The 72089-nt window shown below is 44.4% G+C and overlaps 1 protein-coding gene, 3 long non-coding RNA genes and 1 other non-coding gene across 23 annotated transcripts in view; 2 read left to right on the forward strand and 3 right to left on the reverse strand.

Annotated features, from left to right (window-relative positions):
• LOC124665232 overlaps positions 1-15500 on the reverse strand; it is a 75972-nt gene extending 60472 nt beyond the window's left edge. For 2 of the 3 annotated variants that reach the window (XR_006990512.1, XR_006990511.1), the window contains exons 1-6: positions 15433-15500; positions 15004-15077; positions 14867-14922; positions 13542-13618; positions 13346-13463; positions 12801-13010 (exon numbers count right to left, since the gene is read on the reverse strand). This is a non-coding gene — a long non-coding RNA (uncharacterized LOC124665232). The remainder of the gene's footprint in view (positions 1-12800; positions 13011-13345; positions 13464-13541; positions 13619-14866; positions 14923-15003; positions 15078-15432) is intronic. The other variant, XR_006990513.1, reaches the window with a different exon arrangement.
• Positions 15501-20003: 4503 nt separating this feature from the next.
• Positions 20004-20814, reverse strand: LOC124660434. Its single transcript, XR_006989890.1, has 3 exons — positions 20517-20814; positions 20258-20309; positions 20004-20151 (listed from the first exon to the last, which is right to left on the reverse strand). It is a non-coding gene; the product is annotated as an uncharacterized LOC124660434 (long non-coding RNA).
• Positions 20815-31855: 11041 nt separating this feature from the next.
• On the reverse strand, positions 31856-37012 carry LOC124668583. 7 transcript variants are annotated; one of them, XR_006991754.1, is made up of 8 exons: positions 36084-36748; positions 34989-35145; positions 34445-34558; positions 33996-34054; positions 33557-33656; positions 33251-33394; positions 32682-32748; positions 31858-32253 (listed from the first exon to the last, which is right to left on the reverse strand). XR_006991754.1 is itself a non-coding variant. In XM_047205692.1 (4 exons), exons 1-4 carry the CDS (start codon positions 37006-37008, stop codon positions 32119-32121), a joined length of 606 nt encoding a protein of 201 aa, XP_047061648.1. In that variant the 5' UTR covers positions 37009-37012; the 3' UTR covers positions 31856-32118. The 7 variants fall into 7 exon arrangements, 1 of the variants encoding a protein (XP_047061648.1); XR_006991752.1 differs by having other exon boundaries at positions 33251-33322; positions 33557-33650; positions 34445-34613; XR_006991753.1 differs by having other exon boundaries at positions 31859-32253; positions 33557-33650.
• An 8380-nt stretch (positions 37013-45392) lies between these two features.
• LOC124668025 lies at positions 45393-53199 on the forward strand. Of its 11 annotated transcripts, XR_006991532.1 has the most exons (8): positions 46123-46889; positions 47690-48266; positions 48618-48684; positions 49448-49556; positions 49674-49811; positions 51327-51470; positions 51843-51955; positions 52199-53199. It is a non-coding gene; the product is annotated as an uncharacterized LOC124668025 (long non-coding RNA). The 11 variants fall into 11 exon arrangements; XR_006991530.1 differs by adding an exon at positions 45393-45491 and having other exon boundaries at positions 46816-46889; positions 47690-49556; XR_006991533.1 differs by having other exon boundaries at positions 46088-46193; positions 46816-46889; positions 47690-49556.
• LOC124668830 lies at positions 50159-50253 on the forward strand. The gene has a single exon (XR_006991908.1). It is a non-coding gene; the product is annotated as a small nucleolar RNA snoR31/Z110/Z27 (small nucleolar RNA).
• Positions 53200-72089: the final 18890 nt, after the last annotated feature.

Below are 72089 nucleotides of genomic sequence, written 5' to 3' on the forward strand. Positions count from 1 at the left end.
TCGATCGCGTTGAAGGAGGTGTCGTCGGTGATCAACGGTTCGCCTTCTCCTTCCGTGGGTCTGTCCTGCTCTTCCTCGCGGTCTTGGTGGTGCAGCTGCTCAACCTCTCATGGCTGGAGTCACCGGGAACGGGAATGGCGTCCGGCGGCGTTCTTGCGAGTTTGCCTTGTTGTGTGAGGATCTAGAGCTGCAGTGTTGGTGTGGGATGAAAGAGAAGAGTGTGGGCGTCCATCAGGGCTGTATGAAGGAGAAAACTGCGCTCTGATTGAATGGGTTTAAAGGGCATATTAAAACAAGTAACGGCGGCAATTTTTAGTGCGAGCGTTTCAGTTTCTGTGCTCGTGCCGTTGTGCGTGCGGGAGATGAAGCAGCACGATGACTCTTCAGCATGCTGGGTGCTGGTTGATTCGCTCGCCTGGGCTCTCCTGTTGGAATTCTATCTCGTGCGTGCGTGCGTGTGAATCGATCGATTCGGGCAGCGCTGCTTTTTGTGCTGTCGCCGGACTGATGGTCTGCGTCTCGTGGGAGATTGAAGTACGAACGTGTTGCTGTCGAGCTCATGGGATGCTCGGACGAGCATTGCTGTCCAGTTGGGCTGGCTCTACATGCTTGGTTGGACCTAGTTAGGCTTTTGTACAGCCCTACTGCTAGGCAACAAAAGAAAACATAGTGGCTGCTAGCTTCGGCAAAGAAAGAGTCGAGAGAAGAGGGAAAATATGTGATGGACATGATTGGGTGCATCTAGTGTAGGTGAAGAAGGGGATGAAACGAAGGGAACAAGAAAACCAGCTAGCTAGCTAGCTACGATTTTGGTACACCACATTGGATGTGTATCATACATGACCAAGTTTGAAGTGGATTTTTAGAGAAAAGCAAATGAGAAGGAATTTGGCAAATCCAAATGAGACCAAATAAAAGCACAAGAAGCACTTTGATAAATTAATCTCCTACTTTGATATGTTAAATTAATTCCAAAACTTTTGGGATTAATTTTAACAACTCTAAATAAAATATTTATTTTATTTGACCGTGTTGCAACATCCTTTGTTTTAGAAAAAAAAATTCCAGTCCGAAAAAATTCAGGATGTTACAATTCTACCCTCCTTAAAAGAAATCTCGACCCCGAGATTTGACCTAAGAGAAAAGATTTGGCAACTCCTAATAGAAAGCATCTTTGTGTTTCCATGGTGATTCCTCCTTGGTGTGGTCGCTCCAGTGGACTTTGCAGAACTGCTCATATTTCTTCTCATTGTCCTTAACTTCTCAGCAAGAATTTTAAACGTCATACTCTTTGCATTTGGGGCGGTGCATGGAACTAACTCCATAGTAGACTATCTCACGGTCTGGTGGAGGACGTGGCAACTCCTCCAGTAAAACATCCAGGTACTCCCTAAGAAATCTAATATATAACAAAACCATCTCCTTCAAGTTATTCAATAGGTTATCTACTATGTTATGGGGTGCTAATTCAGCTTGTAGTACATAATGTTGCCTCCATCTTAAGTGTTAGCATCGGTACCATGGACTTCACCCTCAACAAAGTTATCTTCAAAAGTTGGCCCACATCCATGTTCACGTTTGTGCCCTCCTCCTTTGTGACGACAACCTCGGTTGGCATTCATCATGTTGTCACTTTGGGTTAGGATAAACGAGAGAGAAATAAACTAACCCATAACCCAACATATCAGAAACTAAGCATGAAAAATTCAAATAAAACTCCAAGCAAATTATTTTGCAAAACAAGGTTTTAGTATGACTACAGAAAAGAACAAACAAATGTAGTCATAATCATCAAAAAAAATGCTCTAACAGACGTAGTACCTATCTAAAGGGTTCTATAAAACTCATCCTATATGGATATCTTCTCTTGGCATCTTCAGCTTTGAAGAATGAAGTGATTCATAAATGACTCTTGAATCCATGTGTTCTTGAGATGACTTCTCCTAGATAGGATATGGTATACTAGAGAATTGGTTAGAAAATCAAAACACAACTGTGAACAAAGTGAGATAAGGAATAGCAATAGTCAAGAATTAGACTACGAGGATTTTCATAAATAGTTTTTATTTTCAAATTGCACTAAAGTTTTTTCCATTCTAACTAAGGCCACGCGACTAGGTCAACATCGGCTCTGATACCACTTCTGTGAGAACCGGAACTTAACTTTCCGACCCTCCTGTGTTACTCGTCAATCCCAAGATCAATGTTGACGACACAGCGGAATGTATATCATTACAGACGTACAAAAGATTAAATACAAAGTTTGAATAGCCACATAGTGTGACATTCATTACAATCAGAAAGCACAGCGGATAAATAAAACGCGAAGTGACTCCATCTCAGCCACAGGCAGTTGATGTAGTCCACGAGGTCTCACTCTTCAATGTCGTCGTAGTTGTCGTAGTCTTCCTTGTCTTGGTAGTACTCTGAATATCAACAAAAGTATTGCCATGAGTACATAGAGTACTCAACACACCCTCTCGATGCAAGACCTAATATATCTACATGAGGCTTCAAAGGAAGGCTGTAGGTTCTTTTGCATAAAAGCCAATTTTATTTGCAATACATTTGATAAAAGCAGTTTTAGACGAAAACATCTTTTATAATGAGTGTAATATTTCTCATCAATGTGGTTGTCCTTGACAACTCACGTATCTCATAGGATTCGGATTCCAGGGGAAAGATGACAGGGGGGAGAGAGAGAGGCAAAGAGGGAAATAGCAAAACAGGTTCCTGTATGTCAAGAAGGATTCATGTGTCGTCCATGACCGTGGACACGGCTATTCGAATAGTTTTAACTCTGCAGAGGTTGTACACTTTGCCCACACGACACAACCCCGTCTTGTTGCCCACCAGCCGTCGCTGATTTATTACACACCAATTGGTGTACCGGCAGAGGGATCGTGACAAGGTCTTTTAGCTAGATCCCCCAAAGATGTGACATGCCCACCGGGTCTGGCGCACGGTACTGGGAGTACGTCCCCAAACCGGTCCCCCCATCTGTGCCGAAGGTTCTCCCGTAGGCAGCCACCTCATCTGCGGTACGGCGACATCAACACCTAAGGCTCACTAACTTACTTAACCAGGCCAGTGCCCATATAGCATGTGGTTGTACGGTTGTCACAATCTTCAAATCCAAGACTTATTAGGACCCTTAAGCGGCACGAACGACGGATTGCTCCCTCCAACTTGTGAAGGGCAGCCAATCGCTCCTTCAACATTTGATTCAGCTGTCGCTCGCGCCATGTTTAGATGGTAAATTTCACCCAGAGTAGAAGAGAGAGAGTAGATGAAGCACAACGGCTAACCAGCCTAGCTCAACGAGCTCAACAACTTTCAAAAGGGTATGTTTGGCCCGAAGGTCGATCAATTCCTCCAAAGAGGCAATAGGAAGTATCCTAATGATTATTTAGCGTGCTAAGCATCTCTACTTTATCAGGATTATTATATAATCTCTACTCAGGGTATCAAGAAAAAGGCGACAAGCGAATCAAGGTTGGTGTGTCAATCGACACGCTAGCTACTGGAATAAAATAACATATATATTTGTAAAACATAAAATAGCATGCAATTTGTAAAACTGGGATAAATATGATGAGAGGGCATGCCTTCGTTGATGAATCCTTCATCTTTCTCAATAACCTGATTATGTCCACGTCCAACCTCGCCACTCCCTACTCGTCGTAACGGTAGCAAATAGCAACCAAATAAATACCAAAACAATAATCACCAAAAGCAAATGAAATACAAATAAGAATGAATGGGTGGATAAGTGTCGAATAGGATGGGACAACTTGGATGGAATTGAGAAAGTGAGTTGTGTAACTCGAATAAGAATCAAATAGCATGGGTGTGATGCTAGGATAGATTATCGGGATAGAGATCTACGATAAGATGTAAACGGATGCTTGTTATAACTAGGTAACTACATATCGATGATCTAAGGGTTATTGTATAGTTGGTAACCGCCATGTTACATAGTGAACCCACACTACACAATATTGCATAACTAGACAACTAGCAAACTTGTAAGTAAGACATACAAATAAATCATACCATACTAGTATGCTATAATCAACCAATACCTATCATACATACTAGTGATATAAACAATAGCGAAGATTCTCTAACATGCTATCACAAACATATAAGCAAGACAAAGGCTCGGATAAAACGTACATCATAAAACAACATGTGAAAGCTAATGCTAATACCATGAATTGCACCACCTTAGTGAACCATATATGTACACCGCAATACAAAGGGGCAATACAAATAATAAAATACTACTACCACACACGGACTAGCCAGAGCATTATATGGTCTACCATGCAATGTAACAAACATCTCATAACTTAATATGGATATATGAGACGACAAATAAATCTATATATAGTTAAACAAGAGCAAGACATGTTATTATTTATTCGACAAGTACATGAAGATACTTCAATATATAGTATGCAATACTATCACAAAAATAAGTTATCATCTAGGTATGTAACACACATGATCGATCAATGGAGTATCACATGAACAACTTATATAACTATAATATAGACCAAGCATGATCATGCACACTACTATAATAATAAGCTAGTAAAATAAATAGAATCAAGCATCTCATATGACACACGATACACAAGATACCATGGTAGCTAAGCATGAATGATAAACTAGTTAAACAACGCATATATAATGACACGATAAGCTAACTACCTATAGTAATATTACACCAAACAAGTGTATGGATGAGCTACTATTTAAACAAGAAAATCAAGCAATGGCATCATCTTATATGCAAATCTAGGCTACTAAACAAGTAATTAAATATTATATGCTCACATAATATAAAAAACTAACAAGAACAATTCATGTCACGGATATAATAGTACCTAATTCTATAAAATATTAAGCATAGATCAAAATATAGAAACACTAGAGAGGTTAATCATGCATAACTAACAACAAGTAACCAGACATATACCTCAAAGTACCTAGCATAGTGAGCAATCATTTTGCAAATATGAACAGAGATATATAGCCAAAGAAACTAACATGCTACTGGATCCAAGCAAACATAACGAAATAACCTCCTAGACTGAACCAAAATCTAGTATTAATAAAAATACTACTTTAACAACAACAGCAACGAAATTTCTATTTACACAAAACAAATCTGAAAACAATTATAGAGAATATTAAACATCACTAAGATCAAATAAAAAATTACTGAATTTATGTGACAAGTTCTGTAGTCATGCAAATAATTTCAAAACATCTAAACGCAATGTAAAATGTATCCAGTACACATGCTGTGGAAAGTCTACCAAACTATAGAGATGAGCTAACTCCTATATACACACGGTACAACCAATGTTCAGCAAAAATATGCATGCATATATATTGAGCAGATTTGAACATAAAACGAATGTGGCCATACCTAAATATATACTTAATTTTCTACCCACCAACTATGAAATCTGACCGCACTGCTAGGTTTCTTTTAGACTGAAGGCTCGAGCAGAGCCCGGCTTTAAATTAATAAAGCAACACCATACAACCGAAGGTTCCAGATACAACTCACACCGATAACACGAAGGTAACAGCTCACAAGCTAACACATCCAAATGCCCCAACATTTGGAGAACACAAACACACAGGCACAGCATAGTCCAGATACATAGAAGATAAGATAGCGACAGCGAAGAATGCTATGTCTGCATCCTGGAGGAAGTGTGGAGCGTGCGCAGTCTGTCAATGGTCAGCTCCACAGCCTCACGGTCCTGTCTCCTAGCCACTTGCTTCCACACCTGTAGATAGAGAGACATTTTGTATATGCAATCAGCAGGTTGACTAGGGAAGCGCCCCTCAATGGTAAATTTGTTTCTAATGTTCCACAGGGTCCAGCACAGCGCCGCACAGCTAATCCAGTAGACCCGTTTAGTTTGGCCTCTATACGGCTGCAGCAGCCTATAGACGTCCGCCAAGCACGTGGGGTTCCAAGAACAATGCAGCAATTCTCTAACCGCACTCCACATGAATCTGGCTAAGACGCAGGTGAAGAAGATGTGGTTTGTATCCTCCATTTCTCCACACAGGGCACATCTCCCCGAAGATGGCCCCCTCCTCCTACGAATATTGTCATTAGAGGGAAGGCGTTTGCGCACTAGCTGCCAGAGGAAGATCCTGATCTTGAGCGGAACAGCGATCCTCCACAGCACCCCATAGTGCTTCCGTGGCGTGCCCTGGCAAAGCCTAAGGTATAGGGATCGAACAGAGAACTCTCCAGAGGGTTCGAGAGACCATCGCATCACATCCCGTCCGGCCCTCAGATCCACAGACTGGAGTTCCCTCCGGATGTCAGAGAGCTCCACATGCTCAAGCCTGCCAAGCTCCCTGCGCAAGGGGATGTCCCAAAGCCCGCCGGCTGCGGCTTGCGCCACCGAGGCCTCCGGGTCTGCCGTGATGGCAAAAAGGCCTGGGAATCTCTCCCGAAAGGGTCTCGGTCCTAACCACCAATCGTGCCAGAACCGGGTCGATGTCCCGCTCACCACATGATGCTTTGCCCCCAAACAAAGCACTCGCTTGATCTTCTGACTCGTGTTCCAGAATTGTGATCCCCTTGGGTGCGAGTGTACCCAGATATCTCTACCGTTCAGGTATTTGCCGCGGACGATGTCCGCCCACAAACCCTGGGCGCCAGACAAGAGTTTCCAAACCCATTTTGCCATGAGACAAACGTTCATGAGTTTGGTGTCCATGATGCCAAGTCCCCCCATGGACTTGGGCATACAAACCGCGTCCCACCTGACCCAATGGTATTTTTTCTTTGGGCCGTTAGCCTCCCAAAAGAATCTCGCGCGGTGTTTGCGAAGGACGTCGTGTATGCCGTCCCCCAGCATGCACACCCCCATGGCGTGCAGGGGCAGGCTCGACAGGCAAGCGTTCACCAGGATGAGGCGTGCCGCCGAGGACATGAATTTACCCATCCACGGGTCTGCCCGTTTAGCCACCTTTGCTGTTAGCGGACCCCAATCCGCGGCCGTAATGGCATGGTCGGAGATAGGAAGGCCAAGATATGTGAAGGGGAAGGACCCTTGCTTGCAGTTAAGCATGTTGGCAATCCTCTGTTTCTCCCGGTCCGAGGTCCCCATGACCATGACCTCACTCTTATGGAAGTTAATGCGGAGCCCCGACATGTTCTCAAAACAGAGAAGGAGGAATTTCAAGTTGGTGATAGCCAGGTCGTCCGGCTGGATCATGATGATCGTGTCATCCGCATACTGGAGATGTGAAACCCCTCCTGGTATGATGTGCGGGATAACACCCTCAATGTGTCCCGCCTCCAGGGCTTTGTCCAAAATCGCGGCCAACGCCTCGGCCACGAAGTCGAAGAGGAGGGGAGAGAGCGGGTCCCCCTGACGCACGCCTCGCCCATTCCTAAAGTAGTTGCCTACCTCACCGTTGATGCTGATCGCAGTTTGGCCCCCCGAGACCAAACTGAGCACCCGGTGGACCCACCCTGGGTTAAACCCCTTCCGGAGGAGCACCTCCCGGAGAAAAGACCAATTGACTCGGTCGTAGGCTTTCTCAAAGTCAAGTTTCAAGAAGACTCCCCTAAGTCTCTTGGAATTCGTCTCATGAATGATCTCCTGAAGGGAAATAATCCCTTCATGAATAAGTCTACCCTTAATGAAGGCCGTCTGGGTTCTACCAATGTAACTGTTAGCTATGGGGGAGAGCCTGATCGCAAACGCTTTAGCAACAAATTTAAAGATAACATTGATCAGAGCAATCGGGCGGAATTGGCGAATATCCTCCGCCCCCTGAACCTTGGGGATGAGCGTAAGCACCCCAAAGTTAAGCCTCGCGATATCCACACGTCCCAGTGCAAAGCCGTTAAGGATGGCCAAGATGTATGGCTTGACCAAGGCCCAAAATCTCTTGAAGAAAATGACCGGGAACCCGTCCGGGCCGGGAGCCGTGTCATTTGGCACGTATTCTATGTTGGGCTTGTGTGGATTCGAGTTGTGCAAGGTGCTAGAACGCTGATGCCATCGGATGGCATTCGGTTTACCGGAGACTCGACAAACGGTAAAACTACGGCTGGAAACCATGTCTAGGAGGTATCTCTATGGATGGGGATCGCGTTCCGAGCAAAAGAAACGGCTGGTTCTCACCGAGTTCGTCGCAGTTTGAGGTAGACGTCGGTAGCCGGAGTCGATCGCGTTGAAGGAGGTGTCGTCGGTGATCAACGGTTCGCCTTCTCCTTCCGTGGGTCTGTCCTGCTCTTCCTCGCGGTCTTGGTGGTGCAGCTGCTCAACCTCTCATGGCTGGAGTCACCGGGAACGGGAATGGCGTCCGGCGGCGTTCTTGCGAGTTTGCCTTGTTGTGTGAGGATCTAGAGCTGCAGTGTTGGTGTGGGATGAAAGAGAAGAGTGTGGGCGTCCATCAGGGCTGTATGAAGGAGAAAACTGCGCTCTGATTGAATGGGTTTAAAGGGCATATTAAAACAAGTAACGGCGGCAATTTTTAGTGCGAGCGTTTCAGTTTCTGTGCTCGTGCCGTTGTGCGTGCGGGAGATGAAGCAGCACGATGACTCTTCAGCATGCTGGGTGCTGGTTGATTCGCTCGCCTGGGCTCTCCTGTTGGAATTCTATCTCGTGCGTGCGTGCGTGTGAATCGATCGATTCGGGCAGCGCTGCTTTTTGTGCTGTCGCCGGACTGATGGTCTGCGTCTCGTGGGAGATTGAAGTACGAACGTGTTGCTGTCGAGCTCATGGGATGCTCGGACGAGCATTGCTGTCCAGTTGGGCTGGCTCTACATGCTTGGTTGGACCTAGTTAGGCTTTTGTACAGCCCTACTGCTAGGCAACAAAAGAAAACATAGTGGCTGCTAGCTTCGGCAAAGAAAGAGTCGAGAGAAGAGGGAAAATATGTGATGGACATGATTGGGTGCATCTAGTGTAGGTGAAGAAGGGGATGAAACGAAGGGAACAAGAAAACCAGCTAGCTAGCTAGCTACGATTTTGGTACACGTGCATGCACATTGGATGTGTATCATACATGACCAAGTTTGAAGTGGATTTTTAGAGAAAAGCAAATGAGAAGGAATTTGGCAAATCCAAATGAGACCAAATAAAAGCACAAGAAGCACTTTCATAAATTAATCTCCTACTTTGATATGTTAAATTAATTCCAAAACTTTTGGGATTAATTTTAACAACTCTAAATAAAATATTTATTTTATTTGACCGCGTTGCAACATCCTTTGTTTTAGAAAAAAAAATTCCAGTCCGAAAAAAATCAGGATGTTACAATTCTTGACTAAACCACTTTAATCTTGTGATCATGAGGCTCTTCTGCAACGCCTGCATCAAGCCTTGTCCTTGCCATGGTCGTTTAAAGTGAGGAGAGAGCTCCTTTCTCCTCATGCCATGCACACCCGGCCACCTTTGGCCACTCCTTCTCTGCACCCTCTCTCTCCCCAAAACCTTGTCCTGGAGAATCCCTGGGACTTGCTGATCATGACCATGCACGGCTGGAACTCGAGCACGCACGGCATTGGCCAGGCGACGCGCGCCCAGCACCATGCCAGGACATGCCAGGCACGCGGTGAGCGCGCTCTGGACACGCCAGTACGTCGCACGCTCGATCGCCCTCGTCCTTCCCCTGCATCCCTATGACTGCGACGAGAACTGCCACCCTCTCCTCTACCGCGTAGACATGCTCGAGCGCCTGCGGCCGCCTCGTCACCGTCGTCCGCGTCGGAAAGATGCCGCGGGTACTGCCGCACTCGAATCAAGCTTCTGAGCGATCCCGTCGTCCTCTCGCCGCGCCAGCTACTCCTCGAGCATCGCCATAATGCCGCCTACAAGATGCCGTCCTCCCCTTGCCCTTTCGATCGCCGGAGACGCCGCGCCATGCTTGCCCCTTCACAGCACCCACGGCACCCTCTTGGCACTATAAATAGAGGAACCCCCAGCACGATCTCTTCACACCAGTCAACTCTCCTCTCATCACTGATCCACCTCACCACCTTAGTTCAGCCAATTACTGCCAGAGACGTCGCAATTGCAAGATCACCGCCGCCGGAGCCAGTACATCGTCGCCGTTGATCCAAGCTTCCCCACGCCTCGCCGACGGTACCAGGAGCTTCCCCATCCACGCCAACGTCACCGCGCACCTCGCCCTCGCCCGCGGGAACGCCGGTAGGCCCTCCGACCCCCTATGCTCGCCGCCAGACGCTCGCCCTCTCGTCGGAGAAGACGACGGTTGTGAGCCGTCGATCTGCTCTCTAATCCTACGCCCCACGATAACTCATACCGCTTCGGCGTTTATGAGGCGCTGACAGGTGGTTCCCACCTCGTCAGACGGCCCGCTCGCACTGGCGCGTTGCTGGGCCGTGTTTCGCCGTTTGAATCTTTTGGCCCGTAGGCTTTTCCCGCGTGGCCCAACAATTCAAAAATCCGTTTAATTCGATTTAGTTCAAATGCTTACTGGTGTCTTTGTCAAATTTGAATAACTTTCAAACTACTACACCAAATTTAGCAAACTTCATATCTCTGGAAAGCCCATGAAATTATCTAACTAATGCCACTAGTCCCACCTCCAAATTCGTAGTAGAATTCAAATGCTAAAAATAACAAGACATGGACTCTTGCAACTTCAAACTTTATTTAAAATTCAATCAAAATTGATTTTGAGTTGATTCCAACTCTCATAAATCACATTTGATGCCCTCTAATTGAACATGCAAAAAGATAGCTAAGTTGTTTGTATGATCATGGACTAGATCAAAATAATGGCTATGGAGCCATTTCTAGTGCATTTAAATCTTGAAATTCAAATTCTATAAATAGTATGAGAGCTACTCTCTCATTTAAATCTTGATCCTAAGTAATTCCATAAGAGGTAATGACCTTGAGATAATGAACCTCCTATGCCATTACTTAGTGATTTTAAATCATTATCAAGTTATTCTTAAATTGCATGAGGTGTAGCACCTCATTTAAATTATACTCCCTTATAATAGATATGAAATGTTGACCTTGGTCAACCTACATTTCATACCTGACTATTATTGAAGGAGATTAAATCTTGATAGGGTTAATGAGAGTAAAGTAGTTTCTCTAAAGAGTTAATTAAGCAAACCAAATGAATAAGTATATAATGAGAGGAAATTATTTTTCTCTTAAATAAGAACTAACCAAGTAATTCACCATGCAATGTTTGTGTGTTGCTAGAATCATGTGTGTGAACCACTTTGGTGTGTTTTAGTCAAGCATGTAAGATTAGTTTGGTGTTTATATACCTCGTATTCGTATATAGACGCTAGTAACGAGGAATAACAAGAGGAGGAGGCCTACTCTCAAGAGGAGGAGGAAAACTTTGACAACTACCCCACTCAAGGCAAGCTAACACTCTTGCCAAGTCCTAAGTGCAAGGCTCTACAAGAGCAAGGCACCATCACAATTTATTTTATGTCTTACCTATCCCATGTTTTTACCTTGCAATTATTTTTGCTTATTGTATTTCAAGGTTTATTTTGATTCATGATTCACTTGGTCTAGATTAGCACAAGAGTATCAAATTTAGCCTAGAGCAAATAAAGCGAGATAGCACCCCTCATGACTAGCTGCTATTGCTAAATAACTAAAAGTGACTACTCTAGATGGGAACATGTGAATTGCCTTTGAAAGATTTTGAAGGTGAATATGACCTGAATGACTTGGTGAATTTTGGTGAAAACTGATGATTGGGTTTGAATGCGATACCCTTCTAATTTTACAAGTACCCCCACAATACCTGATTATGGGTAGGGCTTAACTAGAAACTTGTGTATCTTAGTATGGGTTCCCTCTAAACAAACATCATAGGGGTTACGCCGAGGCTGCCTCCGTTACAAGTGAAATGGTGTGAATATGAGGTGAATGTACGACCCAATCCCTGTGCAGTTCCCGGGTTAACAGTTGGTTTTCACCGGGAGGCCAAGCTCATGGGGAGAGGTGCCTATACTAGGGTGTATAAGTGAAAGGTTAAGGTTGATGATCCGCGTACTGAGTTACGATGATTCGGGGTTATCCTCGACGGATGTAATCAAATGTTGTGGCACAAGAGTACAACCTCTGCAGAGTGTTAAACCTATTCGAATAGCCGTGTCCACGGTTACGGACGATTGGAAAGGCCATACTATTCCGTTGTCAGAACTTTTGTCTTGAAAAGAGTTGTTGAATTGAAAGGTGATTTGACTTGAATCACCATGAATGGTGGGGATGACACTAATGTTCCCACTGGAGTTAGTCTAGCAAATGAAGAGTCTTTACTAAAAGTTTATTGAACTAAAACTTGGCTTTATGCAAATAAACCTAGAGCTTAGCACCCCTTACTACAATTGTTGAGTTATTACATTAGTATTAGTTTGCGAGTACTTTAAAGTACTCATGGCTGTGTCCCTGGCTATTCAAATGCCAGACTATGAAGAGGAGCAACAATATAAGGATGATGGACAACAGGACGTCTACGATAACTAGGATCGTCTTCTAACATCAAGCGTTGCCTGTGGAATAGATAGTCCACTACTACTTCGCTTCCGCTACTATTTGTGTTGTTGAACAATCTATTTGTGTAATATTGGATCATGTGATCTATGGTTGTAAGACAAGTATGTGTTGTAATAAATGATGACTCTATGCTACTTAACTATTATGTCTCGCAAAAACAATCTTCCTGGGATTGCGATGTATGATATAATAGGCATCTGGACTTAAAAATCTGGGTGTTTACATCGTGCCTACCTGGAGATGGTTTCTTCTGCCCAGAGTGCCGAGATGGAGGCGTCGGCCTTGCTCATCGTACAGTATGAGCCCGCTGAATCGCGGCAGCTCACACCGCATCCCCATCAGTATCCTCCTCTGCCACACCGGCCGCCCGGGCGTCATCGCTGCCGTCGACGTCCCAAACCGCTCACGCCTCATGGGCTTCACGGCCCCTGATGCTTGTATCTTCTGTATCAAACAATGCAGTCAGTTTCTCCAACGATTCCATCTGGAGTACATACAATACAAGGTTAATTATGTGCTCAACGGAGAGCATAGCAAGCCAATTCTTTTTTTTTGAGGGAAAATAGCATAGCATATCAATTCAACCAAATAACCAAGGGAATTCAAGCGATTGCATTGCTTGCAGAACTGAGTAGATGCATAGGTCAGTTCTGTGGCAATAGCATACCAAGTATTGATGTAGTATATGCAGTATTGCAAACATGTACTGTATTTCACTGTGCCATATGAACATCATAAAATGTCACATCATCAAACATTAATGAGCAAGGCACAATTACCTGTTATCCATTGGAATTTTCATCATGTGTTACTCCTCTGCCCACTCATCATCGACATGCAATTTGGACAACACATCAACCCACTTCTCATTGACAGGATTAAACTGGATGTACGTCACTGAAATTCCAAGCAATAAAAGAAAGTTAAGAATTATGTTGGCAGAGAGAGTAAATAATATTGGAGCATAAATCTTACCGTAGACATGCACATGGATAATTTGGTGCGGCAATGGCCGTATCATTTTGAGGAAGCCACCAGGTAGACAGATGGTTCTAAAATAGCAGCCAGACGAAAATCAGTTCCAGGGAAAATGAGTTCCATGAAAAGGAGTATAAAGTCTACCTCGAGTATTCGCCAAAACATGATCATGGTAATAATACACAAATTTACCATATGATGCAAACATTTTCAGTATCTTTTCCCTGGTTATTCTTTTGATTGTCTTTATTAAAAATTGCATGGATAAAAGTTAGTTGACTATAGCATTTATCTTTAACAGGGTTGCTACAAAATTGGTAGGGTTCAGACAAATTCAGAAAACTAATTTTGCAAAATTATGACTCGGGTACTCGTACATAAAGCCATCCTTAAACAAGAGTTCTAACATCCTTCGAGTCCTTGGTAGGGTTCAGGCAAATTCAGAAAACTAATTTTGCAAAATTATGACTCGGGTAATGCACATAAAGCCATCCTTAAACAAGAGTTCTAACATCCTTCAGTGAACTTAAACAAGAGTTTCAGTTAGGAGTGGAGTACATTGCATTTTAAACTCTTCAAACAGTACAGTGATTTTGAAAATTGACTGCGAGCCTATCATCGATCCTTTGGTATCAGCATAGATGCTATAATAGGAGAGACACTACAGAGCATAAATTCAAGTTTAGATGAACAGTTGAATGCTTCCAGCACGTAAAGTGAAAATCTGTACAGAGCTATATTCAAGTTTCAAAATATTATTACTCCAAAGTGGTAGTTCTACTTATATATGGAAAATTAATTAATTGAACAGATTCATACTGCTTTTATTTGCATGCTGGACTGTGTGAATGGAAAAACTGCAGGATTCACCTATATCCATTTATTTGTTACTTTGAAGACACAAATGAATAAAGAATTCAGAAGCTATCCATTAACATCTTATTTCATTCAACTCGTGTAATTAGAGATACATCGTCACTAATTTCCAAGAAAAATATCATGGCCAAGAGCATAAACACACAAGCACCACAATACATATTCATATTACTTCCAACTGATATCATTTATCCATGATTCTATTCACGTTTTTCGCATCATAGGGAAGATTCAAAATAGGAAGCATATAGGCCAAAATATGATGAGGAATGCATCTAGGGCGATAGCAAGACTCACTTGAGAATGAATCTTTTTAGACACACATAGATTCAATAGTTTTGTTTGAAAGTGAAATCACCTTCTAAGTTATTAGAAATATTCAGATTTCTTTTATGTACCTAAAATAGTTGGATCAAGCTCAGCACTGAAGATAATATGCATCTTACCTTCCAGTGAAGTGTTTAAATCTGAAATGACAGGGATGCAGACATATGTTCTTACCCTGCAAGGCATTTGCAAAAAGTAATATTTAATACATAGCTATGATAATGCATATATAGTTCGCCGGTATGGGTTGATTTACCATTTTCCAACTTCGCTCTTCTCTTACTCCTGTCACATGCACTGGTAAAAACGACTTCATTTCCATCTCCACCTCTGAAAAATATAGAATATAGTCATATACAGATCATTATGTTGGCAGAGTTGATCTTATTAATCATAGGGAAGTGCTAAAATATCTAGTTCAGCCAAAAATATTCGAGCAATGGGACTGCATGCAAGATTACATGAGCACACCACAATAGTGATGATAAGCACAAAATTATAACGTAGTGCTAAGACAATTAAGAAAAGATAACCTATAAAGAAAAAGGAACGGCGATAGTAATACTTCATGAGTAATAGCTTTTACTGCACAATAATAAAATGTTCACCAACCACTGAACAACACAACATCAGCGAGGCTAAAAAAAGTCAAATGAACACACAACATGTGTGTAACCAAACCCACCTCAAGCACGATGAATCTCATGACATTTTCCCCAACCAAGTGGGAAAGGATGGCGGCATTGGCAAGATGAGGCCGGTGGTCACGAGCAAGGGAAAAGATACAACCCAACCTGTATATCCATGATTTTCAGTGAATGAGCAGACGGTTTTGATCTCAATAGAACAGGGCGAACAATATATAGAGGGATCCAGAGCTACCAACAGAACATGGACATATATTGCAAATAGTGAGCATAGTGCAAATACATACATAATAGGTCTCGATCAGACACAACTCTACCTATAAATTTTGCGCCTATATGATACTTAATTTTTACACCCAAAGAAACAAAGGATACTTCATGAAAAGGAGCACCGAATACTTGTTGTATGTTCGTGTCGCCTACTTCGAGCAACGCCCAAGACCGATAAAAATAACCTCCAGCCAAAAAGGCCCAAGATGAAAAAGACAAAAAATTAAAAACAGTAACTATTCATTCAGTGTATATATAATTTCAAACAAATATTGGCATGGGCAGTATCTATAATTGCTGCAGTATCATTGACAGCATCAACCATAGAAACAACAACTAATCGAAAACTGCCTAAACTATTATTCAGAGCTATGATAAAAAAAAAAAGAAAACTATTCAAAACTCACTTAACAGGACAAGTGGTTGCAATAGAGAGTAATGACATAGGAAAAGTGGTTGCAATAGAGAGTAATGACATATATTTCAACGCAAGATTATTCACTTTTGAAGTTTCAGTATGTAGGACATTGAATCAATCTTGTACTAATACAACAAATTGAATCACCCAATGCCACCAAAGAATAGGCATCATTTCAGTCAAGCTATATAGAGGCAAAAGATCTGAACTAATTTTACCTGAAGCACAACTGACGCATTGTGAGAGTCACCTCATCTTCACCAAACAACCTAGCTACAACGCTTCTCGCTCTTTCAAATCTGAAAGCCACCACCTGGTACATCAGCTTTTCCTTAAATAGTTCATACAATCATCTTAATCAGCAAGGACTTTCACCAAACACCTTGTAGGAAAATATACAAATGGATCTGCAGAAACAAAGATGAGATTTTCTAGGGTTCCTCCACTTTTACCTCAGCCTTGAGGGGGGCGAGGTACCACACCAGATCGAGTGGCGACCTGCTCTCCTCCCTGCATAGTTCATTTGAGAGAGGGGAAGAGGGAGGGAGGTAGGGTTAGAGAGAACCTGCAAGTCCACCGGTCGCGGAGGTCGCCTCCTTCATGCGCGCTGTAGATCGGGCGTCGAGGGGCGGGGAAGAAGAGCTCGCCGCTGCTGCTGTGGCTCGCCCGCCGGAGCTCAACCTGCGGCAAGGAACTCACCTCCGGAGCAGAACGTGCTCTGGCAAGAAAAATAAGAGAGATGAAGGAAACGAGATATTGGGAGAAATTGGGAGAGGAACCAGGAAGGGAAGAAAACCGGTCGCTAGTCGCCACCATGTCGCACCACTGCACCTCCACATGCCGCCGCTCCGTAAGCAACTACAAGCTCAAGTCGCAAGACCTCTTCCTCTACAACCCCGCCCGACGGTCACAGTCGACTGCACCGGGGAGATGTCTGGCGGAGGGGAGGAGGACGGGGAGGTGCTCGTGGATGTCTTCATGTAGATCCCGCCAACGTCGACGAGTTTCTCGGCGGGCGATGGAGGTGGGGTTGTGGCATGGGATGCTGGAGCCTGGAGGTGTAGCTGCTAGCCGACAGAGAGAGGCGACAGGAAAAGGGGAGGCTGGCGGCGCTGGAGAGGCGGGCGAAACGCTTCGTCGATCGAAACCCGTTTAGAGATTCGGTTGGGCGTGGCCCATGTGGACTATGGACGGGGAAGCGCGACGATGAAAGAACGAAACGTATCGATGTAGTGGCAGAATAAGGAACCACTTTAGTTTTTTTAAGTAGCAGAGATAATGGTTTTTTTACTGTCAAAAGTGCCGACAAATTGGCATGCACTCTTTGACTACAGTTAGTCATGATGCCCCAAGTAATGCCCCTAATGGCGACATAAAGATTTGGCAAAACATATGGAAGGCTCATGTTCCAAACAAAGTGCATATCTTCAGCTCGCTGTCTTGCGTCCGACAATTTACCCACCCAAAAAAGTAAATGGAGAAGGACTTTGGAGAAACAAAATATCTGCACTATCTGCGGAAATACAGTAGAGGATAGCTTCCACGCCACCGTAACATGCTCAAAAGCAAAGGCGCTAAGGCACAAAATGAGAGAGTTTTGCCCGCAAAAAAAAATTATATTTAGCCCGCAAAAAAAAGAGTTTTGGCCACTGCAAAAAGAAGACAGGTTTGTTAATTCTGGGTTGAACTGGTGATACGTCTCCGACGTATCGATAATTTCTTATGTTCCATGCCACATTATTGATGTTATCTACATGTTTTATGCACACTTTATGTCATATTTGTGCATTTTCTGGAACTAACCTATTAACAAGATGCCGAAGTGCCGCTTGTCGTTTTCTGCTGTTTTTGGTTTCAGAAATCCTAGTAACGAAATATTCTCGGAATTGGACGAAATCAACGCCCGGGGTCCTATTTCGCCACGAAGCTTCCGAAGTCCGAAGAGGAGACGAAGTGGGGCCACGAGGTGGCCGGACTACGAGGCGGCGCGGCCCAAGCCCCGGCCGCGCCGGCCTGTAGTGTGGGCCCCTCGTGCCGCCTCCCGACCTGCCCTTCCGCCTACTTAAAGCCTCCGTTGCGAAACCCCCGGCACCGAGAGCCACGATACGGAAAACCTTCCGGAGACGCCGCCGCCGCCGATCCCATCTCGGGGGATCCAGGAGATCGCCTCCGGCACCCTGCCGGAGAGGGGATTCATCTCCCGGAGGTCTCTACGCCGCCATGGTCGCCTCCGGAGTGATGTGTGAGTACTCTACCCCTGGACTATGGGTCCATAGCAGTAGCTAGATGGTTGTCTTCTCCCCATTGTGCTTCATTGTCGGATCTTGTGAGCTGCCTAACATGATCAAGATCATCTATCTGTAATTCTATATGTTGCGTTTGTTGGGATCCGATGAATAGAGAATACTTGTTATGTTGATTATCAAAGTTATGTCTACTAGATGATACCCCGCGCGTTGCGGCGGATATTTTTAAACCATGTAAAGAATAAGAACAATTTTACTGAAAACTTTAATGTAAAATTAGTTTGGCATTTCATTATTTCAAAGTTAATAAATATACTCTATTGCAAGGTCAACGTACTCAGTGAGTGCATTTGGCAACTATTCAGTTTGTAAATCTTTGTCATCCGAAAGTATAACCTTGACATGTCCTTTTGCTTGTTGATGTATTTCCTTGTGAAGAACCGATGATCTAATCAGTATGCTTGTGATGTCTGCATGCGATGGACCGCCTTGGTTGCCCTCTTATAAAGTTAGATGCGGTGGTCATTTCATATCCTTGATTTTTTTTGTATTTCCTCGGTATACATCCTGCTAGCTTCTTTCGGCGATTAGCCTTTTTTTGTGACAATTTTTTGGGCGATTAGCTGAAGATGAAGTACCTAAGCGTGGGCCTCATTGGTGTGCCCGATAGAAAGCATATTAAATGAAGAAGCAATGTGAAATAGAAATGTATGGTTGAATGAGTACCTGCTTTGGCTTTGCTGTCGCTCCGTGTATCACAGATGGGAGAAGCCCGTGACTTGAAAGTTGGTATCTGTATTTTGATATGAACGAATGAACTGGGACTCGTGTACTTATATAGAGGCATGTTCTGCTGCCTTTCATTCTTCAAGTGGTTATTCCATTTCCATTGAAATGGATGCTTGTTAAAAAGTTATCAGAGAAAGTTTTTGTGAATTAGTACTGATTAATTTATATATTGTTATAACTGGCAGCGGTTTATTTGTTTTGCTGGAAGAAACACAATCCTACTTCTGTTCTGCACACACCAAAGCTCAGGATGCCAAGGCACACAAAGCTGTTAAACTATAGCAGAGGAGCATAGTTATAATATAGCAGTAGAATTTTTGATTTCATCTGAAAATTATATGTTCGATGAACACATACATATTCATCTAAAAATGTGCATCTTAATATTTCTTAAAGAATTTACATCTTAAAAATTAGGGTAGCGACTTGAGGAAATTGCTAATACACAGAAAAGAGAGTAATTTTGCCTTGTAGCCGCATGGTCTGCCATCACTCCATCAGTGTTACAAATATCGATAGAGATTACCATTAACATGTAAACAATACATGAAGGATTCGGCATGGTAAGGGAGCAAACTAAAACTGCCCAAAAGAGACAATGCTTAGTATTTATTCATGCAGACATTCCTTGGATCATCCTGATATATTCTGGATCACAAAAGAAGCTGACCAATCTAGCGATCGGTTACTCTGTATACAGGCAACAATATAACAAATTTAGGTAGGAGCCAGTGCACTCCTTAGATATCAGCATGCGTGGTTGATGATACCCTGCAGGTGGTTAAGAAATCAGCATCATTAGAAATATAATTACTGTGTTCAGGATTGTGATATACTGTACTAAAAACTTGGATAATTCTTTCATTGTTTATCCTCTTGCCTTCTTAGATGTCTGCTGCAGAATTGTTGCCTGAAATGCTGTTTGAGGATAAAAATAAAAAATGGCGAATGCGATGTTTGGTTGTATGTGATATGAGAAGACGCACAAACTCTGCTTCTGTTGTTTGTCACTCTGGAAGATCTACCCTCCTCCACTGCAGCATCAAAAAATTCATTTGTGAAAAATTGTACGATTTACTGTGAAATCGTTCGTCTTTTGTTTGGTTCAGGAGTGATGACAGGTTGTGACTGAATGCCTACCTTGATGGCTCGCGGGGTTTTCAGAACTTTCGGGGTTATCCATCTTTGCAACCTGCACCCAGATATTGGCCTATAGAGTTATATTTTGGTCTCTAGGCAATCTGTTTTAACAAATGAGTTTGATGGAAAATTTCAGGTGAACAAATTCCAATGTAACAAATGAATTCCAGGGGGCGCTCAACGGAAAAAATACATGTAAAAAAAAATTGAAGATGCATCTGCTGATTCAATGTAAATTAAGAGATGAAAACTTGTGTACCTCCAAGCAGGTACTGCTGTATGCCAAACACATGATGACAACCTTTTTCTTCTTGCTTGAGCGGCCAAGATTCACAATCCAATCGAAACCCAATTAAATCAGTGGGCTTGAGTGAGCAGTACGCATAATCCAATAAAAATTCAATCAAATAGAGGGGGAGGCAAAATGTCAAGTAGCTTTCAAGCGGAAGTGCTACCTACCAGATTGATAAACACCGGTGAGGTGATAAAAATAGAAAGGGAGAAAGAAAATCTGGAGGAACACCTACCCAAGAGAAGACCGGTGCCATAGATGGCGATTTGAGCAGTCGGGGCGCTGGCTGTTCATGGCAACACGGCTGGCTTTTTAAACTTGAAGGCGGCGGCTCAGTTTCTTGGGAATTTGAAGAGGCAATGATGGTTGGTGAATGCTGGGAGGCCATAGGTCGTTGTGGGGAGCATTTGTGGCCATGAAGTCACGGCGGCGGCGAGCACTACCAGGGAAACGTGGCCGGCACTTTTTTCTACATGAACGGGGAGCGAACTAAATCGGAAACTGCAAAGAAAAATGCTTCGTAAAAGGGACATGTCTCATCCAGCCCATTTAGGGGCATTGCGTCCAGTATAGCCCATCTATATGCATTGCTTCCAGTACAGCCCAGCCTACGCAGCAAAAAAATGGATCTCCAGCCCACGTGAATGAAACGCCAGAAACGCAAATGACTCATCATGGGGCTGAATTAAGGGCGACGTGGACACACCAGAATGCAGCAAAATCAGCTAGTGGGGGACTCCTATTTAGAGATAAAAGATGTGTTGTTTATGATCTTGCATGCTCTCCGTTATTAGTAGATGCTCTGGCCAAGTTGATGCTAGTAACTCCAAGAGGGAGTATTTATGCTCGATAGTGGGTTCATGTCTCCGTGAATCTGGAGGGATGACAAGAACCTCTAAGGTTATGGATGTGCTGTTGCCACTAGGGATAAAACATTGGTGCTATGTTCAAGGATGTAGTCACTGATTACATTACGCGCAATACTTAATGCAATTGTCTGTTGTTAGCAACTTAATACTGGAGGGGGTTCGGATGATAACCTGAAGGTGGACTTTTTAGGCATAGATGCATGCTGGATGGCGGTCTATGTACTTTGTCGTAATACCCAATTAAATCTCACTATACTCATCATAATATGTATGTGCATGGTCATGCCCTCTTTATTTGTCAATTGCCCAACTGTAATTTGTTCACCCAACATGCTGTTTATCTTATGGGAGAGACACCTCTAGCGAACTCGTGGACCCCGGTCCAATTCTCTATACCGAAATACAATCTCATCGCAATACTTGTTCTACTGTTTTTCGCAAACAATCATCTTCCACACAATACGGTTAATCCTTTGTTACAGCAAGCCGGTGAGATTGACAACCTCACTCGTTTCGTTGGGGCAAAGTACTTTGGTTGTGTTGTGCAGGTTCCACGTTGGCGCCGGAATCTCCGGTGTTGCGCCGCACTACATCCCGCCGCCATCAACCTTCAACGTGCTTCTTGACTCCTACTGGTTCGATTAAACCTTGGTTTCTTATTGAGGGAAACTTGCCGCTGTGCGCATCACACCTTCCTCTTGGGGTTCCCAACGGACGTGTCAACCACACGCATCAAGCAAATTTCTGGCGCCGTTGCCGGGGAGATCAAGACACGCTGCAAGGGGAGTCTCCACTTCTCAATCTCTTTACTTTGTTTTTGTCTTGCTTAGTTTTATTTACTACTTTGTTTGCTGCACTAAATCAAAATACAAAAAAAATAGTTGCTAGTTTTACTTTATTTGCTATCTTGTTTGCTATATCAAAAACACAAAAAAATTAGTTACTTGCATTTACCTTACTTGATTCATCATGTTTCCTTTTAATTTTACCACGAAAGACATACCGGTAGGACGTGGGTCTATAATTGGGAGAAATAATATAGAAGAATTCTTCAACCATGTTAGTACCGTTGACGATTTTGAGGATAGACACTTGGTAGACCTTGCCCCTACCTATGAAATTGCTGCTGCTGCTTTAGTTCACATGTTGGAAACTAAATTTGTTAATCTCAATCCTATAATCCAACACATGTTTCTCACACTTGGTGATATGGAAGAAGGGGAAAAGAAAGATTTTGTTTTAGAAACCCTTCTTAGAGAATTTGGTGGTATAGCGAGAGAGGCTAGAAAGGTCTTTGCTAAATTTAATATGCTTGGTTCTTACACCAATTTTGTTAGTCTCCTTAAAAAGATGGACATGGATAGAATAAAGTACACTAATAATATTAATGATGGAGGGGAGATCAAAGCACCAATACCATGTAAACTCTTAGCTATGAATGATGCACTAGAAAATAACTATGCTTGGCTTGTTCCTGAAAATTTGTTTGATGAGAATAGCACGCCTAAGACTAATGAAAAGGGAGATGCTAAAACTTATGTATCTAATATACTATGCCTGGTTGAGAAAACTCCACACCCCGCTGAGAATGCACCACCCTTTGATGATACTTGATACACACTTTCTGCGCCTAGCTGAAAGGCGTTAAAGAAAAGCGCTTATGGGAGACAACCCATGTTTTTACCTACAGTACTTTGTTTTTATTTTGTGTCTTGGAAGTTGTTTACTACTGTAGCAACCTCTCCTTATCTTAGTTTAGTGTTTTATTGTGCCAAGTAAAGTCGTTGATAGAAAAGTTCATACTAGATTTGGATTACTGTGCAGAAACAGATTTCTTTGCTGTCACGAATCTGGGCTGTTTTCTCTGTAGGTAACTCAGAAAATTATGCCAATTTACGTGAGTGATCCTCAGATATGTACGCAACTTTCATTCAATTTGAGCATTTTCATTTGAGCAAGTCTGGTGCCTCGATAAAATATGTCAATACGAACTGTTCTGTTTTGACAGATTCTGCCTTTTATTTCGCATTGCCTCTTTTGCTATGTTGGACGAATTTCTTTGATCCATTAATGTCCAGTAGCTTTATGCAATGTCCAGAAGTGTTAAGAATGATTGTGTCACCTCTGAACATGTTAATTTTTATTGTCGCTAACCCTCTAATGAGTTGTTCTAAGTTTGGTGTGGAGGAAGTTTTCAAGGATCAAGAGAGGAGTATGATGCAACATGATCAAGGAGAGTGAAAGCTCTAAGCTTGGGGATGCCCCGGTGGTTCACCCCTGCATATATCAAGAAGACTCAAGCGTCTAAGCTTGGGGATGCCCAAGGCATCCCCTTCTTCATCGACAACATTATCAGGTTCCTCCCCTGAAACTATATTTTTATTCCATCACATCTTATGTGCTTTGCTTGGAGCGTCGGTTTGTTTTTGTTTTTTTTTTGTTTGAATAAAATGGATCCTAGCATTCACTTTATGGGAGAGAGACACGCTCCGCTGTAGCATATGGACAAGTATGTCCTTAGTTTCTACTCATAGTATTCATGGCGAAGTTTCTTCTTCGTTAAATTGTTATATGGTTGGAATTGGAAAATGATACATGTAGTAATTGCTATTAATGTCTTGGGTAATGTGATACTTGGCAATTGTTGTGCTCATGTTTAAGCTCTTGCATCATATGCTTTGCACCCATTAATGAAGAAATACATAGAGCATGCTAAAATTTGGTTTGCATATTTGGTTTCTCTAAGGTCTAGATAATTTCTAGTATTGAGTTTGAACAATAAGGAAGACGGTGTAGAGTCTTATAATGTTTACAATATGTCTTTTATGTGAGTTTTTCTGCACCGGTTCATCCTTGTGTTTGTTTCAAATAAGCCTTGCTAGCCTAAATCTTGTATCGAGAGGGAATACTTCTCATGCATCCAAAATACTTGAGCCAACCACTATGCCATTTGTGTCCACCATACCTACCTACTACATGGTATTTCCCGCCATTCCAAAGTAAATTGCTTGAGTGCTACCTTTAAAATTCCATCATTCACCTTTGCAATATATAGCTCATGGGACAAATAGCTTAAAAACTATTGTGGTATTGAATATGTAATTATGCACTTTATCTCTTATTAAGTTGCTTGTTGTGCGATAACCATGTTCACTGGGGACGCCATCAACTACTCTTTGTTGAATTTCATGTGAGTTGCTATGCATGTTCGTCTTGTCAGAAGTAAGAGCGATCTACCACCTTATGGTTAAGCATGCATATTGTTAGAGAAGAACATTGGGCCGCTAACTAAAGCCATGATCCATGGTGGAAGTTTCAGTTTTGGACATATATCCTCAATCTCATATGAGAAAATTATTAATTGTTGTTACATGCTTATGCATAAAAGAGGAGTCCATTATCTCGTTGTCTATGTTGTCCCGGTATGGATGTCTAAGTTGAGAATAATCAATAGCGAGAAATCCAATGCGAGCTTTCTCCTTAGACCTTTGTACGAAGCGGCATAGAGGTACCCCTTTGTGACACTTGGTTAAAACATGTGCATTGTGATGATCCGGTAGTCCAAGCTAATTAGGACAAGGTGCGGGCACTATTAGTATACTATGCATGAGGCTTGCAACTTGTAAGATATAATTTACATGATACATATGCTTTATTACTACCGTTGACAAAATTGTTTCATGTTTTCAAAATCAAAAGCTCTAGCACAAATATAGCAATCGATGCTTTTCCTCTATGGAGGACCATTCTTTTACTTTCAATGTTGAGTCAGTTCACCTATTTCTCTCCACCTCAAGAAGCAAACACTTGTGTGAACTGTGCATTGATTCCTACATATTTGCTTATTGCACTTATTATATTACTCTATGTTGACAATATCCATGAGATATACATGTTACAAGTTGAAAGCAACCGCTGAAACTTAATCTTCCTTTGTGTTGCTTCAATGCTTTTACTATGAATTATTGCTTTATGAGTTAACTCTTATGCAAGACTTATTGATGCTTGTCTTGAAGTACTATTCATGAAAAGTCTTTGCTTTATGATTCACTTGTTTACTCATGTCATATACATTGTTTTGATCGCTGCATTCACTACATATGCTTTACAAATAGTATGATCAAGGTTATGATGGCATGTCACTCCGTAAATTATCCGTGTTATCGTTTTACCTGCTCGGGACGAGCAGAACTAAGCTTGGGGATGCCGATACGTCTCCGACGTATCGATAATTTCTTATGTTCCATGCCACATTATTGATGTTATCTACATGTTTTATGCACACTTTATGTCATATTTGTGCATTTTCCGGAACTAACCTATTAACAAGATGCCGAAGTGCCGATTCGTTGTTTTCGCTATTTTTGGTTTCGAAATCCTAGTAACGAAATATTCTCGGAATTGGACGAAATCAACGCCCGGGGTCCTATTTTGCCACGAAGCTTCCGGAAGTCCGAAGAGGAGACGAAGTGGGGCCACGAGGTGGCCGGACTACGAGGCGGCGCGGCCCAAGCCCTGGCCGCGCCGGCCCGTAGTGTGGGCCCCTCGTGCCGCCTCCCCGACCTGCCCTTCCGCCTACTTAAAGCCTCCGTTGCGAAACCCCCGATGCCGAGAGCCACGATACGGAAAACCTTCCGGAGACGCCGCCGCCGCCGATCCCATCTCGGGGGATCCAGGAGATCGCCTCCGGCACCTCGCCGGAGAGGGGATTCATCTCCCGGAGGACTCTACGCCGCCATGGTCGCCTCCGGAGTGATGTGTGAGTAGTCTACCCCTGGACTATGGGTCCATAGCGGTAGCTAGATGGTTGTCTTCTCCCCATTGTGCTTCATTGTCGGATCTTGTGAGCTGCCTAACATGATCAAGATCATCTATCTCGTAATTCTATATGTTGCGTTTGTTGGGATCCGATGAATAGAGAATACTTGTTATGTTGATTATCAAAGTTATGTCTATGTGTTGTTTATGATCTTGCATGCTCTCCGTTATTAGTAGATGCTCTGGCCAAGTTGATGCTAGTAACTCCAAGAGGGAGTATTTATTCTCGATAGTGGGTTCATGTCTCCGTGAATCCGGAGGGGTGACAAGAACCTCTAAGGTTATGGATGTCTTGTTGCCACTAGGGATAAAACATTGGTGCTATGTTCAAGGATGTAGTCACTGATTACATTACGCGCAATACTTAATGCAATTGTCTATTGTTAGCAACTTAATACTGGAGGGGGTTCGGATGATAACCTGAAGGTGGACTTTTTAGGCATAGATGCATGCTGGATAGCGGTCTATGTACTTTGTCGTAATGCCCAATTAAATCTCACTATACTCATCATAATATGTATGTGCATGGTCATGCCCTCTTTATTTGTCAATTGCCCAACCGTAATTTGTTCACCTAACATGCTCGTTTATCTTATGGGAGAGACACCTCTAGTGAACTGTGGACCCCGGTCCAATTCTCTATACTGAAATACAATCTACTCGCAATACTTGTTCTACTATTTTCTCGCAAACAATCATCTTCCACACAATACGGTTAATCCTTTGTTACGAGCAAGCCGGTGAGATTGACAACCTCACTCGTTTCGTTGGGGCAAAGTACTTTGGTTGTGTTATGCAGGTTCCACGTTGGCGCCGGAATCTCCGGTGTTGCGCCGCACTACATCCCGCCGCCATCAACCTTCAACGTGCTTCTTGACTCCTACTGGTTCGATTAAACCTTGGTTTCTTACTGAGGGAAACTTGCCGCTGTGCGCATCACACCTTCCTCTTGGGGTTCCCAACGGACGTGTCAACCACACGCATCAACTGGCTTCTAATCCTCCTTGATAGTACTCCAAAGAACATGCACATGTTTATTCTACTCACTTTGTGGAGATCATGGTACCGGCGAGATGATGCCATTCACGCAAAGGGAGATGCCACCATCGACCAATCAGTCAGGTTTCTTCTTTCCTATGTCAATACTCTTGACTCCGATCTGGATGTGGATGCTGGTCCTGGTCCTACTAACGAAAAAGGAAAAACTCCAGACCACCGTGAACATCAAACAAATCATACCTAAGAAGAAAAGCATGGTAAGATGGGAACCACCACCAGTTAATTGGTTTAAAATTAACGTAGATGGATCTTTAGTTCCTACTACAGGTTCTGCTAGTGTTGGTGCGGTGATTCGGGACCATTGTGGATATGTTATTGCTGGTGCTGTGAGAGTACTGGAGAAGTGTAGCGGAGGAATCAGAGGCTCTCGCGCTCCTGGAAGGTGCACGGCTAGCTGTTGGATGGACCAGAGCACCAATCATTTTTGAAAATGATTGTGCCACTGTTGTTAGTGAACTACGAAAAGACTCTAGTTCTCTGTCATCTTTGGGGACAATATTCAATGAATCTAAGTTGTTTGCCTCTGTCCTGACGGATTGGAAATGATTTTAGCCAAAAGAAATCGGAATTATGTAGCGCATGAGGTTGCAGCATATGTGAGACTTATGGGTGTAGGTGCTGACTGGAGTTGGAGTTGTCTCTACCCAGATGAAATTGCAAAGGCTACTGCCTTTGATTGTAATCATGAATATGTTTGTTGTGAATGAATGAAAACCTTTTGACCTAAAAAATGTAAGTATGATTGTATGAACAGTATTTGCTAATTTCACGGATTCAGTTTTTAAATTTGAACATTTATTTAAATTTGAATGATTTAAGAATTTGCATATTTTCAAATTTGAATATTTTTAAGTTTGAACAATCTTCATAGTTGGAAAATTTTAAATTTAAACAATTTCAAATTTGTTTATTATCCATATTTGAACTTTTTTAATCAGAACTTTTGAAAAAAAACCGATTTCCTTTTTCAAAATTGAACATTTTTTTAATTTTAATATTTTAAAATTTTGAATAATTATCAAAACTAAACATTTTTAAATTCAAAAAATCATATTTGAACTTTTTAAAAATTTACACAATTTTCAAATTTGAACATTATCCAAATTTGAACATTTTTTGAATGTGAGCATTTTTTAAATTTGAACATTTTGTGAATTTTAATATTTTTTCCATCTAAAAAATAAAAAGATACACGGAAATAGAAAAGAAAATAAAACAAAAATAAAACAAAACAAAACAAAAGATAAAGATAAAGAAAACAAAAAAAAGGAAATTGGGTCAGGCCCATTACCCGCGGTGAGGGGTGGGGGTGTGGTACTTCACTAGCGCAGACTTGTGCCGCATTTAAGAATCGCCTTGGTGAACAACCTAGGTACTGTGTTTTAACTAAAGAAAGTGGGACGGCCCATCTTCTAGTTACATGACATATGTGACATCATAATTCAGCTCCTAGAAAACATATACTACAATATTACAATGTCATGTACAACATATGAATACTTATAGAGAACTTGAAGAAATAAATGTTTTTTCAATGAGATCTTTGGATGGTTCAAAAAAATTAGCATAATGGTTCTATGTGAACTAAGAGTGGGGAGAGATAGAAAGAAGATTCACTAGACCGATTAAATGAAAATAAAGGTACGAGCTCATGTTAGATTTCCCACGTACTCCCTCCGTTCTTTTTTAATTGACTCAAATTTAGTACAAAGTTGTACTAAATCTGAGTCAATTAAAAGAGATCGGAGGAAGTAATAGTCAAATAAATACTAGGCATTCCTCGGTTCTACAAATCCCACTAGTCTTCTTAATCGTAAAGAAAGAAACAAAGAAATATGGATTATGCTTCCAAGAGTAAATTAACTGACTCCAATGCAAGTGATTAGTTGAGTTTATCTTAAACATGGAACCTCCAAATTCGCCAGTTTGCCTCATTTGGCTGTGAATTCAAATATTCAATAGGTCAGATCCACATGTAAGGGTAGCTTGGATCTTCTTGTCGTCTTCAGTGATATCTCCTAAACCTTTGTACAATGATCGCGCATTGCCCATTGTACGTCACTCACCAAGGGTATAGTATAACCTACTCACACCCTCAGCAAACTGCTATTTTTTTAAAAGGGTTAATTATTGGTTTGCCACTACTGTCCGCGCATGACTCAGTTTTGCCACTAGAACAGAATGGTGCTCAGTTTTGCCACCGCTTCTGGCGCAGCTGCTCACATTGTATATCTTTCGAAACATCCCGTCTCTAATTTCATATTTTCCTATGAAATTACAAGTTTATAAAACATTTAGAAATTCCATAATAAAAAATTAGAATTTTATAACTTCAAGAATTATGAACTTATAGAAATCTTAAACTTCTAAAAAAATTAAACATTCTAAAATTCCAAACTTACAAACTTTTCAAAACTCAAACTTCTATATCAAATTCCAAACTTCTCAAAATTTCAAACTTTTTAAAACTCAAACTTAAAAGAACGCAACAAAAGTATAGATGTGGATAAACCTTCTTAATAAGTCTTACATGAATAAAGAAATGAAACATCAAAAATGAGCTTATATGCGCAATAGTATAAAAGGGACATCCTGCTAAAATGTTTATTTTACTTGATCCTACTCTAAGACCCTGCAGATCGACGGCCGGTCATCAAAGCCGCATTGTACATGCTCAAAGACTCGTTAGTCTCAGTGTAGGCAAACGTCCGGTAGATAGACTGCACCAGAGACGTCACTGAGTCGCCTTTGTCCTTGCGTTCGATTTGCACCACGCCACCACCGCCCTGCAACCTCGCCGCTCCGCTCATCTTGTGCCGATACAGGACAGATGTTTCGCCGGAGCGTCCGTGCGTCAGGACATAGTCGCCGTGAGCGAAGTGCGGCACGGCGAGCTCTTGCTTCCGAAGCTTATACGCCTCCAGGACGTACCGGCGGCTCCAGCTCTCGCCCTCCAGCACCCACACCGTCAGCGAGTCGCCGCCGGTGACGGCCACGCCCAGCCTCGCGTGCACCTTGGTCAGGCGGCATGCGCTCGGCCTAACCGGCACCGGCAGAGGAGCGGTGCGGGTGACACGCTCGTCTTCCAGGTCGAACGCCATGACCCTCGCGGTGAACTCCGTCATCCAGTACACCATGCCGTCCACGTCGACGAGGCTAGAGCGGCCGAGGCTGCACCTCGCGTCGGGACCGGCTTGCACGTCCCGCCACGACGCGTCCCCCAGCGTGAACACGTGCACCACGCCGGGCTTCCAGAACGGGTCGAAGCAGCACGGGACGTGCACGTATTGCCCCGCGATTTTCACTGGCGGTGGGACCGACAGGGGATGGTCTGCGTTCGGAATTGAAGAAACAGGGATTCGGTCGCGTCCCGCAAAGACGTGCAAGGCTGGCCGACCGGAGGTGCGATTCGGTACCGGCCGACCGGAGGACACGTCGCGTCGCTGCAAAGTCCGTACGCTGGCGGAAAGTCACGTACGCGTGGACTTTCGCGAATATGCGAGTACTCGTTCGGTCGTTCCTTTAATTCTTTTTTTTCTTCTTTCTTTTCCTCAGCTTGCTGACTCCTCCCAGTGCAACGCCTCATTCGGTTTCAGGCTGGATCAGCTGCTGGGCCTTCTCACTTAATAATTCCACGCTCTGTTGGGCCTCGCCATTTATTCGGGTCCTGGCAGCTTCGCTAGCGAATCCATCCCCTTTTTGCCGCTCACGTACACATGCATCCATATGCAGTACGAATTATACTTGTACAATCAAAATCAATCTTCACAATTTTTATTTTTATTTGCGAAAATTCCGTCGATCTATTAATAGTCATCAATAGCAATATAAACATACCTAAAACTAATAAAATTACAAGAAGGTCCCTGAACCACCTAGTGACGACTATAGATATTGACGCGAGCCGAAGGCGCGCCGCCGTCCTCACCACTCCATTACCGAAGCTGGGCAAAACTCGTCGTAGTTGACAAATAGGAAGTTGTCGTGCTAAGGCCCCAAAGAACGTGCGGCAACCATCGCCAAAGATGACAACCGTAGATCGGAAGATACTGACCTGAAACAACACAAACGAATACAAAAAACCGACGGATCCCATAAAATCCGTCGGGCACACGACTCCACGCGCCCTCCGTCAATAGTAAACATTCGAACCTAGACAAAGTTGACCAAACTTTCTTTCTTCCAACGGAAGGAGTACTACTAGTTAAAAATTGCAATCAACATGCGGGATGCTTTACATTCAACTTCTTCTAGAGTAGTAAATTGGATTCCAAATTATTGGTCCCGTATGTGCACCAACGCGATCACCTAACCTCCTAGCCACTATCGTACGCGATTCAAACTTGTCAGCGCAAATTATATCGCCATTAGCGCGCTCTTTTTTCTCTTCCTTCATTGCCGTACCCAGTGGCCCTTCAATTAACGCTCACCTAGCTAGTTTGGACTTTTCCAGTATCAGCCACTATTTATCGGCCGACCTACACATTTTGGACGTGTACGTGCTTGCGGGGTAGTCAAGTTACGTGCACTCAGTAATTAAAGACTTATTACCAATAAATCCACAAATAAGGGATTTACGAAATGGTAGACAATTACAACTCACTTATTTCCAAACCAAGGGAGAGTTTACGAAATGGTTACAGGCTTCTCTATTTTTTCCCCATTTACAACACACAGCAGATCGAAAAAAATAATGTCTCTAGCAGCTAGAGACAAATACGATTCGACTACAGCACTGCTTACTCAAACACATGTGATGACACATGTGGTGCAAAAGAAGCCAACTCCACCCAATTTTACAACACTGCTCCAAACATTAAACTTCAGCAGCGGCGGCGGCAATGGCACCGGAGCCAAGCCACGCCGTATATCCTCCGGTAAGCTAAGCGACGAGGCCTGCAGACACGCACCGCATGTCCAGCCAGCGTCAGAGCCGTGCAAAGCCGGAGCAGAACAACCTGCAGATAATACAAAATTTAGACATCACTTCGACTTGACCCGTGTGTACTGCAAATGAAAGAAGATGCACGGAAATTTAGATACATCTAATATGGAACAGAGGGTGTTCTAATTTGCAGGCCGATTTACTGCAGAAAACAACATCAAGTTGGCAAGATCAAATAAGTATTCCGTTTCAGAGTTATTTTGGAATTCTAGCTTCTGCTCACAACATGCAGTAAGAAGCACTATTCTACACAGTCGAGTATTATGTTGTTGTCAAAAAAGTGTTCACAATTCCATTCAAATAGCACTAGCTGTTGCGACATGTACACATACTACCATGTACAGGAAAGAAATACCACCGTCCATAAATAAGAGTAACCAAGGAGAGGAGACGCAACCTCACACTCAGGGCGTCAGACGAGACACGGGGTTACTAACTCACCTGTATACCACCACCAAAAGGTAGAGCAAGGCCACTGCTGCCTCCGGGCCAGCTCCACATCTCCGTCCTGCAAATACAAATGTGTGCACGCTTAGTGCCAGCAATCACACATGTTCAGGCAAAAAACCAAGAAATATTTAGCATCCAACCTGAAGCTACGCAATGAAACCTAATACTATTGGTTTGCCCTCAAACCATCCGCAAAACAAGTGCACGGCAATTGCCCAATAATTGATCAAACTTAGCTACTAGCAAGAAACAAAATTCCAGGTCAAACAGTTTCACGATCCAGCTAAAATGCTACAGGAAAATTAACTCGTCATGTAGCAAAATCAGCTCCACATGCACAGCACCTTGACTGTGACACTACCGATCAGGTCCTCACCAATTCAAAAACGAATAAATTGATTGCATAAGCTACATATCGATCAGGTCCAAGAATTTTTCAAACACATGGAGCTACCTTAAGACACGAAACTTCCAGGACACATATCCATTAACCAAAGTAGCATCAAACTGAAGAAGAAAAAAAGAGCATGACACTTCACACGTAGGTAGCAACGACGCACCACATAGCTAGCCAGTCGTAGGTGGACCAGGCGAAGACGCGTCACCGTCCACTGCACCAGACAGAGCGGAACCTGTAGGCACAGGTGGTAAAAGGCAGCTTAGTATGAACTAGAAATCATGATCTGCACCAGACAGAGCGGAACCTGTAGGCACAGGTGTTAAAAGGCAGCTTAGTATCAACTAGAAATCATGATGTGGCTACAAGTATATAACAAATCCCCCCATCCAAAGAGATAAAATGTTCAGAAAGATCGATCCAGCAGCTAAAAATGAATGAGTGAGACAGTGGAAGAAATGATTTTTACCTGCTTATGTGCAGTTCATACAGTTGCAACAGCAAAGCATATGTTGTAAGTGAAGAGGCTCCGGAACTCCAACATGGTCGGCGTTGTCTATGTGCTGCACCTAGGCAGAATACACTCGCATGAATTAGTTTCAGTTCAAAGACAAGAAAAATGCAGATAGCACACATGCATAGGCCATGCCAACAAATTCCACGAATATTCTAGGCCATGCTAACAAATTTATCATCAGCATACAAGGTAGCCTTCGCAGAAATCAAAGCATACATGCATGGGCACAAGCATATATATAATCTGGTATTGATGTACCAGAACACCAACCAAACAGTTACAAGTTTGTAACATCTCCTATGCATATACCAAGTAGATGATCTATTTTTCAGCAAACTAGATCCAGCAGCTGCAAATCAAGATGGCATACATATATATACAAAGATCGAACCTTTACTGAAGGATCACCAATCGCATTATAGCAGATAGTGTGTATATTCTCAAGCATACCTGCACAGAAATATTCAAATTCATTTCATCATGAAGTGGCCTCACTCTACAATCTTGAATTAGCAATAAATAAATAATGTAGACTCTACAATCTAAAAATTTCAATAAACAAAAAGGAGCAACATTACCCACAAAAAAAAGGAGCAACATTAAAACACTATGGGAAACATTAAGTCAGATGGACCAAGCAAAGACGCGTCACCCTCCACTGCACCGGACAGAGCGGAACAAGCAGGGACAGGTGTTAAAGGCAGCTTAGTATCAACTAGAAATCATGATGCGGTTACAAGTATATAACAAATCCCCTCATCCAAAGAGATGAAATGTTCAGCAAGATCGATCTAGCAGCTAGAAATGAATGAGTGAGACAGTGGAAGAAATGATATTTACCTGCTCTGTGGAGTTCAGACAATTGCAACAGCAAAGTATATGTCGGTGGCACTGAAGATGTAAGTGAAGAGGCTCCAGAACTCCGACATGGTCACCGTTGTCTATGTGCTGCACCTAGGCACACACAATACACTCGCATAAATATTTTTCAGTAAAATAGATCCAGCAGCTGCAAATCAAGATGGCATACATCAATATACAAAGATCAAAACTTTACTAAAGGATCACCAATCTCATTATAGCAGATAGTGTGTATATTTTCAAGCATACATGCACAGAAATAATGAAATTCAATTCGTCATGAAGTGACCTCACTATCCAATCTTGAATTTGCAATAAATAAAATAATGTAGACTCTCCAATCTTGAATTTGCAATAAACAAAAAGGAGCAACATTAAAACACGATGGGAAACATTAAGTCAGAAATCACGGAGCTAAGCTATGAACAATAAAGAGTTGATAGGACGAACTTGAAAAGCAACCACCCAGAACACTACTGAGAAAAGCAATGTATTTGACCGCGACCAAGGAAAAAAATTGGACCTTTGGCTGGAGATATCGACGAGGTCCTGGACAGCAGCAGCAAGGTCGCCATTGTCGATCTTGTGGGGATACAGCTCAACCTCACGCAAGCCTTGGATGGGTAGCACCCAGCCTCCAGATCCGACGAGTGGAGGTTTCCCACAGCAGCGTCCATGTCCTAATACATACAATTTAGCATAAATCAGTACGCATATTCATGGATATAGCACAACAAAGAAAAGTGAAGTCAATACAATATTTAAAAAGCAGCAAATTTAGGACTCATTTGGTTCTTTGGCAAAATCCGTTATAGCCTAGGTAGGCAAGGCTACTCGTTTGGTTCTGGAAACAGATCTTGCTTCTGAGGGCGAGTTAGCCTCGCTGGCCAGAAAAGCCTCGCTCGCCAGGGAGAGCCAAATGAGCTCGCCCTCGACAGCAAACCACGCCTGGCAGAAACATCATCAAGCAATTCCAAACCATCCGCGACGGTATCCTTCCGCAACCAATCGATTTTGGCCGGCAAGCCGCCGCAGGACCCTTGCCGCTACAATTAACAAAGGCGCCACCGGCCAGACGAGCTGCCCATCCCATGCCTACTGCATAGATTCCAAACCGCCTCGCCTATCACTACTCTGCTACGATCCGTCTCCTGAGTCGCAGACCTAGATAGGCTAAGCAACCAAAAGGTGCAGGGAAGGCAAGGTTAGCCAAGGCGAGCTAAGCTAGCTGGGCTAGCTCGGCTATGCCCGTCTGAGCTAAACAACCAAACACACCCTTGATATCCTGAATGGTGCAGTACATATACACTATTAGAAAGATGCAGTACACCACAACCAACAACAGCAGACAAGTGAGCACAAACTACGGATATCGATAAACATTGAGATAAAGAAGTAGCACTGTGTTTTGCTGCTGCATGTGTTGTGCTGTCGATCTGTAGGTTAAAAAAACTGTAGACAGAATCAAGAACGAAAATTGTATATGCTATCTGAATCAAGGATTAGTTAGGCAGAATTCGCAACCAAAACCATGCAGAAGTGCTACTCAGCCTAAGCAAGATAAACTTTTTTTACACTCTGGACAGAGCCCTGCAAATTTGGGAGAGAGATGTCTCACCGGCTGCTTCACAGCCGAGCAAGGAGAGTGCCCCCTAGCCAGCATCCAACAGCCACGAGGATGCAGTCTGGTCTGCAGCCACGTTTACAGCCACGTCAATAGGTTGTGCAATGCCCAGATGGCGCGGAGCCAGGTAGGGGGCTGGTGGACAGATCCAGTGAAGGAGATGGAGCGGAGGAAAGTCGCGTGCTGCCTCGCCTCGCCGTCAGCATGTACTGGCTGCTGGCATGCGGCAGCCCCATCCAACACCCTCATCTTCAACAAAAGATAATGTTTCTAGTAACATACTGATCTGAAGCACACAATGGCAACTTAATCTCATTTGTAAACCAGATCATGCATGGAATTAAAAGTATGGTAACAAATCAGATTTCTTGCATCAACTATATAATTACATATGCTTAGACTGAATTGGTTGCGTCATGTTAAATCCCTAGTAGCTCTACAATGTTATCACAAAATATGCATTGACATCTTTCAGCGTTCAACTTTCTGTGGAGCTTAAGCATTGGTTAATTTTCGCAATTTTTTCACAAAGTTCGGGCAATCTCTAGATATATGTGCAGCCAACGTGATTCACATAGATTTTTTTAACAGATTTGCAATTCTACTGCAATCCAAAGTAAAACATAGCAGCAGATTGAGAAATTCGTCTCTGCGGTGGGGAAAAAATTCGACCTTTCCGTGGCCGCGGTAGACCTTGGGGCGAGCAGACGTCGGGGGCCTCCTCCGCGCCGTATCGCCGGGGCTGTGCAAGCAGCGAGGACGTGCTGGCGTGAGGGCGCGTGGGGTCGAGGTCGGGAGCCGCGCCGGAGAAAGGGCAGCCAGTCCCTCGTCCGTGTGCGCGACGCAGCCCGGCTAGCTCGACGGAGCGCCGCGCATCACTGCACGCGCGCGCCGGCGAGCAAGCCGGCCGCGCCGCCATGGCTCCGGGCGCCGCCGCCTCTCTCGCTCGCTCGCCGGCTGGGAGGGGAGAGGAGAAATGTTAGATAGGGTTTGGTTCGCTGCGCTTTACACGGGCCGTTGAAATGGCCTTCGGCCATGAATTTTGGAAAGGAGTTTCGGCCCATGCAACCTTTTAACGAAATTATTGGAGTGTCTACTAATAATCACTCTAAAAAAACAGGTATTCACTCAGTCATGATTAGCTGCTAGACTAGGTGATCTGCGCCCTTGATACTGGATGGTGAAGATGTTAGTTCGAAATCTAATGTACACACAGAGCATCCTCTCAAAGCCCCGTGTCGCGAGCGGTGGCACCGTGGCCTCTAGCACATTGAACACATCTTAGTAGAAGTCCAGACTATAGCCGCAGCCTGGCGGTTATTTCTCTCTCAGCTACGTAAATCCTTAAGCACCTCGTGGAAGCCTGTGGAGAGGAACATCACGCTGTTGCTGGCATCTCGATCGCCTAGGTGCAACTCAAGGAACCGGGCCGGCTACGAGATTGGCCATGAAGGGAAGGAGCATCGGGTGGAAGCGGAATAGGAGGTTGAGGGAGAGCTGGCGACAACGCGGACGCGCTCGCCGGTGCAGAGGAGCACATCGAGCCATCGAGGTCGGGGGCTGGCGCCGATGATCCTAACCTCGGGCAAGCCCAGGTTAGTGTCCGCACGGTCGTAGATGGCATGCTCGAGTGGTACGTGGCCTATGCAAACCATGAGCAGCGTCGAGGTCAACCATGTGCACGCGCCCAGCGCCAAGCTTTGGCCTCCAGAATCGCCTGGTTGGCCGCGATCTGGTCGTACTCCTGGTACGCCGTGAATGACGCCGGTGCCATGCCCACGACATCGTTGTTGCCCTGTAGAGCGGGCTTCATGCGGTCGATCACGTTGCCCTAGGGACCGCCACCGGAAAGCGTGGTAGCCGCAACGCAGCATGTCGGCGCATGTGAGGACGAGCCCACTCGGCAAGAGGGCACCAGTGCACACGGTGGCGGGATAGCATCGTCGTCAGGATCGGATTGGTCGAGCATGTCAGCAGGAGGTGGATGCATCATAGACATCTGGACCATAGGTACACCGTCAAAACGTTTCGGAATCGCACGTCCTTGTCTCACCTCACCGATTAAAAAATTACAGTGGCACATGCCTCGAGGCCACATGAATGGTCCACAAAACGAGCACATATGTGCCCGGAAGCAAAAAAAAAAATGCTATATCCTTAGATACATCCAAATTTAGAAAAAAAAATACATCATTTTGTATACAGAGGAACACATCTGATAATGTTGTGTGCAAACTGTCCACCACCTTAATTAAAGGATGATCAAGGATGTTGGAATGTAACTTAATTCTAGTATTGTCAGATTTGTCTTTAGCGAGTTTGGTATTCCCTCCGTTTATAAAAGGATGCTGCAACTTAATTTATCTAAATTTATATGTATTTCTATTTTAAAATATGTCTAAATAAAAAAATATTTTATAAAGTTGAGACATTCTTTTCATGAATGGAGGGAGTATAATATGATGAGATTGGCAGACTAAGTAACTAGCTATAGCGCGTGCAGGTAATAGGTCCATGCCTCGGAGCGACGACATTTGCTAACCAAGAGATAGTTCAACTTCACAAAGGATGGCTTGCATCACTTGCATAAAAAACTACGGATGGATGGAGCTACAAATACCAGCTTGCTCTTCATTGATTTGACCATGAACAGCAGTCTAGAATATCATGCATGGGCTGGCCCACGTGCATATGCACCGGTGATCGATTGATGTTTGTACGCTCATGTAGATGAGTGAAAGTTCGAGCTCTCCGTACAAAATTTAGAATTGTTAGATATGAGATTCAGACTGTCAAACGAAAGGTTAGAATTGTCACATATGACCCCCGAAAAAAAAGAATTGTCACATATGAGATTCAGAGTGTCAAACACGCAAGGTTCATACCGCTCCATACTAGACTCGGGACCCAATTCTATATATTTCACCTGACTAAGAGCATGTCTAGAAGTGCCTGTAAAAACCGCCAGACCCGTATTTTTCCGACTATTTACATGTTGTGGGCCGAAATGGCCAAATAGCAGAGCTAGTAAAGGGTCCAACCCGTATCGAAAATTCACAGGGCCGCGGGTGCGAGTAGGGGTCTGAACCCTCACTCACAAATGTAGCGCCACCGTGATTTCGCCGTGCTGCCACTTACTCCGGCGAGCAATTAGTTAGCCACCGGCGTCGCGGAGCGCTAAGTAGCCACCATGAGCCCATCTGCTGGTCGATGCGGACTGGGGGTGGGGGGGTGAGACGGCCATGACGAGGTCCGCCATGCGTGGATCCGGTTCGTCGGAGCGAAGCACCGTGCGGAAGTGGACGAACTGGGATCTCGTTCCCCCGCCGTCTCTACGCTACTATGCTCCTGGTGGCGCCTACTACGACGAGATGCCGGAGATGCCCGCGGACTACGCTCCTCCGCCAACAGACTACGGGCGAGGGCAACTCGAGCGGAGTTGCATGCGGGCTGCGGTGCTCCGCTACGCGCGCGGTGATGAGGAGGAGCGCGCGGCCGTGGCCATGTCGGAGGCATCTCTCGTCGATGAGCTTGAGGCCGAGCGCCAGGAGGCGCCCCGCGTCATCGCCGCGGTCAAGGCCTTCGAGGTGCGGGAGGCGGCGAAGAGCCGGAAGATCGTCTTCCTGGAGTAGGCGGAGACGTCGAAGCGGCGGCGGTAGGCGGCAGTAGAACAAGGTGTAGATCCGAGTTCAATGTACAGGTTAATTTACAGGTTCTGATAAATGGGAAGGGAATAACTGAGCGAGAAATGCGAGTTCAGTGCCCTGTACTCGCCGAATACAGGCACTGCTAGACATTCTCTAACTTGATAATGTGGTGTGCAAAAGGTCCGCCACCTTAATTAGTTACATGATAATCAACTCTAAGTGGTGGTGGAACGTAATCAAATTCAAGAATTGTTAGATTTAGCTTTAGCAAGTTTGGTATATAATATGACACGATTAGCAAACTAACTAACTAGCACGTGTATGTACATCTAAGCCACGATCAAAGCAAAGATTTGTTATTTTCTAGCAATATGGCAGGGTATCGGTAGACCACCGACACCGATGGCGGCCAGCAGCTTCCACTACCCAACATGGCCTTGGCCAGCTGCAAAACCTAGCACCACAGGTAATACATATTGGTCCATTTATCTTCCTTGCACTTTAGTTTTAGTCATATGCTTGTTTAAAAAAAACTGGAACATATATATTCCATTAAACTGGCTCAGCTTACTTGCTGTGGTACTGACTCAACCCATCGAAGTCTAGATATGGTCTGATTAGCTCCAAAAGCAGCTAATTCGTGGCCTACTTTATTAATTACACATTCTAGGTCAGTATGAAATTTCAAAAGAGATAAAGTTCAACGATGCAAAGGAACGGATCTCCCGAAACAACACTCCTTCTCGTACCAAGTCGTACTCGAATCCCTTCAGTGCACTAGTTTTAGTCATATGCTTGTGTAGGGGTAGACGGCGTGGGGAACATAAAATATTGTTTTGCCTGATATAGAACACTGAAGTGGGGAAGCGGACTTTTGGCTCTTGGGTGCAATACACCCTTATAGACCAAAAATATTTATAGTAATTTAAAAAAAAATGAATCTTCCTGGAAATCAAAGATGATCAAGTTTGTACTTCTAAAAAACTGTTTGTAAACAAAATGATTCCCATGGTTTTCAGGGCAAAAAATACAAAATTATGATGAATATAAAGTGAATAGTACCTGGTCATGGGGCGTTTCAAGTTTGTTCTTTTACCCAGGATACAATAAAAGTAATTTCCTAGGGAACTATTTTGTTTTAAGTATAATACCTGATCATCTTTGATTCCCAAAAAAGGTGAACTTTTTTAAACTGTTTTAAGTATTTTTAAATTTTTCAAGAATATGGGTTACTACTCTGCACGAAGAATTTAGGCATATAGTGCAAAACTACCACTTCGAGACAACCAACCCAACTCTTGTAAAAAATAGTTTATTTTTATGTTTTATTGTTTCTTTGACTTATACTAACACAAACAAATAGAAAAGCTACATAGAATAACCCCTTTTTTTCTGAAAAGCTAGGGGTAAACGACATTAGGGCCATAAAGTGGGTTCCGCCAAAAATCATGTGAGAGAGGGTATGTTATCCTCAGCTCTTGTATGTGGTCCTCATATGGTACATAATGGTGATGTGAAGCGGAAAATCCAATACACAATTCTAAGGTGAACCCTGGTCCACAAAAAGGACTAATACGCAGAAAGATTCTAAACTTATTATTCAAATTTCGAGACAACTACCAAAACTCTTGTCGAGCTTTGCGTATTTATGGGTTGGACATGTTTCGATGACCTATCCTAACACAATAAAAGAAATAAATTTTGACCGGTTTTGGCTAAAAGCTAGAGGTAGACAACCCAGGGCCCATAGGGAACAAGGTTTATTTGAAATCATGTTTTGCAGGGTCGAAAACCATCGCCCTATTTCATGGGATCAAAACTCTAGCCCTCTTGCATGGATTCGTGATAATGGTATTTAAGGTTTGCATGAATGGGAAAAAATAATAGACAACTCTGAAGCGGCACTTGCTTCACAAAAAAGACTATCCCGCACAAAGATTCTAAAATTATAGTGTAAAACGTCCACTTCGAGCCACCAACCAAAATCTTGTAAGAACTTGGCTTCTTATTAGGGTTCTCATTTTTCTATGACAAATTATAACATAAACAATGAGTAAAGTCACATGGAATCATCACTTTCGACGGAAACGCTAGGGGTAGATGTCACACGGCCCACAAACTAGGGCTTCACCTTAAATTGTGTGAGGAATAATGGTCAAAACTATTACCCTCTTGCATGGGTTCTCATATAACAGGAAAAGGCAATGCATAAGTGTAAAGCTGCACATGGTTCACAAACATGACTATCTCGCACCGAATATCCCAGACTCATTGTGTAGAACGCCCACTTTGAAGCCACCGACGCAAATTTTCGAAGAACTTGATCTCATTTGGAGTTTTCACGTTCCTTTGACCCATTATAACAGATTCAAAGAAGAAAGTCGCATGGAATCAACACATGAAAATTGCGCCAAAAAGCATCGAAAACTCGTCCCCTATGGTATGGGATCCTGTATTGGTTCTTTAAAGCGGAGAAGCCAAAGCACAACATTGAAGTAGCACCCGATTCACAAATAGGATTATTTTGAAGACAAGGTCTCGACTAATGGTGGATAACACCACTTCAAGGTCACCCTACTATTGTATGAACTTGAAATGTTTATTGGTTTGTCGTGTTCATGTGACCTATTCTAGTAATGCAAAGTGGAAATTCACATGGAATCACCGGTTCCGATAGAAAGCTAGTGAGTAGATGTCATGGAATAAGCTAGGTTTCTGGTGAAATCGTGAGAGAAATTGTAGGAAACCTACCGTCTTGCATTTGGTCCTAATATGGGTATACATGGGGTAACTAATACATGGTTCCTTCCGCCTTTGCCCGACGCCGATGATAGCACCAATGAACGAAACATGGATAGGAACCCTACCAATCTTTAATCTGCTACAAGTCGTCCACCATGACCCCCCCCCCTGCGCAAGTCGTCGAGTGGTGTGTTTCTGGGCGTTTCAACCATTGGGCGCCTGGCTCAGCTACCTTGGGCACCCGACTCTGCTGCCATGGGAGTCTGAATATGCTGCCATGTGCGCCCCGCATTGTTGCCGTGGTCGGGCGACGTTGCTACCTATGGCGCCCGACTCTGCTACTTTAGGTGTCCGCTTTTGCTGCTTTGTGCGGCCGGGGTCGCTGCCTTCGATAGCCGACCCGAGGTTGCTACCTTAGTCTTCAACTTTTGCTTTATTGCATGTCCGGCATTGCTGTCTTAGGTGGCCGACCGCCGGTGTTGGTGCCTTTGGACGGCTGCCTTCGCCCTTGTGTTGCTGGCTACCAGTATTTTGAAGCTCCCGTCTCTACTGCAAGCCAGAGATGGAGGTTGCTCGCCAGCGGCGCGAAGCTCCGGTGGCAACAACATGTTTGCCCCAGTTGGGCGACGGAGATGCGTGCGAGCTGCAAAATGCATGGGAATTTCTTGCAATCGATGCTTAGGTTCAAAGCGAAGCGGTCGTGAGGCTTTATTTATGTGGGAGCCCAAATGAACACATGTTAAAGGTTGGAGGCCGGGGATCGTGGCTTCGGATCCCCCGGGGGGGGACGATGAGCACGGCCCAACCTTAAAAGCATATGAATGTGCATGCTCATTCTCTTAAAAGCTACTACAATAGTTGTAAATAAAACTAGAATGGGTGGATCTTGGCATGCTTTCTTCTCCTTGTATGATCGATCTTGGCATGTTCTTTTTTGTTTTCAAGCGAAAGCTAGCTATATATAGGACTGTAGCTGCTTCTGGTCTGTACGTAGGATAGTAGCTAGCACTTGTGCCCTGCGTGAGTATACCGCCATGCTCGCTTGAGGTTTTGGATGCCCCAATCGGGCCACCATCGTCAGCGCGCTGAAGTCCTGGAAAGGTTCCGGCATTTTCGGAGCCTGATCGTCCATGTACGACTGCACGATGGTTTGACGTGCTGGAAAACTAATTCCATGTCTCCTCCGTGATTAAAGCAAGTTAATTAAGGCAAATCGATTAAACACAGCAAATCTGTTCGCAAATCCGCGCCAGGATCTCCCAATTCCTTCTCCCGAAAACGCAGCGCATGGCCAGAGTCCGCAATCCCTCACCCACCCATCCGATGGTTGCCGGCTCACCTCGCGCTCGTCACGAGGATCGTGCCTCCATCCATCGTCTCTCCGCATTCCCCGCTCATCCCCTTCTCGCATCTGCCCAGCCTCCCTCTCTATAAATTTCATACATTGTTGTGCTCTGCATCCTCCATCCTTCCTCCACAAACTCGTCCGCCTCAACCAGAATCCTGTCATCTCTTCAATTCATAATTTCCATCTAGTATCCTGTGTACGGCGAGACATACCGGCTTGGATTGCTCCCAGTCGTTGCATGACATGATGAGAACGGCCATGCCGGCGGCCGGCCATGGTGGTGAGGTCACACTGGTGCTCGTCTCCGGCAGTCCGGCGGCCGCGACCTGCATCTCCATGGCCCTAAGAACTCAGTTTTCTTGATCTAACTTTGGGCAATAATGAGATGCATTCATGTGCCTGTACGATCATTTTTCCTACCAACATGCAGGTTTGCGTCTTTGCCTTCTTATTATTCTTTCCAATCCCAACATTCATCCTCCAAAAAGTTTCTATTAACAATCTTGCTTCCTTGGAGAGCTCCGTTCTCTGATCTATCTTTGTAGTATGTCTCTTTCTCCATTGGTGTTCTCAATTTTTTTTCCATCTGACTTGACTGGATTTTGAGGTTTCAGCTGCTACCTAGGATATGAGATTGCATCGATATCCCTAAAGAGGAATCAGTAGCTTCATGAGGCATCAGTAACAAATAAATAAGAATAAGAGGAAAAATTTCATAACTAGCAGCAAGCTGAAAATTGATATCTGAATTTTGTAACTCTGAAAGCTGTGTTGTCTCCCTCTTTGTAAATGTGAAGTTAGTACGTACATGTTTATTTGTGCGCTTGTGGTTTACGATTACAATCTGTGTCTCCATCAATTTGAAAAACATATGTATTATAAAGTAATGTCATTCACTAGTTATGTTCATTTTAACACCTGCAACCTCCACGATATGTACAGCAGCTAGCTGAACTTTTATCTATGAACTTTGTATCGGTGTTGAGAAAAAAAAAGTTAGTCGCATGGTTCCAACCAGCTATATTTCTTCTGATCGATCGGAGCCCTTGCAATGCACCAATGTTGTGCTTCTTTATATGTGATAAATCAAGGTCCAGCCGAGTGCCCTGAGAGAGCAGAGGTCCACTCAACAGTCAACCACGACAACCCCAATTATCCGGCGGTTTCAGATTCAGCCGCCGCGCGCCGGCATACCTTCCGCCGCCACCTTGTCTCCCGCAACCCCGCCACGTCCTCCACTCCGCCGTAACCTCCTCCCATCCGCCCCCAGTTCCTCCCACGCCCTCGTCCCCGCTTCTGATCGACCGCCGCCCAGGAGCCAGGAAGTCGCGGCCGGCGGCGGCGACGCGAGCCACGGAGGGCCTTCTTTCCATGGCACGCTGCGAGTAGGGCCTCCTCGGAATTGGGGACTCCGTTGTTCGGTGATCTTCACCTGGGCAGCTGCTACTCACCAGCCTTCGCCGACGCCGCTGATTTCCTACGGCCGGCGACTTCGTGGCGGCGCCCGACGACAAGCATGCTGCCGTGGAGGCGAATGGGTCCGGAGGCCGGGCGGGACGCGTCCACGTCGTGCGGGAAGGTGGTGGAGCTGCTCGCCCACAGGGCCCACCGCGGCTACCTCTTCGACGCCGCCATACAGGAATTCATCGACATCGGCATCCCAAGGTACTGAATTTAGGCGCGCTCTAATGGATTGCTACTGGATGAAAACAATGTTTTTTTTCTTTTGCTTTGTTCGTCAAGGTTTTAGGGATAATACTGCTTTGCAATTATATGGATCTGACCTTCTATGGTTAGTGCAAGTTTGATAAATAGTTTGTTTAGCACCTGGATACCTACTCTCAAAATTATGTAATCGTTGCAGCTGATATATTTAGTTTCCTTGGGTTGGCAGCACACATTTTCTCGTTTCTTGTGTTTGTGGCACATGAATGAATCCATTTAACAAATGCGTAATTACACGCACAGATGGATCTGATGAATAATCTCCGAGTAAAGTAAGGTAGCTGACCCCAAGTTCTATGCTACTAAATTTAGGAGTGGTCGAATGGATTGCTGCACCATGAATATGCTGCTTGGTTTTGCTTTGTTAGTCATAACTAGTGTATTCAGTTCAATTAAATCTGTTTAAGCACAACTCTGTTTAGCAATGGCCGCTTAATTTTATTTTAAATTATTGTACTTTGTGTCCTGTCCTCAGCTACATAAAAAAGGTTGCTACTATTGGTTCATCTTTATCTTTTTTTCTTTTTTGAACTAGGAGCATCTTCTTGAAGAATGTGTACAATACAGACCATCAAGAAAATGTGTGCAATACATATGTACTGTGAAGAATAGCTTTGACCTCAAGAGTTGAGATTACTTAATGTACTCATGCTTTTACTATTCACATGCACATTGAATTGTTCACATGTCCACAGCCTAGACACTTGTTTTGTAGTACTGATGTTCTTGTTATATTTGGATCATTTGAATGATTGCTGGTTCCTTTTTGTAGTATGGATTCGTTTGAATGATTTTTGTTTGGAAATATATGCTAGCATAGTTTGCAAGGCTAAGATGCATAGCAGGCTAGCAGCTAGTATGTAAAGCTAGCACACTTGTGAATTAAAGAAGCTACCTTTTGTAGTTAACTGAACCAGTTTCTTTCCACTTATTAACCTTTTTGCACATGGGTATGTGTACATTAAACAGACCATGTAATAATATTTATGTAGGAGCAATTTACACTCTGAACTTTCTTTAGGCGCCTTCTAATGGATTGCTACCGGATGAAAACAATGTTTTCTTTTGCTTTGTTCGTCAAGGTTTTAAGGATAATACTGCTTTGCAATTATATGGCTCTGGCCCTCTATGGTTAGTTTAAGTTTGATAATTAGTTTGTTTACCAACGTGATACCTACTCTAAAAATTATGTAATCGTTGCAGCTGATATGTGTAATTACCTTGTGCTAGCAGCTCACTTTTTTTCGTTTCCTTGTGTTTGCAGCACATGAATGGATCCATTTAAGAAATGTCCTAATTACATGCATAGATGGATCTGATGAATAATCTCCAAGTAAAGTAAGATAGCTGACCCCAAGTTCTATGTTACTAAATTTAGGAGTGGTTAAATGGATTGCTGCCCGATGTATATGTTGCTTGGTTTTTGGTTTGTTTGTCAGCACTAGGTGTATTCACTTCAATTAATTATGTTCACTTTCGATGCACAACTCTGTTTAGCCGTGGTCGCTTATTTTATGTCTGTTAGACTATAGCAATTTGACTCTTTGAGTCATGTCCTCAGCTCGACAAGAAAGGTTGCTACTATTGGTTCATCTTTAACATTTTTTTTGAATGAGGAGCATCATCTTGAATTTTATGTGCGGTACAAAGAGGTACCGTGAAGAAAACATTTGCCTGGTGCTGTTGTAGCTTTTATCTCAGGAGTTGAGATTACTTAATGTACTAATGCTTTTCACTTGCACGTTGAATTGTAAACATATACTGAATATCAGTGGAACCCTTTTCTATTTTCTCACAGCCTGGACACTTGTTTTGTAGTACTGATGTTCTTGTAATATTTTGATCATCTGAATGAGTGCTCGTTCCTTTTTTGCACATGGAGCTACCTTCTCTAGTTAGCACACTCGTGAATTAAAGAAGCTATCTTCTGTAGTTAACTGAACCAATTTCTTTGCACTTATTAACCTTTTTGCACATGGGTGTGTACATTAAACAGACCATGTAATAATATTTAAAGTTGCTAAATACAATCTTCATTCTAAATTGGTGTTATGTAGGAGCAGTTTACACTCTGGACTTTCTTTGACTATTTTGTATCAAAATACCAATATCGTGGTTGCTAACATTCAATTCTGCAGGTACACAATTCGGAAGTACAAGGATGATTGGCTAGAACAAGATAGTCACCTACACTCTACAATCTGTAAAATTAATTTTGAAGCCGTGAAGTTGCGGCCGGCGGCGGCAACGCGAGGCACGTAGGGCCTTCTTTCCACGGCACACTGCGAGTAGCTCCTTGTATGAATTGGGGACACCGGTGTTCCGTGCTCTTCACTTGGGCAACAGCTGCTCACCAGCCTTCGCCATCGTTGCTGGTTCCCTATGGTCGGCATCTTCGTGTCGGGGCCCGAAAACAAGTATACCATGGAGCGAGGGCCTTATTTCCGCGGCACGCTGCAAGGAGCGCCTCCTCTGGATTGGGGAAGTCAGTGTTCGTTGCTGATCTTCACCTGGGAAGCAGCTGCACACCGATCGGCATCATCCCGACAGAAAGTATGCTGTGGAGGTGAATGGGCCCGATAGCTGGACGGGACGCGTCCACGTCCATGTCGTGCAGGACGGTGGTCGAGTTGCTTGCCCGCAAGGGCCACCGATGCTACCTCTTTGCTGCCGATGTAGAGGAACTCGTCGACATTGGCATCTGAAGGTAGTCAGGTACTAAATTTGGCCGCACTCTAATGGATTGCTAATGGATGGAGATGATGTTTGTTTTTCTTTGTTCGTCAAGGTTGTAGGGATACTGCTTTGCAATTATATGACTCCGGCCTTGTATGGTTAGTGCAAGTTTGATAATTAGTTTGTTTACCTCTTTGATACCTACTCTCATAATTTAATCGTTGCAGCTGATATGTTTAGTTTCCCTGGGTTGGCATCACACATTTTCTCGTTTCTTGCGTTTGCAGCACATGAACGGATCTATTTAACCAATGCATAATTACACGCGCAGATGGATATGATGAATAATACCCCGAGTAGCTGACCCAATTTCTATGTTACTAAATTTAGGAGTGGTTGAATGGATTGCTTCCCGATGTTTATGTTGATTGGTTTTTGGTTTGTTCGTCGGCACTAGGTATATTCAGTTCAGTTAACTTTGTTTAATTTTGATGCACAACTCTGTTTAGCAGCGGTCGCTTATTTTATTTCTGTTATACTATTGCACTTTGAGTCTTGTCCTCAGCTAGACAAAAAAGGTTGTTACTATTTGTTCATCTTTAGCATCTTTTTTTTTAAACGAGGAGCATCTACTTGAATTCTTTGTGCAATACAAAGAGGTACCGTGAAGCAAACATTTACCGGTGTTATTGTAGCTTTTACCTCAAGATTTGAGATTACTTAATGTACTAACGTTTTTGCTATTCACATGCACGTTGGATTGTTCACATGTTCTGAATGTCACTGGGACCCTTTTCTATTTTTTGACAGCCTGGACACTTTTTTTTGTAGTACTGATATTCTTATAATATTTGTACCATTTGAATGATTGCTTGTTCCATTTTTGTAGTACAGATCGTTTGAATGATCGTTGTTTAGAAATATATATATGCCAGCATAGTTTGCAAGGCAAGGATGCATAGCAGCTAGTATGTATAGCTAGCACACTTGTGAATTGAAGAAGCTACCTTCTCTAGTTAACTGGGCAGTTTCTTTCCACTTATTAACATTTTTGCACCTGGGTGTGTGTACATTCTGCAGATCATGTAACAATATGTAAAGTTGCTAAATACGATCTTCATTTTAAATTGGTGTTATGTAGGAGCAGTTACTCTGAAATTTCTTTGACTATTTTGTGCTCAATATACGAAGACCGTGGTTGCTAACAATCAATTTTGTAGGTACAAAATTCGGAAGTACAAGAATGATTGGCTAGAACAAGGTAGTCACTTACAGGACTCCACAGTCTCTAAAAACAATTTTGAGCTAGATGCAAGGTTCATTGTGTAGGTTGGGCTTTTCCCTTGCTCGTGGTTTTCATTAGATGGAAACTTTATTTTGCCGTCTTCTAGTCCAAAAGACTCGTGCATCTCACACTGGTGGTTGGGTGATTTGTTGTGTACGTAGGACAGCGAGATTGAGTGGGGCGAGCTATGCTAGCGCCACCGTAGGCCACACGCCTGATGTTCATGCCTTTCCGCTGCCAGGACCAAGGGCAGAGAGGCACCCATGCCCTGACCTAGCTGCTAGACGACCTGAGCTCGGGTAAGTAGTGTTACTGATTCTATATGACTCTATCCGTCTGTGATTGGATTCCACGTTTTGAGCAATGAACAAACAACTTGTTTAACTATAAAGCTGCCATAGGATATTGCATTGAAGACAAATAAGCCTCCTCTTATAGAAGCATTGAGGACATCCCTAGCAGAATTGAACCAAATAACTTATTATGACTACTGAGTAACTATGGATCCTTTTTCAATCCGGCTTATTGTTTTTTCCTTTTCTTGCTCTTTTCCTTTTTATATCTGTTGGCATACATGTAGTATGTTTACCCATCTTTGCATCTGCAAACATTTTTTTCATTAATTTGATTTCATGTTTTTTTTGTCAGTATCAATTGATGAAACCTTGAAACAATCTAAGGACACCTTCTGTAACTGTTCTTATCTTGTGAATGGGAAGTCATTTATTTTCCGATAATTCTAAACGTGCCTACATTGTGCTCATTGTATGCATGTGTAGATCTATTAAGAAATTTCTGATTTTATGCTATCTATGGGATTAGGATTCTTCTCATTTGATTTTTTGTCTTTTTTATACCATAAGAGTTATATAAAGAGGGTTGAGCTCATTAATAGTTGCATGCTGGAATTACTGTCAGATTTTTAACTGAAGATAATTTATGCAGCTTTCTGAGGTTCGAGTGAGACAACGTTTTATATAATCTACTGCTATTTCTTATATGTGTTCTTTTTATTTGCCATAAAGTCCCTTCTTTTTATTCGACAACAACCTTGTGGCTTTGTCTGGGTTGCATTATCATTTCATTTGTTTAATTTGGTGTGTGCCATTTTGCATCTTTCTTTTGAGGAATTCTCTACAACTTTGCTTTCTTTTTATTTGTTTAATCTATTGTTATTTCTTATAACATGTTTTTGTTATACTAACTTTATGCAAGATCGATGTATTCTTGACTCATCCTTGTAACGTAAAACTAGTGTTATGTTGATATGTCATTTCACTTAGTTACTTAGTTTGTTAATTCTTTCCGGGACAAGATAGTCTCTTTGTTTTAAGGATTTGTTTGTGGAATTGCAGGTGCGATTCTTAGTAAGAAAAAAGATGGACATTGTTGCAAATGGGTGAATTCGTTTGTTGTTAAATGATCATCTTATTTGTCCTAGAGCATCTATGTAGAGTAGATGTCATGTTTTCCATGTACTGAGCTAGACATAGATTGTGGTCTTGGATCTGGGAGCATTTGACATTTTGGCTAGCTAGATTGAACTAGCTAGACTGAAGCTTTGCACTATTTTATTTAATCTTCACCTAGGCATCTACCCAAATTTAACTAGCTAGTGCTCATATAATCTCATGATGTATGTACCTACTTATGTACTTTGAGTAGCCAGTGTTTTTTCATGCATACGCACATATATGTGATGGGTGCATTTTCTCAAATTCCCTTAATGTTGTTGCTTGTTATGCACCAATTAATAAAGTAGGATCGACCCATGTGTGGTTTATACATTAACTCCTCTCATTTGATGTGTGCAGTTAGTGTTCTCAATATCATCAACTCTCTACGGTTGGCACAAGGAACTGCCCTGCAATAAACCCTTACAGGCAAACAATTGTACTACCAGCCAGTCAGGAGTTGGACCTTGATTAGAAAGATCAGTGCTGGGCTATGGCTAGGAGGTAAATGACTCGTTCCCCTCCCTATTTTTTTAAAACTATATTATTTGTTGTGTGATTTGGATGTAAGAAAACTGGGTCATGCTATTTTTTTAAACTCATGCTAATTAACCTTTTAGGCTTTTACTAATTATCTTAACAATGTTCGTGACTACTTAACTAGTACTTGACCGCTTCATTTTATAAGACCGCATGCTAATTATTTGTTCCCTTTTCTTCTAAGTTATGTTATATGTTTCACTTGGCATGAACAAAAACATACTTAGCGAAGGTCCTTGTTTCATTAGTCAGCAACTTCGTTTTTATTTTACTTCAACATGATGTGTGTCTTAGTTTTGTTTTGCGTATTAACCGGTGTATTTCATATTTACACAGGGCAGTCCGTGACAGATCGGTTGCACCTAGGTGAAGGAGATGGTGTAATATTGATTCTGATCTTTGCTTGTCTTTTCTAATCACCGGTTCCAACGGGTAGTCCCAAGGGCCAGGTGAACTTCTAGTTTTAGTGATGTTGCTTCTCCAATCCTGATCCGTGTGCCTGGTTGATCTGCTTGCTTGTTCTCGCCATATCTTCCTTTTCTGTCTTTATTTAGTATAGATTCTTCTAGATTTTGTCCATTCTAAATTCATGTGTGTAGAGTTATAAGTGAAAGAAAATGGCGCTTCTTCTTTTATCCCCTTTTTCATATATGTTCTTGTTATTCTTCTATCTGAACGTGGTCTTTATGCAGGTGCTCTTGTGATTTGCTCTTGGTTGGATCTGGTGGTCATGATGTCGTGTTGGTTCCAGGTTAGCTATCTGTTAGGAGGATGGTTCACGGCTTTTGTATCTGTGTCTGTGTGGTTACATGTTGCTTCTTGCATGATGTAGTCCTTTGTTGTGGTCTTCTTTTCTGACCCTCGTGTGCTGTTAATTCAATCTGCTTTTACCATTATCCAGTCTGCTTTTGATAAATCATTTAGTTCTGGAAGAGTGATCTTTTTATATTTCTTTGAATCTAATTCTATGGAATATTTCTAAGACATGTTGTACTACTGTTTGAAACTTAGAATTATAGAGGACCTCGAATCAACATGGAGATGTGATCTTATAAGTTATCCTTTCAACAAAAAATCTAAATAATATAAAGGATTATAATGTTACAGTCAGACCGAGAAGCTATGAGTAGGATTTACTATTATAGCAAAGTTCCAGCTCTAGCTTTGAATTATATCGTGTTTATGTGTTGAACCTTTCTTGGTATGTTGTCATGCAAGTGATGGAAGGATGAGCTGATCATCTTTGACCAGTGGCAGCTGCTCCTGACGGTGCTAGAGTATAGAGAGCATCAGGCTGCCGTGGCGTGCCCTCTGGTGGAGATGCACATCCGTGGATATGGAGATGTCCAAAAGGTAGCGAGGGAGGCATTTGTTAATTTTTTCAAGTGATGTTGTAGCTTGTGAGGTACTAGTAAGCTCAAGGTCCAATGGTGCGGTATCTTCATTATTTATCTCAGAATTATATGTGATGCAGAGCTACATACGAGGTTTAACTTTGAAGTAGATCTAGTTGTTTCGTTCGATGGAAATGAAAAGCAATTTTTCCATCTGGGTGGATCCATTCATGTCTCAGACATGTTTTGACATTGCTGTTTCAAAAGAGAAATGCTACATTTTTACCCGTTCATTTGTGATTGTATTATATGTCATACTTTGAAATGCAAGTACATGTGTCTTTTTGTACCGTTGATAACTTTGTTGTGCCCAAGTCCAAAGCCACAATATTCTAGAAGAATATGATAATGTGGTTGTGGTCGGCCATGCTGCAGTAGGCAACCATGCAGCCGCTGATACTTGTTGTGCCGACCTCGCAGGCTCCCTCTCGCCTGTCTATCTAGCCACGGTTGTCGCTGCAGCTGGTTCCATGCAATCTGAGATAATAACCACACAGTAGAAAATCCACAATGAGTGGGATTTCTCAAACCGATGTAGTCGTGCTTGGTGGCTGATTCCAGTTTACTTTCTCTGACCGGTACCTTAATCGTTCCTAGGTAGCTACGATAGTTCATCATGCTAGCTCTGCTTGAAACATACAACAGTCGAGCTCCAGCATTAGACATGTTTTTTTTTTCCTATGGAAGCACTCCTTTTTCAAAGAATTTGACAGAAATCTATCTGCTGTTTTTTTGACGAAAAACTCCGCCAATCTACTAATAATCATCAATATCAATACAAATAGATTCAAAAGTAATAAAAAAAATTACATGGAGGTCTTTGGACCACCTAGAGAGGACTACAAACATTGACAGGAGTTGGAGGTGCGCCGCCATCCTCGCCCCTCCATCACCGGAGCCATGCAAAACTTGTCGTAGTATAACCAATGGTAAGGAAATCGGTAATCGTTAACTGCTCGGTTGGCTTGGGAGTAGCGATTAATAGGAATTTGGACGATTAACTGATTTAATCGGTCGACTATTAATCGGTGTAACCTACACAAATTAGCACTTAAAAACAATTTATATAATAAAAATAATAGTATGTGAGCCTCTATATGTCTGGTCCTACTTCTCTAGAGCCTAAAATCCCACAAAAACATGTATGCTTCTCCTCCGTGACCTTATCTTCAAGGTCACAAGCGAATCAGGATCCACTAGTCGAAGCCGCGTTTCTTCCTTCCACTTCTTATCCTCTCACCCCTGAAAGTTTATCTTCTCCCACCACCTACCTAGCTAGGGTATGACCCCTCTTACACCTCAACCACCTAACCTATCGAAGGTGCCCTTGAGCTCCTACACGAGTTACTCAAGGTGGTCGAGCTCCTGTATCTAGGAAACTGAGAGTAACTGGTCTGGGTGGACAAGGAACTAGTTGGCGACAGCGGAATTCAAGTTGTTGGAGGCTGCAATAGAGCGGGAGCTTTGCAAAATCTACTTTATTGGGGAGGGGTAGTCCATGTACTAGCTATATGCATTGAAAAGTTTATAACTTTTTTGACCAAGTGCAGTAGTTAATCGGGAACATACCTAGTAATCGGACTTTCGGTATGATTAATCGGGCTAAAGGATTAACACAACAGATTAATGGTAATCGACACGGTTAGGCCCCTAGTAGCGATTAATCGGCCTAGTAATCGCTGAATCGGCCTAGTTTTTGAACAATGAGTATAACTTGTTGTAGTAGACAAATATAAAGTGGTCGTGCTGAGGACCCAAAGGACGAGACAACAAACGTCGCCAAAGATGGCAACCATAGATCAGAAGAGACTGACCGGAAACCACACCAATGAACACAAAAACCCGCCAGGCACATGACTCCACGCGCCCTCCGCCGATGCTAGACGCATCTCGAGAGCGAGGATAGGGCGGGGAGGACTTTATTTTGTCTTCAGGATGTAGCCACCATCTAAGACACCGAAAAAATCTAACAAAAAACAAAAAACCTCCCGCCGACGAGGGGCCGTGATCACCACACCTCGATGCCCCAAGGGCCAAGGCCACCGGAGGTGGAGATGACTGGTGGTGTCGCCAGCGAGGGGACGTAACCCTACTACCATAGAGGCCACCTCCCGATCTCCTCCTACTAGTAGGTGCATTGATTTTACATTGACGATATATCGCCGACTGTGAATTCAAGGAATAAACAGGTACATTTCCCTCAAAAAATAAAGAATAAAGATTTTTAGGGTCACGAATAGTTCCAGTTTTAAAAGGTAATGAAGAAGATAATTGTCCCGTCCATAGCTAAATACGTACATGGCTCGAAAATTTGCAACACGTCCTCTGAATTGATGATCATGATTTGAGATTTGTGGAGGATTAAACTCTCACGGTCCAAGCCTATGAAAATAACTTGAGTCAAATATGAGTGTTAATTCTTATCGTCTACTACCAAACAAGGATGCAAACATTACTCGTCTTCCCAAACCTATCTCCTAGTAATAAATTCCCTTGTCTAAATCCCCTCCCGTTTCGCGAACAGGCTATATATGATCGAGACGAGCATAATTTGGGGAAGTGACCCCAAAGCGTGAATAGTGGAAGGAGTCCATCCATGTGTCCAGGTCCATCTTAATTAGAGACGAAACAAGGAAACACGAGGGAGACTAGAATCCTGTGATTAAAGGATGACGCGGATCTTGTGGAGAAATCAATTATGAGACGTCCCTTTGTTTTCTCCAGGTGGACCAGAAGCCATGTCATCGATCCGTGTGGTGTTCTCATCCAGACGGTCCATTCGTTCCAGATGAGATGAGTTTTTCGTCCCGGGTGAAAATAGTGGCGGCAAAGACGAAAAAGTGGCGCCAAGTTGTGAGGTTTGAACGAAAACAATAGTCTATAAATATGAGGAGGGGCGGAGCCAACGCGTGCGTCGCGTGTGACTTAGACTTTGACTCTTTACTCGTCGAGGAGAGGAGAGGAGAGGAGAGGAGAGGAGAGGAGAGGAGAGGAGAGGAGAGGAGATGGTATACTCCGTCGTCGGCTCGATCTATTGGGCAGCCGAGTTCATCGTCGATCTCATCCCATCCGCAAAGAGGAGAGGACGGATCCAGTAGGTAATCCACCAACTCTCAGATATTCCATGGTTTCTGCTCATGATATTTTACCTTTTGTTTGTTCATTTCTCCCATCTATCTTTGGATTCTCTTGTTTGCAGATCTGTTTTCCGTATCAGTCTGTCGTGGTTTAAGTAGTAGCAGCCAGTCCGGGAAAAAACTAAGAGAGATACCAGGGACTGTTCTTCAGCCAGTAAGTAATTCAAGTCGACATCTTGTTTATTTTCATCCGCGCGGCTGATTCGTTGGAGTGTAGGCATTTTATTCATCCGGGCGGGCCGGTCCGGTGAAGCAGTCATCCTCGACCGGTTCATTGGATAGGTTGATGGAGCAGATGGGATGGATTTCCCCACACATATAAAATGGATCGGTTTCTTCATTTGTTCTTCTTTTCGATCACACCCAGCAGCAGCAGCAGTTTCCCTTTGATTTGATAGATGATTTCCTTAGGTGATTTGCTAATCCATCGATCAGGTCGTGCGTGCGAGAAAAAGATGCTTTTTTTTTTTGGGGGGGGATGGCTCCGCTGCGTTGGTCGTGTGAGAAAAGAAGACATTTTAATCCATATGGTCCTTATATAAAGGTAAATGCACTATCCAATGGTCCTTATATAAACAATTCCTAAGGATTCATAAAATCATTAAAATTCTTACAAAACACTTATATTTAAGAGAATCCGTAATAATTATTTAATTGTGCATGCATTCGTATATTTAAGATATTGAGATACATTGATGCCTTAATTCCTTTATATTAACATGAGATGCTCTCCATGTATATACCGAGCTCTCGACAACTTCGTCGTGCGATCACACACCTTTAAAAATGTGATGAAGTGAAGAGAAGAATTCCCTCCAGAGATACCGAGGAGGGGAGGAGGCACGACAAGCTGGTTTTCTTTTTGTTGAGAAAAGCTGCCCTACAGAACATGTTGTCCAACTATCAAAAAGCTTCCAAACTCAACTAAGCCGATAAATATTTTATGAAGTGAGAGGATATGGTCACCCTATGTTATAAAAACTAACATTGGTCTTGGAAATATTGGCCAAACTATGTTATGAAGAGAGAGAAATCGAATTTAGCAAATTCATGAGAAAAAAGATCAGGTTGAGGTAAAACTTTAAGGGATGTTGATATTCGGGGTTCATTGGTTGTCACGTGGTGAACTTCGACCAAGTCCCTTGAAGGTTGGCGGACATGTACCATTCGTTTTTGATTTTATGTTTTGTAACTTCGCACATTGTATATCTTCCGAAACATCCCGTCTCTAATTTCATATTTTCCTATGAAATTACAAGTTTATAAAACATTTAGAAATTCCACAATAAACAAATTGAATTTTAGAACTTCAAGAATTATGAACTTATAGAAATCTTAAACTTCTAAAAAATTAAACATTCTAAAATTCCAAACTTTTCAAAACTCAAACTTCTATATCAAATTCCAAACTTCTCAAAATTTCAAACTTTTTAAAACTCAAACTTAAAAGAACGCAACAAAAGTATAGATGTGGATAAACCTTCTTAAGTCTTACATGAATAAAGGAATGAAATATCAAAAAGCTTATATGCGCAATAGTATAAAAGGGACATCCTGCTAAAATGCTTATTACTTGATCCTACTCTAAGACCCTGCAGATCGACGGCCGGTCATCAAAGCCGCATTGTACATGCTCAAAGACTCGTTAGTCTCGGTGTAGGCAAACGTCCGGTAGATAGACTGCAGCAGAGACGTCACCGAGTCGCCTTTGTCCTTGCGTTCGATTTGCACCACGCCACCGCCGCCCTGCAACCTCGCCGCTCCGCTCATCTTGTGCCGATACAGGACAGATGTTTCGCCGGAGCGTCCGTGCGTCAGGACATAGTCGCCGTGAGCAAAGTGCGGCACGGCGAGCTCTTGCTTCCGAAGCTTATACGCGTCCAGGACGTACCGGCGGCTCCAGCTCTCGCCCTCCAGCACCCACACCGTCAGCGAGTCGTCGCCGCCGCTGACGGCCACGCCCAGCCTCGCGTGCACCTTGGTCAGGCGGCATGTGCTCGGCCTAGCCGGCACCGGCAGAGGGGCGGTGCGGGTGACACACTCGTCTTCCAGGTCGAACGCCATGACCCTCGCGGTGAACTCCGTCATCCAGTACACCATGCCGTCCACGTCGACGAGGCTAGAGCGGCCGAGGCTGCACCTCGCGTCGGGGCCGGCTTGCACGTCCCGCCATGTGGCCTCGCCCAGCGTGAACACGTGCACCACGCCGGGCTCCCAGAACGGGTCGAAGCAGCACGGGACGTGCACCACCTTGTACTGCCCCGTGGTCGGGTGGCACGCGAAGGCGTAGGTCTGGTGCCAGCTCCTGCTGCTGTTCCGGTACAGCCGGACGGAGGCGCTCGGCATGGGCAGCGGCGGAAGGCGGAGCTCCTCGCCGGTCGCCGGGTTGGCAAGCATGATGGCTCCGCCGGGCTCCTGGTCCTCGCACAGGCAGACGAGGCCATTGCAGGTGCCCACCACGCTCATGGGGCCGGCGTACGCTTTTATCGCCAGCGGGCGCTGCCACAGATCCGTGAGGCTCCCCGGCGACAGAACGTCAACGACGTACGCGGCACCCTCGGTGGTGACGGCCAATACCTTGGCGCGGCTCCGCATGTCCGCTGCTGCGCGCTCGTCCACGACGTCCCGCCAGAGCTGACAGACGAGGCGGAGACGGCGGCGGGCGTTCGGCGGCAGCCGTGTCAGGATGTCGGCCAAGACGTCCGTGGCCGTGGGGAAGTCGCAGATGTTCTCGTTAGCATCGTCCATGGCCATTGGCCAAGGGTTAATATGCTGTCTCGCTGGGCTGTGTCGCTGATCACCAGGCTCTAGATCGATCTGCTATATCTGGGGTATCGTCTTGTACGCAAAGCCGACGTTCGGTTGTATATATATACCCGTTTGTACAAGAGTGTTTGTCGGCTTCGGATTTACCGAAGGTCGTTGATCTCAAGTCGGTTGTGAGTTCGGGCCGGTCACGGTTACGGAGTAAGCAAGCTTACCTCTCGTGTCAAATCGGACATAGAAGTGTTATATACTCCTCCAAATAATAAGAAAAAAGAAATACTAATAGGCATTCAATCAAACAATGAATCGTTGCTATAGTTGTATTTCAAAATAGAAACATACAAATGATAGGAATTTCTTGTACTTTTTACTCATCTCACCTTTTTTTTTGTTCAAACTAGTGTTAGGATTATATCTTTTCATATATGTAACCGAATATGCTAAGAGCATAAAGCATATTCCGATATCTAGTCAATCCCGTTAATTGAGTCAATCACTAGGTATAGTTGATACCATGATCGGATCCCGAACAAGTAAATGATCGCGAGAGTCATTATGGAAATCTATATCCCGCTGATGATTATTGATCAGAGAGGTGTCTCAATCATGTCCACATTATTCACGAACTGTAGGGTGACACACTTAAGGCTCGTCGATGTTTTTAAGTGGATACGGAACACCGGAGAAAGTGTGGACAACATAAGGATTGTTTCGTATAACGCCGGAAATGTTGGAAAAATGCAAATAAGATACCGTTGGATTCGTTATGAAAAATACTTCAATATGTGACTAAATTTGGAACAAAAATATAAACTTTATAAAACCAAAATTACACATACATGTCTATGTGGCTATAGTGCCATTTTTGGGGTTTAAGGTTTTCTCAAAAATAAAATATTTTATAAATTTCAAAACCTCCGAACAAAATAGAGTATTGATTAGAAAATCTTTTGAAACTAAGGTTTATGAAAACTTCATTTTGGAGATTAATTTTAAATAACTTCATAAAGTTTTAAATCCTGGTGAAATTTCAATCAAGTTCACTCAATCAAACATTAAACTTATTTTTATTTTACATTCCAAAATTTAGAAAATTTCGGGATGTGACAGCTATCGTCCTCGTCGGCCTTCTCCTCCTTTGGCGCCGGCAGCTCCGATGGTCCGGCGAGATCGACGAAGTTGGCGCCGTGGTCTCTGGCGAACCACACCCCTGCCTGCCGTGGGTCCAGCGTAATATGTCGATAGTCCTCGTCGACAGAGCGACCGACCATGAAGTTTAGGCCGGGGAATTCCTCCTCGTCGTCGTCACCACGGAGGGCCGCCTGCGCCTCCGCCTCCTTCTCCCACCATTGTTTCTTCTTCACCAGCGGAAGTGGTGGCGAGGTCACGGCGTCCTCCTCCTTGACGCGGGGGCGGCAGCCCGACCCCGTCGTTCGACGGGCCGGAGCAGAGGACGCGCGCCTCGCATCGTCGCGGATGACGACGCCTCCAGAAGGAGGCGCGGGCGCAGCCGAGCCCGAGCGACGACTGACGACGATCCGGTGCGCGAGCTTCTGGAAGCCGCGGTCCTTTCCGACGCCCTATGCAGAGTCGGCGGCGCCGGCGCCATGCACGTCGCCTGTGGGAAGTACATCGGGTCGCGCTGCCTATCGGCGCGGACGCGCTGGCGGAAGCCGTACAGGCGAAGCGTGGTGTCAACGTCGCAGCCGTACCACCAGGCACGGCGGTCGACGATGTTGAAGCGGCCGCGCAAGCGGTCGGCCGCTCGCGCGAGCTTGACGGAGCGCTCATCTTCGAAACGCCGCTGCCAGGCGGGGCTGTCGACCGCGTTGTCCGTCAAGTTCCTCTCCGTCGACGTCAGCAGGCTGGGTCGTTCTCTCGCGAGGGCTCGCGTCTGTGGTCCTGCCGATGGCGATGGCGGCACAGCGAAGCTGGCATTGGAGACGTGTCAGCCGTGCGGCAGTTTGTATTGTAGTGGCACGGGGATGCGGTGCCACTACAGTACGTCGGCCTCGTCGAGGCTGAGCTGCAATGAGCGGAGGCTGCTTCCGGCCTCATCGTTGTGCGCTATCGCCGGCGGGTGCGTGGGAGGTTTGCGCGGCGGTTGGACGGCGGTGGCTAGGGTTGGAAGGCGGGGAACAGAGAGAAGTGCGCGCCGGTGGGGTTTTAAGGGAGGTGGCGGACGCGCATTGAAGCCGCGTGGGTAAGGTAGGTGGACGTCGCGTGGCAAGTCGCCGCCCTCGCCGCTTGGATTTCCGCGCGGGAGGCCATTAACGCCAACGACCAACCTCCCTGCGTCGTTTCCGATGCGACCCGCCACGTCCTCTCGCTGACAAGGCACCCTCAACGCGAAAACCATCGTTCCGCGAGGTGCCGGCGCCCCCGACTCACGCCCTTTACCAAGGGGCCGGCACGGGGTTACCGGCGTTTCTATTGGGCTCAAAAAAGCGACAGCGCCATTTGGGGCGCACCGGTGTGAGCCTATTTTCGCTGCCGGCCCCAAAACGCTATCGGGCCCGCTATGGGAGCCACCGGTGGAGATGCTCTTATTCAATTTAATTAGGTTGTTTGTTGTTCTGTCAGAATTCTACTGATGCGGTAAGCAACTAACTGCATCTAGCGCTTCTTGGTTCAGCTCTCTCTGCGTTTTTTTTTTTTTTTTGCGGGTAAAAGTGAACTTTATTACTCAATAGGACTTACAATCAGGTCCGCCTCGAGGAACTTCCGAAGACATTCAGGCCCCGAGCTCACCCATGTAACCGTTCTACTACTCTGCGTTGATGTACTGGGTGTATGTATGGAACGCTGTGAAGTTTGAACTGGAGCGTCGTCCAAATTGATGTAATGGGAATACTGTAACTCTTCGTTGTTTGTTCAATCAAATAGTCCATTTTGTTTTTCTGAGGCTGGCATCAACTAGTCATGACTCATGAGTTGTGTTAAGATATTTGCTTATCTGTACAAAGAAAATATTTGCTGTACTACTTGTCCGCATGTTTTGCAACAGCCAGCTCAACGATGTGTTGTTTCTTGTATCTCTGGGCAAAGTTGGTGATTAGTGAAGGGTATATACTGTATTATTCTTGTCAGGGTTGAAGAAGAATTCCTGACAAAGAAAAGAGTGTATTATTCTTGTCAGGGTTGAAGAGAAGAATTCCTGACAAAGAAATGGAAGGTTTCATCAAAGAAACGTAAAGAAGATGGGGTTATAACATAACCATGACGACCAAATCATGGGTTATATGTAGTGCCCATGCATGGCAAATTGTACAGATTAAATGATTAACCACACGCATGCAGGTTAAAACAACCACAACAAGACCTGTTAATTACTAAGAGGTAGAAGGTACAGAGACAGTTACAGTAAAAACATGTTGCAGACAACACACCGTTGAGAGATGAATTGGATGAGTTCAGAGGGAAATAAAGCAGTCCATGGATACGAGCGGGATGTTGAGGTCATCTACCAACTCTCCACCACCACCGCTGGTCTTCATCCTTCCACCAGAATCCACTGATCAGCATCGATAGGAAGAAGACGTATAGTGGTATTTCAAGACAGCTGATACATGTACTAGTGCAACACAATAAAACATGAATCCACGGACTACAGAGGAAACACAGATTTATGAGGCAAAATCCCAACACGTTTCAGAAGAAACCTTTCCTACAGGAAAGTTGTGTTGTTCCCACAACAGTTTATTCCCTTGCTAAGTATCTTCCTACGAACAACCATGAACAACATCTCCAAATTTAGTTTTACAACACAAATCGGAAACATGTACATACCCTGGATCACTATTAGCTGAGACAGTAAGTGAGTTTCCCCAATCTTATTCTTTTAGACGAACAGGGACCTCTCCCCAGTTCCAATTCATTACGAAAAGAAGCCATACGAGCTCATTAAAGCATCCAGACTACTAACCAAATTACTAATGCTAGAGTTCAAAAACAATCAACGACGATCCTTAGAAAGAGGAAAGCCAAACTATTTTTTTTGTTAGATTACAATTCACCTTGCTCAGTATCTCTGCACCCACTAACTTCAGATCACACAAGTGCTATTATACTCAGATCGAACTTGTGCCCGAAACTTCATAATGCAAGGGGGGAGTCTCAGCTTAAATATATTATCACCATAATAGAGTCCTTACAAAATTAACATTAAAGCTAAAAACGACATCCACTATGAGCAATGGAAGCCTAGAGATCATTTAAGCTGCTAGAGAGAAGCTGGATTATTGTGTAGGGAGGAGAACCACGACCTATGTCTTTAAAGATTTTTGCTTCTCTGTCGTACTGTATGCTGTAAATGTGGATGCCATGGTTGAAATCTAGGCCTTTTGTGTAATAGATGCAGTTGGCGTCAACTGATGGGAACTTATCAGCGTTAACAGACAAGCACCTACAGTACCCACCTAGGAAGATGGCCTGGTTGCCAATGCTCTTCACACGCTGTAATTCATGTGTGTCAGTGTCCATCTTGTAAACCCGCATGCCATCGTTTAGGTTGAAAATGATCAATATTTCTCCAGCAGACTCCAGTAGGTAACATCGATTGTCATATCCTATAATGAAATTTAGTATAGCTTCGTCTTCAGATACATCAGTATCTTCATCGTCAGACATCTCAGTAGGATCGGCATTGAAATACTTGATCAGATCAAACATACTTTTGGCCGTATCAAGTGGAAATGGTGGGCCTGATCCCAGCTCACCATTAGTGTAAATACCTCTGACGGAGAGCCTGATCAAAGGGCAGGCATTCCTGTCCTCGTACACGGCAAGACTTTGGCTACTAGGATCGGCCATGTACACCGTCCGGGGTGAGTCACGTAACGAGCCATCAGGAGCATCAACCACCTTGTTGCATAGCAAGAGAAGCGTAGGCGAAGGACCAGAGACCAGAGCAGCAGACTTCACGAACTCGTCAGGCATGGGCGCAATGAAACGAACCATGTATCCTGTCAAAGGATTGAGGACGCTCACGGTGTTATAGGACTTGGTGTCGACCAAAACGAGGAGACCATCCCGGGTGGAAACGGCAATGTAATAGCCGCGGAGCAGCGGGAGCTCCTTGCGGAGGAAGCCTCCGGTGGCGGTGTTCACCAGGAGGTATGTCTTGCTCGCATAGTCCTCGTCGATGATGACCCAGTGGCAGGGGCGGAACCGACGGTCGGAGCTTAACTTGGGGTCATCGGTGGCGGAGCGCCAGCTTTGGCAGACGGCACGGAAGTCCATATAGTAGTCGAGATCACTGGTGGCCAGGAAGCATTCGGCTATGCAGTTGATGAGGTCGGCTGGGAGGGAGGACCAATCTGCAAATTCCATGGTGGCATGGGTGGTTGGAAGGATTGGAGGACTGAGATCACTTGGATTTCCCATTCTTTCATTTAACAGCCTAGATCATGAGAGTTAAGAGTGAGTTAGAACATCGACGGGCGCGGCCGCGTCCGGCATTTCTGATCAGCTCCATGTAAAAATGACGACTTTGTAAAGCATAGAGGAGGGATGTACTCACAGAGGGCAAGGCGGAGACGTAGCGGCAGGTGAGGAATACGGGGAGCGTGGGCGCGGTGGTGCCGACGCCGCAGTCGAGGACGTGGTGCTGGTGCCGGGAAGCCCCGCACGTACGCCGGTCGAGCGGTGACGTCCGCGGCCGCCGCGAGATCTGCGCGGATATCCCATAATACGCACAGGCATCGCCGCTCCCGACCGGATTAGCGCTGAATCTGGGAGGAGAGGGGAGGGGATTCGACGAGGGTTTATAGGGTTCAAGGAAGAGATGAGAGGAATATATTTGGGAACGATGGCCATGGGACCCACTGCCAGTCATAGGGAAAGCATCGTATAATTTCGGCTACTACATTACTCACGCCTAAAATTCCTCTACATTAGAATCAAGAAGATTTATGTCAATCCCACTATAATTTGCTGGATGGTATAAACTAGAAATAGTAAATACAAGAAAAGACACAAGATTAAAATGTTCTTTGCTATGGATTCCTACGGGAACTCATGTCTAAAAAAATATTACGGTAAGTTAAGATTAGAGCATCTTCACCGGCCGCTCCCAAATAGACGCCGGAAGGGGTGCCGGCACTGCCGTATGAGGGTCTCCGTCAAAGCATCCTCTATTTGGGATGCTGCTCCCACACCGGCGTCCTCCATACGTCAACCCCGATTGAATTTGAAACTTGGAATGACATTTAAAACCAAAATTCATACGAAATTTATACAAAAGTTACTCCAATTTAAACCTAAATAAAACTTAAACTTAACCCTAATCTACTGGCCGTCGGTTGGAGCGCGCGACGGGCCTACCTCGTCGTTGTTCTACCCCTTTGCTGCCTGCATCCGTGCCCACCTCTCGGCCCTTTCTTCGCGCATCTGGCGGTGGAGCATGGCGGCCGGCGTCGCAGGAGCTTTCCGGCGCCCTGTCCCCGTGCTGCCAGCCTTTGCCGAGAAGCCTCGTTATCGGCGCGCCTCGCTTGCTCGCGGGCAAACGACTCGGCGTGGCGATGAGCGTTTAGCTCGATGAGCTTCTGTCGCTCCGCCTCCATGAGGAGGCGTCCCACCTCCTCTGTGGCCGCTCGTTGGCGTGAGATCTCGAGGGCATGCTCGAGGTTCGCATCGTTGACGAACTCCCGCTCCTCCTCGTTCAACCTCCAGAAGCGTTGCACGTTCAATGACGCTAGGATCGTTGCCTGCTCCGGGTCGGCGGGGGCCTGCGGCTGCTCGCCCCACTGCGCCGCCTCCTCCGCCGCCTCAGCTTCTGCTTCTGCGACGTAGGCCTCATGCCACACGGCGAACCATGGGTCAACTGCGTCGTCGGAACTGTAGTCGGCGTCGGGCTACGGCTCCGGCTCTGGCTGCGGTGGTGGTGGTGGTGGTGGAGGCGCACGCAGCGCGCGACCGTTGAGGCCAAGCATGGAGTACGTCGTTTTAAGACGACAAGGCATTTTTGAGGTGGAGAGGAGAGACTGGCGCGACGGCGGTGGTGGAGACGAGAGAGGACATCGCGGCTACGGTGGTGGAGATGAGAGGATAGCACCGCGGCGGTGGATGGTGTACGTAAATAGGGGTGCCAACTACCCGCATTTACGGCGGCGTAGGCGAGTGGACGCCGTGTGGCCATTCGCCGTCTCATCACCGCCTCGGTTTCCACGCGGGAGACCATTAAATGCCAATGACCAACCTTCCCGCGTCGCTTCCGATGCGAACCGTCGCGTGCTCTCGCTGACAAGGTGCCCCCACCCGCGAAAACCGTTGTGCCGCAAGGCGCCGGCGCGCCCGATTCGCGCCCTCACGAAAGTGTCGTCACGGGGTTGCCGGCGCTTCTATTGGGCTCGAAAAACCGCCGGCGCTATTTGGGGCGCACCCCCATTTTCGATATCGGCCCCCAAAATGCTATCAGGGCCTCTATCGGGGCCACCGGTGGAGATGCTCTTACAAATATTGTAGATTTAGAAGCAAAGGGAGTACAAAACTCATGACTTATTAGAGTGCTACTTTTTGGGTGGTTTAAGAAAATAAGGTTCGGATTTTTCGAGATACTAGGAGAGAGAGAGAGAGAGAGAGAGAGAGAGAGAGTATTGAAGCAACTTTTATCGAACCTTTCAAATGAAAACAAGAATAAGATAGATTTTCGTTGGAATAAGAGTCAAGTAAATGCAAAATCAAAGAAAGGGAGCCTAGCTCACTTGGTTAGGGAAGTAAGCCAGATATAAACTCCTAGGGATGCAAATTTGAGTTATTATTATTAAAAAAAAAATCTATGCAGAGGTTTTCCTACCGCATTTCTTTCAAAACAAAAGGTAAATGCACAATCCAATGGTCCTTATATAAACAATTCCTAAGGATTCATAAAATCATAAAAATTCTTACAAAACACTTATATTTAAGAGAATCCGTAATAATTATTTAATTGTGCATGCATTCGTATATTTAAGAGATTGAGATACATTGATGCCTTAATTCCTTTATAATAACATGAGATGCTCTCCAGGTATATACCGAGCTCTCGACAACTCCGTCGTGCTATCACACACCTTTAAAAATGTGATGAAGTGAAGAGAAGAATTCCCTCCAGAGATAGTACCGAGGAGGGGAGGAGGCACGACAAGCGGGTTTTTTTTTGTTGAGAAAAGCTGCCCTACAAAACATGTTGTCCAACTATCAAAAAGCTTCCAAACTCAACTAAGCCGATAAATATTTTAAGAAGTGAGAGGATATGGTCACCCTATGTTATAAAAACTAACATTGGTCTTGGAAATATTGGCCAAACTATGTTATGAAGAGAGAGAAATCGAATTTAGCAAATTCAGGAGAAACAAGATCATGTTGAGGTAAAACTTTAAGAGATGTTGATATTCGGGGTGCATTGGTTGTCACGTGGTAAACTTCGACCAAGTCCCTTGAAGCTTGGCAGACATGTACCATTCGTGTTTTAGTTTATGTTTTCTAACTTCCCACATTGTATGTCTTTCGAAACATCCCGTCTCTAATTTCATATTTTCCTATGAAATTACAAGTTTATAAAACATTTAGAAATTCCACAATGAAAAATTAGAATTTTAGAACTTCAAGAATTATGAACTTAAGAAATCTTAAACTTCTAAAAAATTAAACATTCTAAAATTTCAAACTTACAAAATTTCAAACTTTTCAAAACTCAAACTTCTATATCAAATTCCAAACTTACAAAATTTCAAACTTTTTAAAACTCAAACTTAAAAGAACGCAACAAAAGTGTATAGATGTGGATAAACCTTCTTAAGTCTTACATGAATAAAGAAATGAAATATCAAAAATGAGCTTATATGCGCAATAGTATAAAAGGGACATCCTGCTAAAATGTTTATTTTTTACTTGATCCTACTACTCTAAGACCCTGCAGATCGACGGCCGGTCATCAAAGTCGCATTGTACATGCTCAAAGACTCGTTAGTCTCAGTGTAGGCAAACGTCCGGTAGATAGACTGCACCAGAGACGTCACCGAGTCGCCTTTGTCCTTGCGTTCGATTTGCACCACGCCACCGCCGCCCTGCAACCTCGCCGCTCCGCTCATCTTGTGCCGATACAGGACAGATGTTTCGCCGGAGCGTCCGTGCGTCAGGACATAGTCGCCGTGAGCGAAGTGCGGCACGGCGAGCTCTTGCTTCCGAAGCTTATACGCCTCCAGGACGTACCGGCGGCTCCAGCTCTCGCCCTCCAGCACCCACACCGTCAGCGAGTCGCCGCCGGTGACGGCCACGCCCAGCCTCGCGTGCACCTTGGTCAGGCGGCATGCGCTCGGCCTAGCCTGTATCGGCAGAGGGGCGGTGCGGGTGACACGCTCCTCTTCCAGGTCGAACGCCATGACCCTCGCGGTGAACTCCGTCATCCAGTACACCATGCCGTCCACGTCGACGAGGCTAGAGCGGCCGAGGCTGCACCTCGCGTCGGGACCGGCTTGCACGTCCCGCCACGACGCGTCCCCCAGCGTGAAAACATGCACCACGCCGGGCTCCCAGAACGGGTCGAAGCAGCAGGGGACGTGCACCACCCTCGCTTCTCCTCGCAATTAAGCGATCGATCCCCTGCTCTTCGGTCACGTTCCGGCCGGAGGTGCGATTCGGTCGCATCGCGGGGCAAATGCGTTGTTCCGCTCGCTGCAAATGCTGCTGCGTTGGGATCCATCGTTCGCCAGGTTTTGCGGGTTTGCGCGGCCAGGCGGGGCAAAGTCGGTACGTTGGCCAAAGTGGACTTTCTCGGTCGTTGCAACGCGAGCCAGCGTCCATCCCACTTGCTTCCATTTGCTGGACCTCGCCATTTATTCAGATGATGTCCGCTTCGCTAATTGCAGATTTCCAGTCCAGCTTGCCGCTCACGTACACATGCATAGGCTAGGACTAGGATGATGATATTTGTAGAATCATATTCAATGTTCACCTCAAACACATTTCTCTCAAAAAAAAAAAAAAAAAAAAAAAAACCTCAAACACATTTGTTGACTTCCTTCCTAACATTTAGTAGTAAAAACTTGCAATCAGCAGGACAGATGCTGCACATTCTAGTAATTGGGGTTTCGGATGGGAACGGCGCGGGTCGACCCACCGGGTCGCCGACCCGACCCAAAATGTCAAGGCCGATGGGTCGCGCGGGCCAGCCTCGAATAAAATTTGGGTCAATAGATGCGGGACCGAGTAACCCGACTGGTCAGCAAGGCCGGCCCACATCGTATCTACGGCATGCTAATGGCCGCCCTCTATCGCGCCGGCGTTGCTGCCTCCCGCTTATGTCTAGATCACCGTCGTCTATTTATTTTCCGGCTGTCAAACGTAGCAAAGCTATCTCCCTGCCCCAATTCATTTTGGCGAAACGTAGCAAAGCTATCTTTTTCCGATTCCAATGCATTTTAAAGTAGCCAAAATTGCTTCTTTTGACGACTTGTTGCTCTGTCCCCCAAACCGTCCCCCAAAGGGATTTGGGGCACGCCGGACAGAAACAATGTTCCCAGTCGCGTGCCCCAAAGGCCTTTTTTATCCGGCGCGGCCCAATACGGTGTCCGGCGTCCCGAGCCCGTCCCCGCTACACAGGGGACACTCCGGGCACGCCGGACACCTACGAAATGAGAGGCGAGGAGGCGCGGGCCCGACGCGTCAGCAACTCGGATGCTCAATCGCCGCCTACGTAACGACGGTGCAGTTGCCGGGAAGCGGAACCGTCGCATTGGCAACCGCGTCGACCGACGCGCCAACCGCCGGAATGGAGCGCAGACTCCTTGGAAGAGCAACCGCCTCTCTCGACTTCTGCGCCGCCGTTCATCCGCGCTCAATAAGACCCGTGTGCAGGCGCTTTCGGATCTTCAACCGTCCGCCATTGATCCAAGCTTCCATCGACGATGAGCTACACGTCACAGCTTCCATCCGACTCCTCCAGCGAGGGCAAGTCTGCTGGATTTCACCATTGGTGGAACAGAACTCGGACACCCAGCAGCGGCGACGATTCCCCACCATGATCTCCTCTGGTGGTGGTGGTGCGCAGCGTCGGCGGTGAAAGCTAGCTACCTGCCTCAATTCATTTCGGGGCAACGTAGCAAAGCTATCTTTTCGATTCCAATGCATTTTAAAGTAGCTACAATTGTTTCTTCTACCGACTTGTTGTTCGCACAAAGACACTAATATGGCAGACGTTGTTGACTGAGGGATGATACATATTATCATTATCTTTATTGGTACCGTATTTTGAATTTATCAATATACGTACATAGAAATAGCAATTGGAGCAAGCCGGCCGCGCCGCCATGGCTCAGGGCGTCGTGGCGGGGCGCCGCCGCCTGTATCGCTCGTCGCGGGAGCGGACACGGCTGGGAGGGGAAATGGTAGTAGATAGGTTTTGGTTCGCTGCGTTATGTCCAGCGCTTGATCTTCATCCGACGGCGCTGAGTGCACGGGCCGCTGAAATGGCCGTCGGGCAGGAACTTTGGAGAGGAGTTACGGCCCATGTAACCTTTTAACGAAATTACTGGAGTGTCTAGTGTCTACTAATAATCCGTGAAGAAAAACTGGAGTAAAGCATTTTACTTATGATCTCAGACATGAAATGCTCAGGGCCGGCCCTGAGGGGGGGCAGGCGGGGCGGCCGCCCCGGGCCCCCGGTACCAAGGGGCCCCAACTCTGAACTAGTGGCAGCGGCAGAGTAATTCATGCGGGCGCCATTAGAGCAGCGAGCAGTTTGTGCCTCTTCTCTTCGTAGGTTGAAGAGAAGGACGAAACGTTATTCTAAACATGGGCTTTTTCTCCCCATCCGTTAGTTTTGGGCCTTCTTCCCTTGCATAGCCCTTTTTTTCTTTTAGTTATGGACTGAACCATAGTAGTAAGACTACCATGCAAACACATAGTCGACGTTCATTTTCATCATGCTAAAAAAAGTCATACATACCCTTTACATTGTGCATCATCTAATAGTTGGCAAAGATATAATTGCACAAGGCTATGGCTAGGTAAGAGTTTAATTCTAAGCCAACCAGGTGTGGTGCACGACATTGTTCAACCGTTTCCTAGACAAGAGTCTGAGATTGCCGATCACCGACCCTCTGGCGGACATGATGAGGAGACGACATGATATTAGAGAAAATATTTAATACAATATGCATAAATTATTTATCTAAATGGTTCTTTTGTATGCACTTCATGTGTAAAATTTCTATATTTTATTTATAGGGACCGAATCGAGGAAGGATAATATTGATGATTTGATTCACCCACTTTCTAGAATAATGAAAAAAAAACATCAACTAATCAGTTCACATGCTTTGTCACAATTTTCATCAAGGTCGCTGATGACTTCTTTGATGGTATCAAATGCCAATGCCATCGGTAGCTAAAAAACATATGAGTTGATGGAGCCACAAAGACTTTATGGATAGTTTAAATAAATATCTTCAAATTATCATTTATAAAATTGTAAATGATGTGTTTGAATGTGCTTTATTATATATTTAGTTTTTTTAGAGCAACTCTCCTTTATTCAAATACTCCCTCCGTCCCAAAATGTAAGGCGTCTAAGGATTGGTCAAAAGTCAAACTTTACTAACTTTGATCAAATATTTAGAAAAAAAATTACATCTACAATATCGAATGGACATATTAAAAAAATATACTTTATGGTGAATCTATTCATGTTGATTCAGTATTGTAAATGTTTATATTTTTATGTATAAACTTGATCAAATTTAAAAAACGTTGACTTCTGACTAACCCTTAGACGCCTTACATTTTGGGACGGAGGGAGTAATATCATAATTCATAAAAACACCCTCAAGTGGAGTTTGGAACCACACATGCCGGCCTAGATCTCGAGACACTGATAACATTTATTTATAATACAAATATGAATTATATATTAAGGGCCCTTAATTTAATTTCGCCCCAGGCCCTCGAAATCTCAGGACCGGCCCTGGAAATGCTGCTAGATTAGGTGTTCTGCGCAATTGATACTGCATGGTGAAGTGGTTAGTTTGAAATCCAATGTACACATTGTTTTAAAACTTTTTCTTCTCTTCTAGGAAAATTTAAACTTCACGCAAATTGACTTTTCTTTTCCCTTGCGATGAAGTTCAAATTTGAGCTCCACCTAAATTGACTTTTCCTTTTCTCTTGCGATCAAGTTCACGCTGCCCAACGTCCAAGCTAGCTTGATTGATTATCGATCAAGTTGTATCTCTTTTTCTTTAACATGGATCAATTAAACTGATGGCTTACTAGTACATGTGGATGTCGGGTTAAGCTGAACTTAACCC

This window comes from Lolium rigidum, chromosome 6 (genome assembly GCF_022539505.1).
Source record: "Lolium rigidum isolate FL_2022 chromosome 6, APGP_CSIRO_Lrig_0.1, whole genome shotgun sequence".
Classification (NCBI taxonomy): Eukaryota; Viridiplantae; Streptophyta; class Magnoliopsida; order Poales; family Poaceae; genus Lolium; species Lolium rigidum.

Bases quoted from the DNA above. Each gene is read 5' to 3' on its own strand.
- LOC124668583 (XM_047205692.1), bottom strand. From the start codon at position 37,008: ATGGCGGCGCGGCCGGCTTGCTCGCCGGCGCGCGCGTGCAGTGATGCG. The intron at 32,749-34,988 runs GTCCAATTTTTT...TTGTATTTGCAG, and splicing joins GTCGATATCTCCAGCCAAAG to GACGGAGATGTGGAGCTGGC. The intron at 32,254-32,681 runs GTGAGTTAGTAA...TATTATCTGCAG, and splicing joins CTTTTGGTGGTGGTATACAG to GTTGTTCTGCTCCGGCTTTG.